Raw genomic sequence first — 72,089 nt, forward strand, 5'->3', positions numbered from 1 at the left:
AAATTACACAGTTTAATATATGGCTAAGGATTTGGTGTTGGAGGGAGGACATAAGATTTTTGGATCATGGTCTCTCTTCCGGGGAAGGTAGTGCTGGTACAAACGGGATGGATTGCATGTGAACTGGAAGGGGGATAATATCCTGGTGGGAAGGTTGGTTTGTTAATGCTGCACATTGGGGTTTAAACTAGAGCTGCAGAGGGATGGGAGTCAGAGTCCCAGAACAGTTAGTGGAGAGGTTTGGCGAGGCAAGTATTGGTATGATCTTAAATATAGGGATCAATAGGTTGAGCATGGTGCAGCAAAATTGAAAATAGCGAATACTAACCAGAAATCATTGTATCTGAATGCGCACAGTATATGGAATAATGTAGATGAACTCGCAGTACTGTTGCAGATTGGTAGGTATGATGTTATAGACATCACAGAATCATGGCTGGAAGACTATAGCTGGGACCTTAATGTCCAAGGATATACATTGTATTGAAAGGATAGGAAGGAAAGCAGAGGGGGTGGCATTGCCCTGTTGGTGAAAAAAATAAATCAAATCATTATAAAGAGGAGACATAGGGTTGGAAGGTGTTGAATCATTGTGGATAAAGCTAAGGAAATGCAAGGGTAAAACGACCCTGATGGGAGTTGTATGCTGAACCCCAATGAGTATTAAGGATGTTGCCTACAAATTACATTGGGAGATACAAAATGCATGCCAAAATGTTAAAACAATCATGGGGAAATTCAATAAGCAGGTAAATTGGGAATATCAGATTGGTGCTGGATTACAGGAGAGGGAATTCCTAGAGTGCCTAAGAGATGGCTTTTTAGAGCAGCTCATGGTTGAATCCACTAGAGTATCAGCTATTCTGGATTAGGTGTTATACAATGAACCAGAAGTGATTAGATAGTTCAAGGTAAAAGAGCCTTTAGAGGCAAGTGATGATATGATAGAATTCACCCTAAAAATTGAGAAGCTAAAGTCAGGAATTACAGTGGAGTAAAGGGAATTTCAGAGGCATGGAAAAGGAGTTGGCTAGAATTGATTGAAAAGTAACACTGACAAGGAAGATGGCAGGAATTTCTGAAGCAATTCAGAAGGCACTGGATATAAACATCCCTAAGAGGATGAAATATTCTAAACGAAAGATAATACAACTGTGGCAAACAAGAGAAGTCAAAGCCAACATAAAAGCCAAAGGGAGGGCATATAATAGAGCAAAGATTAGTGGGAAATTAGAGGATTGTGCAACTTTTAAAAACCAACAGAAGGCAACTAAGGAGTCATTAAGAAGGTGAAGATGGAATACAAAAGTAAGCTGCAAGAGTGGATATTGGACTACTGAAAAATTATGCTGGAGAGGTAGTAATAGGGGACAACAAAATAGCAGATGAACTAATTAAGTATTTTGCATCAGTTTTCTCTGTGGAAGTCATTAGCAGTATGGTGGAAGTTCTAGTGTCAGAAGGCATGAAGTGTGTAAAATTATCAAAACTACGGAGCAGCTTCTTGGGAAACTGAAAGATCAGAAGATAGACAAGTCACTTGGACTTACCACAATGTTCTGAAAGAGGCGGCTGAAGAGATTGTGGTGACACTAGTAATGATTTTTCAAGAATCACTAGATTCTGGAACGGTTCTAGAATACAGGAAAATTGCAAATGTCTCTCCACTCTTCAAGAAGGGAGAGAGGCAGAAGAAAGAGAACTATAGGCCAGTTAGTCTGACCTCAGTGGTTGGGAAGGTGTTTGAGATGATTATTAAGGATGAGGTTACAGGGTACATGATAAAACAGGCCATAGACAGCAAGGGAAAATATTGCCTGACAAACCTGTCTTTGAAGAAGTAACAAGCAGGATAGACAAAAGAGAATCGGTTAATGTGGTGTACTTGGATTTTCAAAAGGCCTTTGATAAGCCACACATGAGGGTGCTTAACAAGCTGTGAGACCATGGTATTACAGGAAAGATTCTAGCATGGATAGAACGGTGGTTGATTGGCAGGAGGCAAAGAGTAGGAATAAAGGGAGCCTAATCTGACTGGCTGCCAGTGACTAATGCTGTTCCAAATGGGCCTGTGTTCGGACTGATATATTTTAAGTTACATGTCAGGGGCTTGGATGATGGAATTGTTGGTTTTGTAGCAAAATTTGCAGATGATACGAATGTTATAAGAGTGGGCTTCTAGGAAAAGTGCCTAATATTGCATCTGGGTAACAGTCATCATAGGGATTTCCTTCCTGGGATTGAAATCAGACTCAAGGGCTTGGTGGTTTGTCACTAGATTAAACTCTTGTCTGCAGAGGGAGTGGTGGAACATCTTTACTCCCACACTACACTAAGGTCCAAGGGCCTCTCGTTTGATCTGTGTGCATTTGCATTCTGTGCTCGTCAGTGATCTTGAAGCAAATGCAATCAGACGTTCAGATCCATCTTTTGATAGTGTGTGAGAACTACACCAATCCCATGAGGGTTTGCATTACACACCAGTCTGAAGGGCAAGGATGGGTCATAATGGGTGAGCAGCTCATTTAATGTTATTATTAGTCTTTCTGTTTCTCCGAATAATCTTTCACATCTTTCTGACCATTCCCTTGCTTCTGTCTGCAACAGTGCATTCAATGGGTTCAGCACTTGATGCACCATCAATAACTCTTGGAGACGTGAGGCGAGATATAGGCTTTTATTGGCTGGAAGAAAGAACAAGCAGCAATTGACCACCACACTGCATCCTGGAGACTGAGACCGGGGCGGTGTCTCCAATCGCCTTTATACTGGGGTCCGTGGGACGAGCCACGGTCAGTGGGAGGAGCCACAGGAGCAGTCAGCAGTGGGGGGGTGGGGGTGCGTGTCCAGACAGGTATATGTAGTTCACCACAGCACTGTAGCAAGATTTGGGAGAAACCTGTGGTAAGAGTTTACAAGACCCAAGTGTGACCAGAGTTGTGACACATTTTCCAATTTGGGTGCCTGCAGCACTGCTTCAATCTTCTCTTGTGACTCACATAAGCCATGTTTGTCAATGGCATGTCCACAATATGAGATCTCATTCTTAAAAAGCTCACATTTCTCTCTCTTTGAGAGCAGACCATGCTCACTTAGCCTACTAAGCACTTTACCAAGATTCTGGAGGTGTTCTTCATCATTTTTCCCAATCACAATGATGTCATCAAGGTAACATTGTGTCCCTGGAATATCTTGGAGCACTTGGTCCATTGCTCTTTGCCAAATTGCCTGGAGTTGATATGACGCCAAAGATGAGATGATTATACTGGAACAGACCCTTGTGAGTGTTGATTGTGAGGAAATTCCTGCTTGGCTCCTCAATCTCCATTTGCAGATAGGCTTGTGACAAGGTTTCAAAACCTCTCCCCGCCTGTCAACGATGCAAAAATGTCTTCTATTTGCACAGGGGATACTACACAGTACACTACCCAGGGTTAATGCTCACTCTTAAGTCTCCACATATGGGAACAGCTTTGGCCTTCCCTTTTTTGATCACTAGAGCAATGGGCATGGCCCAATTGGTCCACTGAGCCTTGGAGAGAATACCAATGCCTCCAAGCTCTGAAGTTCAGCATCCAGTTTAGGACATAGTGCATAAGGCATTAGACGCGTTTTATGGCATCTTGGTGTTGCTGCTTCATCCAGTTCAATTCTGGCCTTCATGCCTTTGAGTTTATCAATACCCTTCTCAGTTTACATTTGGGAGACATTTTTTCACCTGTGTAGGTATTTAGAATCACCAAAGGTCTTTTCTAATGGTAACTCAGCCTCTGAAATTACAAACAAAGCTGTGGCTGTATCCAGCTCCATTTTCAGCTCATTTTCATAACTGTCAGTGCAGTTGGTGATATTTGCTGATATTCAGGTTTGTACTCATTGCCAGTTTGCTGTGTATATACAACGATATATAAAATAAAGGCACGCAGTCGGAGGTGAGTTTAATGTGTATATTCACTTTGCAGCGAGAGTGACAAATCAATGTGCATGGATAAGTTATCAGTCAATAATTAATGCCAAGCGGAGTCATTGCACGAGAAGAAATAGATCTGTACACTACAGGAGCAAACCCACACGGTCACGGGGAGAATGTACAAACTTCTTACAGGTAGCAGCAGGAAATGAACCCAGGTCACCTGTACTGAAAAGCTTTGTGCTAACCATTATGCTACCACGCCACCCACTTGCTGGGCTTAGACTGATGGTAAATTGCATCTGTTACTTTGCAAACTGCCCTTTGAGAATGCATAGTATATGTCACATGCAGTTCAGATTTCTTGTCTGATGCACAAAGATGGTATTAGTATTGGCTTTAGGTTTAAAACAAGATTTAGCACATGAGTATCACTGTGCTCAGTATTTTATCACATGATACTTGCATTGTTATTTTTGAATGAAGAACAGATTTTTAAAAAACTTAAAAAAGACATAGAAGGAAAATTCATATCTATTGAAAAGAACAAACTTAAGAAGCATGTTCAAAATAATCTGCAAAACTATCAATACTGTAGTACTCCAGGACGTGGTTGACAGTCCACCCCAGCATTCCTATGGACCAGCGCTGTTCTTGCTTTAAAATGCCTTCATAGGATTATGGTGAGATGTTCCAGTTCATTTATTGCTATGCTTTAGCTCGGGTTATAGGGTTGTTCACGTGTTTTTGTGGTTACCCGGATTGTAACCAGGGTGTGTAATAATCACACCCTCCCCCATCTGTATGTGAGTGAGTGGGTTCTTCCCCAAGGTTGTAGAGCCTGGTCCGTTTTTGTACTTACCACAATAAAGACATCAATTGAGATAAACGAGCTCTTTTTGTCTGTCGCCATGGATCGAATGCTTGGCACATCGGTGCCAGGTGTAGGATTAGAAATTGACAGCAAAATTGAAGCGCTATGACATCAGATGGAGCACCTTAAGACCCAGGGAATAAATCAAGGGTCAGAGCAGTATGCCTCCCCTGCATTCCTGGGCTGGGCTCCCAAACTAGAATGCCGACCTGGACCGAGGACCTGAAAACTGAGTATCATGTATTTCCAGGGAACCCCAAAGGGGAGGGTGCCCCCAGGCTCCCTAACTCAGAGGACACGGGGGGCGCATTGCCCACACCCTCATGGCCTACACTGGGGAACCCAAGATACTGCAGTCATGAGAGCACAGACTACATGACAGGCACTACTGGCACTGCTGGAGCAAGAGGAAGAATAACAGACCTCAGCAATTCATGCCACAAGCTCCTCAGATACAGTGGTGCCAATGGCCTGGAGTCTTACCTGGTGCAAGGGAAACCTGCCACATAGCACAATGTATGGACCCTCACCAAGATGGCAACGCATCTTGCCCTGATGGTGGAGGGGCATGCACAGTGAGCTCACCTCGATCTAATGCTAGCTGAGCACAGGGCCCTCCCAGCGGCGTGGGAGCAACTTTTCGAGTAGAGGCCTTTGGAAGAAGCACTGAGGGGAGAACTGGGCAGCAGATGGCGCCATGTGGGAGAAAGCCTGGGGGTGCTCCCAGCAGATCTCCGCCACTAAATTCGGTCTGGAGAACTCCAGTTTCTGCCCCCGGACCTGGAAGAGCTTGCCCTCCATGCTTTTGTATGAACGCTGACGCCAGAGCGAATTCGGCAGCATGTTCGACCGACATGACTGGCCGAGGCGCTGGCAGAGGAGAAGCAGGCAGAAGTTTCCCAAGCATGTTTGCACTCCTTTCATGCCGCGGGCCCAGCTTGCATAATGGAGATGGAGGCAACCCATGAGACAGGTCCGACCGGCACCACACTGGCCCTGACACGTGCCACGGAGTGATCTCCGTAACCAGTGTTGTGAGGCAGGCCATGTGGCTTGGGACTACCACACTACAGCCCAGCGCAGCCATCGGGAATCGCTAAGTGTGCAGGGCCGCCTGAGACCTCCAGCAGAATCCCTCCGTTGTCGCCTCTCTGGGTGAGCCATCATGGGTAAAGTGCAAGGCTTGTACACGGTCCATGTGGCAGAGGGCATCAGACGCTGTGCATGGAAACCCACTGGGTCAGCCATAACCATCATCCATCCAAGTGTCCTCCACAACACGGGCCAGCCATCCCCACCTGGGTGGACATTGACAGCGGTCCAGCTGGCTACGGTTACCGGCGACAGTCTGGTGACGTGAGGGAAGAGGTGGCTGCGCTTCACTGTGGGGCATAAACACAGCGGAGCTCGAGGTGTGGCTGGCTGGCATTCAGGATTCCTGTATCATTGTCCTGGGCCTGCTGTGGAGGGGGTGGAGCGTGTGGGAGTGCCAGTGGCTCTCGGGCGGGGCATCTCCAGAGAGTGGACCCAGCAGGGCCAGCAGCAACATCACAGGTCTCACAATGGCCTGCTGCAGTGTCGAACATCCCTCAGTGGCCCAACACAATACAGCGAAACCATGGGCAAGTGGTAGACCTCCCCACCATGGTCCATCAGCAGCGAGCAAGAGAGAGAGATCCTGTGCTGGCCTAGATGAGGGGAGGGCTGAGTGTGAGATGGTGGCTGGTGTGGGCACAGCTCCTCACACTCACCCAGACACCAAAACCCAACTCTCTCAGTGGAGCACACTGAAGATGCTCGACGAGTTGCTGTTCCAGCGGTGGCTGTTTTCCAACAATGAAGATGTCTCTTGCATCTGTGTTGGGATGTGGTTAGGTCTTCAGAGATACTGACACCCCTCCCAGGATTTGAAATTACTCACTCTCTCCACTTGTGATCCCTCTACATGTATTGGAGTGTGTTCCCTTGTCTTACCCTTTTTAAAGTCGATAATCAATTATTTGGTCTTAGTGGCATTCATACTGTGCTGTAACTCTAAATTAATATATTAATAAATTAGTATAATATCAAGTAAAAATGGTATGTAGCCGAGGGGTGATTGATGGGTTCATGGCCTAAGCTAGAAGGAATCAATTATAGAAAACCTAGCACATTTATTTTTCAACATAGTCCCCTCCTACATTTACACTCTTAGTCCAACGGTCATGGAGCATACGGATCTTGGACCTCCCGGATATGTCCACAGATGGGTAATTGATAAGTTTGTGGCCTAAGGTAGAAGGAGATGAGTTATACAGCTATCGTTACATGCAGATGCAGTTCAACTCTTTGAGTGATTATGCAGAAAGTTTGAAGTTAATAACTCATCTCCTTCTGCCTTAGGCCACAAACTTATCAATCACCCCGATGAGTTGTTAAATGCTGAGTTATTAACTTCAAACTTTCTGCATAATCACTCAAAGAGTTGAACTGCATGTGCACGTAACAAGAACAGTATAACTCATCTCCTTCTACCTTTTTAATCACCCATCTGGACACTTTCTGGAGGTCCAAGATCCATATGCTCCATGACCACTGGACTAAGTGTGTAAATGTAGGAGGGGACTATGTTGAAAAATAAATGTGCTAGGTTTTCTAAAATTGACTTTGTCTATCTTAGGCTATGAACTTATCAACCAGCACCGTAAAATATATTTCTGAAAGAAAATGGTAGAGAACCTGCTGACACCTCATCCATGAGTATCTGCTGTGGAAGGCAGAATCAGAATCACTACAATGTCAGGTGATCAATGTCACTGGTGGTTCAGGAAAAGAGAGAAGCAAGCCTCGTGCTAGAATAGGAAGAAGAATAATGGCTTTATGTTCCTACTGTCATAGATATAGGAAATAGAAACCCCAATGGGGATAAAATAATGAGCAAGAATTATGATTTTCAGATCTTACTTAGTTTACATTTTTGAGAGTGTCTGCCTGGGAATTCATTCTGCACAGTCAGTAATCTTAAGGTTAAAGATCAAAGCTGCATTCCTTCAGAAACATAAGTAATCTCAGCCATGATAATGATTTATTGATAAAGGTTCATTTTGAAATGTGTGTAATTTGTGCAATGTCTTTCTTGAAATGTGATTTCATTGGCATCTGAAACATAACTTTCAAGTAGTAGTTCTCTCACTGTACTCTTGTCAGTCCATCCAAGTAGGAATGAAGTTTCCAGCTTGCAATTAACTGTTTTGAAGTAATACAGGAACCAACGGAAGCTTCAGTTTATGCACTTCTGCAGGGTTTCACCTAGAAACAATACTTGATCATCAATAACTTGTCCTGTAGCACCAGGTCTGTATTTGTTTATTTATTTATTTGCATTTAGGAAACAGGCCCATCTAGCCCAACAAACCACACCTCACTACAACTGACACATTGAACATTTGCCTAATAACAGCACAATTTAGAAATCCCAATTAAGCTACTAACCAGTACATCTTTGGACTGTGGGAAGAACTGGAGTATCTGGTTGAAATCGAAGTGTTTCATGGGGAGAGCATACAAATTCCTTACAGATGGTGCTGGAATTGACCTCCAAACTCTGATGCTCTGAGCTGTAATAGTGCCGTATTAACTATTACACTACTTTGGTGCATGGTATGTTATATTTTATACCTGTTTAGAACGATAGATTTGATTAGCTCTAAAAACTTTTACCTAATCTTAGTGTGCAAGTTCTTTCCTGAAAGTTCTCTCCTGTGAGATTTAAGTTTGTGGTTAACATTTATCTATTTGCATATTATCCAGTAGACTGTTATATTTTGTCAATAACTGCCAAAAAATCCCATTGAAGCACATCTACATTTAGCTTTGATGTTCTTGAGCTATGGTTCGCAAACCCATTTATAATTTGTGCTAATTAAAACATTAACTTATTGCTATCCAGGATGTTTTCCACTTGCAGTCACTGGAAATATAAATGGGTAGCCATCGTTTTTTTTCCAATAATTCATTGAAAAAGAGGCATCAATTATTAGATAGATTAGAAGGTAAGTATAGGAAACATTTAGTGAGTATTTTGCTCAAAGTTTTAGTCTTTTGAATTTTAACAACTGTTTCACAGAATAAAGTGCTTGTTTTTTGCATATCAAAGCATTTTTTGCTGTGAACATACACCAATTGAAACAATATGATTACTATGGTAGGCTGAAGTGAAGATCTGGCTGATCTGCTTATCTTAAACTGTATGGAATAGCACAGTGTAGATGAGCATATACTAACATGAAGGACCTGTTTCTGTGCCGTATGATTTTAGGACTCATTAACAAAATGTAGAGTTGGCATCTTATTATCTGTCTAAAAACAAAATTCTGAAGCCCAGAGTTATGGCTCTTTTCCAAGATGGCGGCGCGACGCAGCTTGCAACGGCCACTCCGGAGCTGATTTTCTGTTATTGGTGAAGCGGGGTGCCATGCACAATTATAATTGACTGAAAACAGACGTGGGAGCACAGAGGAACATCAGGAAATCTCCAGGAAGACCTTTTTCATTGCTGCTGCTGCTGTGAGGTCCGGGACTGTACTGGGAAGAACAGGCCCCCAGTCCTCGGGGTCGCGTTGCCAATGACCATTGGTGGGGCTGTCTTAATACACTCAGCAGAGCATGGTGCTCGGAGAAGCTGTGCCGGAGGGGATGGTCGTCGGCTTGGAGGTTCGATGGACTCAGAGTTCACTGCGGTCAGGTCGCTGTCGGTGTGTGCTGCGTCTGTGAGGCTGGGTTCGCTGGAGCTTTCATTGTCTGCTGCGTCTGCAAGGCTGAGTCGGGCGGCGCCGTGGAAGTCCATAGTGGGGGTACTCCCTTCTGCCACCAGCGTGGGATGGCAGGTCAGGACCCTGGGGACTTGTGGAAACTGTGTGGTGATTTCTTTTGAACTTATAGTCCTTTAACATCTTTGGACTATTTTTACTGTGCCCATAGTCTGTCTTTTTTTATCAATTATGCTATTGTTTGCACTGTTGTAACTATATGTTGTAACTATGTGGTTTTGTGCAGGTCTTGTAGCTTTAGTTCTTGGTCTTGTTTGTCTGGTGGATTTGGAGCTCCTTTCCGGGGAACGCGCTAAGACGGTAGTGTGATATTAATACGCAGCAGCCTTTCCGGATTCTGGATCGGGGATTGCCAAACGATAAGTGGATTTTCTAGTGTAGTCTGTTCTGTCATATGCTTTTGTGATATCATTCTGGAGGAATATTGTCTCATTTTTTAACTGCATTGCATTTGTGGTTTCTAAATGACAATAAACTGAATCTGAATGAGGTCACCAAATGTGCATCACTGCATAACTCATGAAAACTGATTTTATAAAGCACGTTAATGCTGACATAAAAAGTATCACTGAAATTTAACATGTTACTTGTTGTTCAGTCTTCTTGTGTGCAACTCAGTATTAGCATTAAGTAGGAAGATAGTAGGATCCAATCCCATTCTAGTTATTTGAAGATGCATTCTAGATGGAAACCCCAGCAATACACATGGGACTGTTACACTAACTGAATTTATCTTTTTTTTTTCTGTTTAGAGGCCCTTCGTGCAGTCTTGAGCAGATGCAACAGTTCCACGCCACAACCTTCGAGTGGGACAAGAACGTTTTCTGTAGTGAGACACACAAAATGATCGAGGAACTCAACTGCCTGGCTTGCTGAGTTCCTCCATCATTTTGTGGGTGTTGCTAGAAACTCAGCAGGTCAGAAAGCATCTATGGAGGGAAATAAATTGTCAACATTTCAGAATTTCAGACTGACACCTTTCAATCAGGACTTTTTTTTTAAGTCATTTTCCAAGTCTGGATTAAGCATTTTGGCCTGAAATTTCAACTATTTCCTTCTGCCTACCCTGCTGAATTCCAGCATTTTGTTCCTGTTGCTTAAGATTTCCAGTGTAGGCAGAATATCTAGTGTCTCTGTTTTGCTTCACAGCTCAACCTGTGTTTATTTATTCCTTAGCCAACATCACAAAAATACCCAGCTTATCTGACATTATGAAATAGTTTCATTGGCGAAACCTTACATTGCAGATATAACAGGCATGTTTCTTAAACTATAGCAATGACCATACCTTGGTCAAAGGACATCATCAAGGACAGCATAAGAATACAGGTATTTCTTTCAGTAACTAGCACACGTTTCTTTGAAGTCAGAGGCAGCGATTTTATTTTTCAAATATGACTCAAGCTGGATATTATTTCAAAATGGAGATGGTATTTTGGCAGTTAGATTGTCCACCTGCAGAACCATCAGTGGAGCTTTAGTAATGTATGAATATTGGGAAGAGTAGATTAAACTTGGTATTAATTTTGTGGGAAGCATCTCTCTCCCCACCCAACCCCAGTACTATTTTTTTTCTTATCTCAGGCCAGCTTATTACCTTTCTAACCAATCTCCACCATGCGGCTCTAAGGACCTCTGCAGGGTCGGGCTCATCTGAGAATTTTCCATTAAGGTTTCAGAGATGACTTTCCTCTGAGGGTGGCAAATCCATTCCTTTCTCACCCTCTTAGCCAATCTGTTAGAGTGTTGAAGAGCAGCAAGTCGTCTTCAGTTGTTTCAAGTCTCTGCAACTTAAAACGTGCCCTACTTATTTGTACTTCTGATGATAGGTCATTAACCTAGATGTAGTTCTGTTACTTTAAGATACTTCCTGACCCACTAAGTATTTCCAGCAGTCTTTTTTAATATATTGTAATATTTTTGTACTATTTTCAAGGCTGCATATTATAGTGTGAAACATGGAATTTCAGTTAGAATTGACAAAGAATGGAAATTTTCTAAAGAAAGAAGTGTAGAAATTAATTCCATTCAACAATTTACCAAAGAGGAGAAGGGAATTGGAAGGTGCTGAGAGTAAGCAAGGGCAGAGGAAAAGGTAATCTTCACTGTGTTTGAAGCCTGTGTTCATAGATCATGTTATGATGCACCAGTCACTACTAAGAAACTGCTCTCTGACTGGATAATGGTAATGCCACTTTCAGGAACGAGTCTTTAAATTAGAGAGAGTACAATTGCCAAGTGCTTATTCTTTATTTTCTGATGACGTCAGCTGAAATTGTGCACATATAGGCAAGGACAAGATGGGGCTGAAGCTGTCTGCTTTCGGCTGACAGTCATCATCATTTGATCAAATAATTTGCTGGCCTGTGCTGCCAAAGTTCACATTTGAATAACAGACACTTTAATAAAGCATTGGAGAGAAACAGCTGTCATTGGATCTAGACTTCACTGCTGACAGGAAGGAAGCAAAGATTGGAAAGAAAGGTGTAAATTTCAGTTGGAAGGAAAAACGCCCACCTATTTTTTTTTAACTAATGAAGTATTACAATTAAGCAGAGGAACAATTCTTCATCAGAATTTCCACACCATAAATCAGGTCCATGCTGGATTAACACAGATCCAGGCACAAGTGGCAGTATGAAAACACTAGGTTGACCCCTTTTAAAACAAATTCTTGAAAATTTTTGAAAATATGTCAGTAAAACAGCTAATCTGATTTTAATTGGTATTGTAGACTCCAGTTCCAGTTGTTCCAGATTTCTAATTAGTTGACCAATATTCCTGAAGTAAATGATAAAAATGAAAATAATAATATTAATCCCATGATATGGAAGTGACTGCTTCAGGATGCATTGACACAAATTTAATTGGATGTTGAGGCTAATTTCCATATATAAATATTGTATCTATATATAGAACAAACGTGAGAAAATCTGCAGATAATGGAAATCCAGTATTCACACAAAATGCCAGGCAGCAACAATGGAGCGGACCGAAAACCACGAGCTCGCCCAAAACCACACCTTTCCTGGGAACTTAACCAATTTGTCAGTCCATGGCTTTCTCCACTGACAGCATCAGGACACACTCAAGTTGAAGGAGCACCATCTTATATTCCAACCTGATGGCATGAACACCTGGTTAATTGCCCCCATCTGGTAATTGCCTCCCCTTCGGCATTCCTATTCCCCTCTCACACCTTCTCTTCTAACCTGCCTTTGGTGCTTCTCCACCTTCCCTTTCTTCCATGAACTTATGTCCTCTCTTAATAAATTCCCCCTTCTTCGTCCCTTTATCTCTTTCGCCAATCAACTTCCCAGCTCTTTATTTCACCCCCTCCCTCTCCTGGTTTCGCCTATCACCTGCCACCTTGGGCTTCTTTCTCCTCCCCTCCCCCCACCTTCTTATTGCAACTTCTCGCCTTCCTTTCCAGTCCCGATGAAGGGTCTCAACATGAAACATTGACTGATTACGGTTTCCCATTGATGCTGCCTGGCCTGCTGAATTCCGCCAGCATTTTGTCGTAGGTTGCTCTCTATACAGAAATATATATTTCTCTATTCTTTAACTATGACAACCCTATACAATTTCCTTTGAAAAGGAACTTAACTTGGACATCAGTTTTGTTGTCAATGTTAACATATTAAGTACCCAGTCCATTGATTAAAGGTTGGCAAAGATTGTTGGTGGCATCTAATGGTTTGATTTGTGGGGGTATTTGTGAAGCAGCCAAAGGCTACATAGTCTTATTACTGTTGAAGCATTTAATAGGAATTTGCTGAAACACCATTGCAATGAAAACAGCTGGCATAACGATCAAGGCAACCATCTATTATAATTAACTCAAACTAATGAGAAATGCTTCAGCAACATAATGACGAGCATATGTAATGATTTTTATTTTGGGAATGGGGAGACAATTTGCTGAACTGGCTTTATATTTATAGGTAGACATTAGTCTAATAGACGTGGATTGTAGTGCTTTTAATTGGCATTTTAATGTAATTTGCCAAGAAGGATGTCAAGAGTTCTTCTGACACTTCATTATGTTACAGCAGGCTATCTAGACCAGGATGGCCCATAAATGAGCATTCACCTGTACAGAGGTAATCAAATACAAAAGGGACTCATCTTAACCCTGTTTAATGAAGTGGTCTAATTAGCTCATTTCTAATCGGTATCGATTAAAATTCATTCACAGAAAATAGATAGGATCTCTTCCGTTTCTGATTCAACTACCTGGAGATGGATCACTGCTGAGGCTCACTTGAGCAGAATAGAAAGACATACTATTTTGAAGGTGCTTTTCACAGATTCCGGGCATCCTGCAGCTCTGTACTTTTGAAATATGGGGATTGTTATCATGTTAAGTAAAACATTCAAAGGGTAAGTTATCACATATAATAAAGACACATAAAGCAACGAATAGTCAGGAAATCTTTGGAAAAGAAGATGCTGCCTAACATGCCTTATGATTGGATGAATCTGAATTCAAATATAAAGTGTGCATAAAATTGGATTGTTTTCCCTGCCTGGAGCAGTCTTGGCAGAAGAGAGATCTGATAGAGGTTGATAAGATTATGAGAGGCCATAGATAGAGGAGACAGGGAATATCTGTTTTCCAGGGTTGAAATGTCTAATACCAGAGTCACCAGATTGAAGGTGAGAGGGGGCAGATTCTAAGGGCGTGTGAAAGGTAAGATTTTTCCTCAGAGAATGATGAATGCCTAGAATGTGCTTCCTGGTATGGTGGTAGACACAAATATATTAGAGGCTTTCAAGGGACATTTAGACAGGCAGATGGATGTAAGGAAGATGGAGAGATATGGTTATGGTGGGGGTAGGAAGGATTAGTGTTTGGGTGTTTTTGATTTGTTTCTTAGCCGGATTGGCACAACATTGTGGGCTGAATGGCCTGTACCCATGCTGTACTGCTCTATGTTCTATGTGGAGAAGTTAATTCCAGTTGGATTGATCTACATACACAGGTCAGGTATAAAATTCCTTCCCATGATGGCATCAATACAGTAGATAATGTATGAGGAGACTGCCTGTATTCACTGGTCGATAAGAATGCCCATGCTTACCTCATATACATAGACCCTCCTGCATTAGCACACTCCAAAGTCAGGTTGATTCTGAACGGCATGGCCCTACTGCATTATTTCCACAGTTTCCTGCGTAGTCCCACAAAAGAGTCATTTCTATAAGGGGTTTTCATGGGTGGGGGGGGGGGGGGTGAGTGTGGTCCATCAGCATTCATTATAAATTTTCATGTTCCATAGGTGACATGTGTGATCAGTTGCAGGAAACACACAAAACAAGGATCTTGGCAGATCAGACAGGATCTATAAACAGTTGACATTTTGGGCTGAGGCCTTTCATTAGTCCTGATGTAGGGTCTCAGCCCAAAACATTGAGTACCTGTTCTCCCCAATAAATGCCACATTACCTGCTGAGTTCTTCCAGAATTCTATACGTGTTGCTCTGGATTTCTAGCATCTGCAAAACTCTTGTGTTTAAAAGTATCAGTGATCCCATGAAAGGTTTCAGCATCCAGGTCAGAGAATCATTAATGGCAGGCTTCAGGTGACCCAGCCTGATCTTTAGCGGGATTACTGCAAAAGACAGCAGGTTATCAAAGAGCATAGTTTTCTTCCTTTCCACTCAAGGCTCCATTCACCTTCAGCACTGAGTCCCGAGTAAAAATTAGTTTAGCTCAAGAGGACCAGAAGCTTGTCATGGGGTTTGGAGGGTTGCCTGCCTCAATAACCCAGAGAGCTAGGTTAGCTGGAGTCAGGGATTTATGCTTTGGCAATTGGTAGGGGTTATCCATGCCAAACAGGTCAAAGGGTAGAGGCCAGATTAAGAGTGGTCCACCAGTCCTCGAGGTTTGGGGGTGGGGGGGGGGGGGGGGGTGGTGTCAGCTCTGACTGATAAAACAAAATTGTTACAGAAACAGCAAAGAAGTCTCCTATACCTATGTGGGATAGTACTCCTGAGTCTCCACTGGGGACTTGCATAACGAATGGTAGTGAATAGCCAAGAGGAATGATGAAGGAAGTCCTGAGCACCGCCAGAGATGAAGGACCTTCATTGGCTACTCTAAACGCCAGTGGTGTAATGGGCAGTAAGGAAGTACTAAAAGTAGCTCCACCATGAACATTCACATATCCAATATCAACCCCCAAAATGGGCTGACTATTCCGAGTTCTGTCATGGAAAAATAGTACCAAAAGATTACGGAGAAAGGTTCAACAATATGCTCAAAGCCTTCTTGAAAAATTGTAACTGCTCCATTGATTCTCAGGAATCCCTGAGCCCATGTCTGCTCAAAGTGAAGGAGAACTTGGGAATGGTATTAAGAGCCTTGGATCCTTATATAAGAATCACACAAGTGTCCTGTGTAAATAGCAGAAAGAAAGCCCAAATCGCCAACTACCCACTCATCTGTGAAAGAGCCAGTGGCTCCCACATTGATCTCTTCAGTCATCTAAAAAGAGGGATGGAAGGAAGTCATCATCAGTCCCAAGGAGGAAAACGATTCTGAATGATGATTCTGGGTTTGGTGAAATAACTGGTGCAACATAAAACATGGCCCTTCACGTACAGGATAACAGCTGTACTGATGACCATGCCAGACTGTTCAGTAGACCAAAAGACTTCTGAGCAGAATTAGGCCATTTATTCCACTGAGTCTGCTCCACCATTCCATCATGGCTGATCCTAGATCCCACTCAACCCCATACACCTGCCTTCTCACCATAACCTTTGATGCCCTGACCAATCAGGAAATGGTCAGTTTTTGCTTTAAGTACACCCACAGATGTGTGTGGCAGAGCATTCCATAGATTCAATACTCTCCAGCTTAAAAAAAATCCTCCTTACCTCTGCCCTAAAGGGTCAGCCCTCAGTTGTGAGGCTGTGCCCTTAAGTTCTGGACACCCCCTCCAGAGGAAACATCCTCTCCACATCCACCTTATTTAGTCCTTTCAACATTCAGTAGGTTTCAATGAAATCTCCCCTCCACACACACACACACACACACACACACACACACACACACACACACACACACACACACACACACACACACACACACACACACACACACATTAATCTAGTTCCAGTTCCTTAACACGGTCTCTATGGATGTGCATCTCGATATCTCGATGCACCTGGTGCAGATGTGAGCATCGGCGAGGCTGGAAGTCTCCTGGAAATCCCACGTCTGACACTCAGAACATAACTGGCCCTATTCCTTCAAGAGTTAAACAAGAAAAAGGAATAAGAAATAAACTTACCTACTTACCTTGCCTCTGTCTTTTCTCACCAAAGCCCATTAAGCCAAAGCCTTACCTCTCTGATTCAGACCACTCCACTAAACAGTACCTCTCTTTCATGGAGACTGTTTTTTCTCAAGCTCCGCTCTGAACCCGCGTGGGAACTCATCTACTGCATTTTCACCACTGTCCAATCTTTGATGGCCTGACTAATCAAGAGCCTATTAACCTGTTTTTAATATATCCAATGACTTGGCTTCTACAGCTTTCAATGACCATGAATTCCATAGATTCATCACTATATGGCTGAAGAAGTTCCTCCTCAACTCTGTTCTAAGTGGGTATCCCTGTATTCTGAAGCTGTGTCCTCCAGTCCAAGACTCTCCCCTATTTGAAATATATTTTCCATGTCCCCTCTATCTAGGCCTTTCAATATTCAATATTACTCCTCCTCATTCTTCTATGTAGATGAACTTTTATGTTAATGCTGTATTTTCCTTATCAATAAGTGTAAGGGGTTTCTTCTTTACATTACTGCATATGTTAATCAAAATGGCTTCTTGTTATGTTTAAAGAATGCTTCTTTGTTGAATAACTGCTGAGAGAGTGCTTTCTCTTGCAGCTTGTTTGGGTTATAATTACTGATAACGAGAATTGTATTCATTTGTTAACCAATTGGGATAGATGTTATTCTTTCTTCTGGGTCTGTAAGCTAGTGTTGTGTGGACTTTTGGGGAGATCAAGGGGAAATTGCGAGGAAGGAGGACTTGCGGGATGCACCCTGGTCAACCACCAAGGTTGGTCCCAGGCAGTGGGTTGAGGAGATCGGAGAAGATCGAATAGTGGACTGAAGACTTCAATAGTTGAGCTTCAATGGTTGTGCATGAATTGACTGAACTCTGATAAGTTTTGACACCTTTTCTTTCTTTTCTTTTCTATATATAGTATCGCTATTAATTACCTAGTTCTGGTAAGATTTATGAAGTGTATTTTGTAACCGTACATGGTGTGCGGTCTGATATTGTGTGTGCGAGTTGGTACCAGTGTGCATTTTACAGCATCCATACATACGGGAGACACGGTTTGGCGGGTGGGCGGATTTTCCCCTAGACATACATCAGCCTATAGCAAGAGTGTTACATAAGAAATTGTGATCATACTTTGAAAAATGCTGCTGGAGTACTTCAGGCTAACTGGGCTCCATTTTAGGAAGAGCATCAGTCCATTGGTTACCCAAAAGATTTCTTCTAATAGATCAGAAAATAGAAACTATATACAAGGACCATCCAGAAAGTAGAATTGAAATCCTGATCTAAAAGTTTAGTTGAGCTTAATTAAAAACCATATGTCTAGCAGAAGTAGGAAGAAAATATATCGATTGACTAAAGGACTGGCAGAAATGTTTAAGATGAGCATTCTAACTGGTTGTATCACCAGCTGTTATGAGGTGGGGCACTACTGAACAGGAGTGAAGCAAACTGCAGAGAGTTGTAAAATCAGTCAACACCATCATGGTCACTAGCCTCAGTAGTATTCAGGACATCTTTAAGGAGTGGTGCCTCAAAAAGATGGCGTCCATTATTAAGGAACCCATCACCCAGGACATGCCCTTTTCTCAATGCTACCATCAGGGAAGAGGTATAGGAGCCTGAAGGCACACACTCAATGATTCAGAAACAAATTCTTCCCCTCTGCCATCCAATTTCTGAATGGACATTGAACACGTGAACACTAGCCTACTACTTTTTATATTTTTATATTTTTTGCATTACTTATTTTGTTTAACGATTTTATTTATTTATGTATACTGTGTATATACTTACCGTAATTCAGTTTATTTCTCTATTATTATGTATTGCATTGTCCTGCTGCTGCAAAGTTAACAAATTTCACAACATATACTGGTGATTGTAATTTTGATTCTGATTCTGCTGTTATTGGTAAAAGGACTAGGGATGACACAAGTTGTTTTAGTGTAGCATATTACAATGTTCAGCTGATTGAAAAGGTAGCAAAGTATTAATTCATAAGTTTTGAAACCGAATTGGAAATACTCTTAAAAGAAATAGGAAGTGGAGGACAAGAGGGAAAAAGCAGATTGGATCTTTTCAAAGACCTGACACCGAGACAATGAGCCAAATAGATGCACAATGCTATTAAGCTCAAAGGAATAAATGCTAGCAAAACATCAGGAAGCATCAACGATAGGCTTGTCATTGAATCCTGGTGAGTGAACTATGCTAAGCTGCCCCATCTAAGACGTGACTGGAAAGAACAGCCAAGAGATGTTACATGGGGATGAAATAAAAATTCAGAGATTAGTGCCCACTTTGGCAGAGAATGACTTTCTTGTCACCTTTGATCAGCTTCCTGGCACACTTGAGAAAGCCCGGAGTATGAAAGTACATCTCGGCTAGACTAAGCTCAAGTCAATAGAATATAATAGAGAGCTAAGGAAGAGAGAGTGCTGGGGAATGTCAAATGTGATTTGCATGTATTGTCCTTCTTTGTCAATCTGACAAAGAGTGCAAATATTGTCCTGCTGCCACAATTTCCATCCTGACCTAATCATTCTTTCCAGAAGGTAGGGCTATAACTCATTCAGTTACGAACTCTCAGGGCCATTCCTTACAAAGCAACAGTGACAATGATGATGAAACTGCGCTCTGACAGACTCTGATGTTCAGACTGGGGTTCGGCATAGCCAAAACCTTTACCGGAGCTGCTGAGAAAATATAAAGGGAGCTTAATTCCTAAAGGATCCATTAAATAATTGATCTGGAAGTATTTGTTGGCAATGCTGCAAAACCAGAATTAAAAACAAACAATGTATGTTCAGAATTTTACAATAAAAATGGAAATAGTTAAATTACTACTCTAGCCATGTAAAATTAGAATAAATAGTATTACAAAGGATAGGGTTTGGACTTTAGTTGATGTGACTCTTGGCTGTTCAGTTTATATTGTTCATAAGGTAGGGTAAGACGATTTACAGTTAGTATTGAATACAGCTAATCAATAAGTTAAGTTGTTAAATAATTGAATGTTCGTGTAACACTGATATTCCTCACATGCATGAATGTCTCATCAGCATAAACAAGCTTACAACACTGTTAGAAGTATAATTAAAATATGTTATCTCAACCACAATCCGAGTGAACAGCTGTAGGTCACCATTACTGAAGTTTCATCTCACATTGCAATTTTATTTTCCCCCAACAGATATTGTTGAAAATCCTTTTCTATTCTGGAGTCAGATACTTTCCTTATGAGATTCATTCATTCATTCATTTATTCATTTAGATATTCATTTTATTTATTTGTTTATCTATCTAGCTATCTTTATATTTTACTTTCTTTTGAATTAAGTTTTTTGTTTCTTTCCCTTCCCGTTTTCTTTCCAGCGATGCATCTTAATCCCTGCCGTGGCCCTGTTCCGAAGGGTGACTCAGGAAGCAGGCAGAAACCTCATTCTTCTCCATCATTGATGCAACAGCAGAGAAAAAGTTGTGATACCTAGGTGAGAGACTTGTCTCTAAGCCCATCAGTAAGGCAAAATAAAAATCTTCTGATCTTAAGATGTAGATTAAGTATTAGGATCCACTTCTCAAACCTCTGCCTACCCAGATGGGTTGACAATAATTTAAGTGAAAGGAAAAATAAGAGTGGTGTTCACCCACAACAAAAACAAACTACATATCTGAGGAGAAAGTGCCACAGATTGGATAGTTGTTTCAAATATCTCAGACTAGCACAAACTTGATGAACTAAATGGCTTCCTTCTTTGCTGCATTATTCTGCAATTCTACCAAATTTGAGGTGATGTAGATTGGGGAAAAGATCACTTTCACATGTAATGTATATTTCATATATGTCTTAGAGCACTCAACTTGTAAACAAAGATTTATTACCGAGCATTGCTTTTTATTTGTGGCATATAATTAAAATAAAATTAAAATAAGTTAATAGGCAATGCTAGGTTGCAATTACCTACACAGCAAATCATTTACTAATATTAAATTACAAGTTTTAAGTAAAGGTTGGGGAGAGAGATGTTTTCCACAAAATTAATGCCAAGTTTAACAAGCTCTTCCCAGTATTCACAATACTACCAGAGCTCCATTGATAGCCAACTCCTGATAATGATAATGTAGTAACTATTTCAACATATTTTCTGTACTGACTACTGTTAAATTACAAACACTGAAGTGTTCCTTGTGCAACATCTGAGAGATAAAAAGGAAACGTGGTTATGATGATCCCAGTTAATCAGTTACACTAAAGTTATGTAGCACGGAACCTAGCCTTTGGGCCTATCAAATCCATGTCAACCAATAAGCAACAATTAACACTAATTCTATTTAAATCCCATTTTATTCTCCCTACATTCCCCTCAACTAACCCTAGATTATACCTGTCTCACACACCCGGGAATAGAAATCTACAGTGGCCAATTAGTCTACTAACTCTGGCATAGGCAGTCCACACCTGGCTATGAAAGGAGGAGTGCTGGGCAGGGGGCTAGCAACTCCATCCCATAAAAACCCAGAGCTAAAGAAATGCCACCAGAAGCTCCAAAAATCTCATCACTGGAACAAGGAAGGATCTTCACCAAGAAGATATATGAAGTCATGTGGTGAAAGCAGACGTCACAGACCTGATCAACCTTTGGCCCAGGACTGAAGACCCTGGTGACCTACTGTCCCAGTAGAGGCGGTGGGCTTAAGGAAGCAAGCAACTCGTCAAATGACCTTCCGGGTGCAGGAATAACCAAACACACCCGAAGGAAGCCCATGTTGTCACAGAAAGAATAATTGAACTCCGCATAGGTAGCAATGGAGTTTGGGATGCAGTCTCTCCATTTGGCCTTGGATCACCCGCACAATAGCAATACCTACATCAGGCTGCTGTGTATTGACTGCAGCTCAACATTCAACACAATCATACCTTCAGTTCTGATCAACAAGCTCCAAAACCTGGGCCTCTGTACCACCCTGTGCAACTGGATCCTTGACTTCCTCAACAGGAGACCATGGTCTGGGAGGATTGGATCTCCTCCTCGCTGACAATCAAAGGCATACCTCAAAGAAGTATGTTTAGCCTACTGTTCTATGCTCTCTACACCCACAACTGTGTGATTAGGCATAGTTCAACCACCATCTGTAAATTTGCTGATGACACAACCATTGTTGTCAGGATTTCAGATGGTGATGAAGAGGTGTACAGGAATGAGATAGATCAGTTCGTTGAGTGGTATCACAACAACAGCTTTCCACTCAACATCAGCAAGTCCAAAGAATTGATTTTGCACTTCAGGAATTGGAAGTCAAGGGAGCACGCACCCGTCCTCATCGAAGGATCAGCAGTGGAAAGAATGAGCAAGTTCAAATTCCTGAGTTTCAACATTTGTGAAGACCTATCCTAGATCCAATATATTGACTTATTCCAAAGAACGCGACAGCAACTATATTTCATTAGGAGTTTGAGGAGACTTGGTATGTCATCCAAGATACTCACAAATATCTACAGAAGTACTGTAGAGCTCATTCTAATTGGTTGCTTCATCATCTGCTGTGGAGGACTCACTGCACTGGATCGGAAAACTCTGCAGAAAGTTGTAAAATCAGCTATCTCCATCATGGGCTCTAGCCTCCCCAGCATCCATGACAATTTCAAAAAGTGATGCCTCAAAAAGGTGGCATCCGTCATTAAGGACCCACATCACCCAGGACATGTCCTGTTCTCATTGCTACCATCAGAAGGAGGTACAGGAGCCTGAAGGCACACACTCAACAATTCAGGAACAGCTTCTTCCCTTCTGCCATCAGATTTCTGAATGAATAATGAATCCATGAACACTATCCTAGTATTCTTTTCCCTCTCTTTTCACACTACTTATTTAATTTATTTTTTATATATACATCTTATTGTAATTTATAGTTTCATTATTATGTATTGCAATATGTTGCTGCCACGAAACAAAATATTTCACAAAACACAGTATGCCAGTAATATTAATTCTGATCATGATTCACATCATTGGAAGTGTGAGACAGCAGTTCCACCAGCTGTGCCACTGTGCCAACTCATTGTGATGGAGCATATCTGAATGATGTGTAGTCAAGGAGATCAAAGCAAATAGTGATTCAAGAGCAGTTATTTCAAAGCCTTAGGCTTTTGTCCAGGATTAAGAATGATAAACGTTTTCATAAATGTGTTTCACAGCATAACCTACCTAGGTAGGTAGGATAGCTTCTGCTATACAACACAAGGTAGTCTAATTAGTACAGATTATGCACCACGTAGATCATTGTCCTTATAAGCTCTAATTTAACTTTGTATCTTATGATGTAAAGATTTAAATGGCCTATAAGAAACTAGAATTCTCTGTTATTACTGGTGTTGCTACTAAAATTCTCGGTTATCAGTGCAAGAGACAGAAATACTACACCTCTTACAAAATGCTGGAGGAACTCAGCAAGTCAGGCAGCATCAATGAAAAAGAGTACAGGCAATGCTTCGGACAGAGACCCTGCACCTGTCCACTTACCTCCTCCCTCACCTTCATTCAGGAAAGCAAACCCTCCTTCAGGTGAAGCAACCCTTCAGCTGCAAATCTGTGGGTCAACCATTGTATCCGGTGCTCTCTATATGGCCTCATCTACACTGGTGAGGGGCGAATAAATTGGGGGAACTGCACTTCATCCGCTCTATCTACAAAAAGTAGAATTGCCCGCTAGCCAACCATTTTAATTCCAATCCCCTACTCCTGTTCTGACATGTCAGTCCATGACTTTCTCTTCCACTCTCAGGGTGAAGGAGCAACACCTCATAATCTGTGTAGGTAGCTTCCAACCTGATGGCATATGCATCAATTTCTCCCTCCAGTAATTTTCCCCTTTCCCTTTAATTTCCCCTTTCCTCTTCTTCTATTTCCTAGTCTGTCCTATTACCTCTCCTCCTCACCTGCTGAAAACTTTGCCCTTCTACCCCTCCTGCTTCCCTTTCTCCCATGGTCCACTCTCCTCTCCTATCAGATTCCTTCTTCTCCTGGCCTTTATCCTTCCCACCCACCATGATTCATCTATCACCTTCGAGTTTGTCCTCCTTCCCTTCACCCTACTCTTTTATTCTGTCAACTTCCCCCTTCCTTTCCAGTCCTGATGAAGGGTCTCAGCCACAAATGTCAACTGTTTTTTTCATTTCCATAGCTGCTGGCTGACCTGCTGAGTTCCTCCTGCACTTGTGTGTGATCCTATGTTAGCCGGTATAGCTTCTGTGGCAACAATTTCCACAACTTCGCCACCCTTTGGCTAAAGAAATTTGTCCACATCTCTATCTTCAATGGGTGCCCCTCTATCCTGAGGCTGTGCCCTCTTGTCCTAGACTCTTCCACCATGGGAAACATTCTTATCACATCTACTCTATCTAGGCCTTTCAACATTTGAAAGGTTTCAATGAGATCCCCCTTGTCTTGCTCAATAACAGCGTGTATAAACCAAGAACCATCAAACATTCACTGTATGATAACCCTTTCATTCCTGGAATTATCCTTGTGAACCTCCTCTGAACCATCTCCAATGCCAGCACATCTTTTCTAAGATGAGCGGCTCAAAACCATTCACAATACTCAAGGTGAGGCTTCATCGGTGGCTTTTGGAAAGCCACTTCACACTGCTTTGTCTATTGCCATTCATTCCCAATCTGTAGTGATGAGCTTGCCAGGAACTTGTCATAGTGATGGACAAATTCTAACAAGGGTTGCATCTGTGACATGTCCTTTGGTGTTGGGGCATCAACAACTGCTTGAAATTTCACTTTTGTGAATCTTGTGTGTCAATGGTATGACAACAATAAGTGAAGCCTTGTTAAAAACATTGACACTTTTTGCTTTATGCTCTGAGCCCATAATCTTCTAATCTTCTTAACACTGTTCGGAGATTCTACAGATGTTCCTTGTCATCCTCACTGGTAACAATAATGTCATCCAGGTAACTCTGAGTGCCTGGGCAATCTTGTAGCACCTGGTCAATTACTTCCTGCCAGAGTGCAGGTCCTGATCTTTGTTGATACTGTGAAAGTAATGCAGGAAAGTAATGTACTCCAAAAATAAACCAGTTATAGACAAAATTGCCAGATGTGAGCATTTATGGTGAGAAACACTTTGGACTCTTCTTCCATCGCCATCTGTAGGTAGACACCAACTAAGTCCACTTTGCTGAAGAGCTTTCCTCCAAAACGCTTGCAAAGATATCCTTTATCCTGGGCAGAGAGTAGTGTGGGATGAATGAAACAGCTGAGCTAGTGTTCATTCCATTTTACTTAATGTGCCCATTCACTTCTGATGTAAGCCATTTTGTTTCTTCATTATTAGTTTTCACATTTTAAATCTCCAAGCTACCCTGTCCTGTATCACTCTCATCACTATCAGATTTTTTAACAACAGCATGCAGATCAGCGCTCGTTTTGAAAATGCAATTTGACTTTTTGTCTTTTTCTCTTCCCTGTGCAGTCGATTTAATTTTGTCTGCCCGACATATATGTGAGCCCCTGCCACAATGGTAACACAATTAGTTTGGCCAGGACAGGTTTCAGTTTGGATGTTACAATGCTGACTTTCATTCCCGACTGCAACTCAATTGCATCTCTGTCTGCTGGGTCCATTAATACAGCGATTTCAACTGCTCTTTTAAATGTGAGTTGTGCTTCAGATACGAGCTGTTTTTGAATGTTTTCTTGCAAGATTCCACGAACTTTAAGCCCATCACTGAACTGACAATGTCCAGACCAATTCAGACACATATGCTGAAATGCACTCCCCTTCCTTTTGATTCTGTTTATGAAACCTAAAATGTTCTGCAGTCAACAATAGTTTTGGTTCTAAATGGTCCTGCATTACTTTCACAGTATCAGCAAAGATTTCGGGTGGTTTGGTTGGAGCAGTCAAACTTCTATGCAATCTGAAAAATGCTAATAATGTAAGTTTTAGTTAGCTTTCTTTGTAATAACTGTTGAATAATTGAAAATTCCCGAACTCCAGAGTACAGGCAGAGGGAATACAAGTTCTTAATTTGTGCTAAGGGGTGTCTTTAACATAAAATAATAGAGTAAATCTAAATCTTCATTATGCATTGAAGCAACTGAAGACCTGACAAACACAGATGTATGTTCATAAAAACAGAAGTATGTTTTTGTGAGCATATTTCTATCTGTAAATTGGTATAATTGTTAATAAAGCTTAAACTTGACAGATAAATTTCAAAGCATGCGCCTGCTCTCAAAAGGAATAAGCATTAGGCAGATATCTGCTCTCACCCCATCCTCCCACCACCCCACTAGGTATAGGGTTCCCTTTGTCCTCACCTACCACCCCACCAGTCTCTGGGTCCAACATGTAATTCTCCATAACTTCCACCGCCTCCAACGGGATCCCACCCCCAAGCATATCTTTCCCTCCCTTTCTTTCTGATTTCCACAGGGATCACTCCCTACACGACTCCCTTGTCCACTCGTCCCCCCATCCCTTCCCACTGATCTCCCTCCTGGCACTTATCCTTATAAGCAGAACAAGTGCTACATCTGTCCTTACACTTCCTCCCTCACCACCATTCAGGGCCCAAGACAGTCCTTCCAGGTGAGGCGACACTTCACCTGTGAGTCAGCTGGTGTGATATACTGAGTCCAGTGCTCCCCGTGCAGCCTTCTATATATTGGTGAGACCCAATGCAGACAGGGAGACAGTTTCACTGAACACCTATGCTCGGTCCGGCAGAGAAAGCAGGATCTCCCAGTGGCCACACATTTTAATTCCACGTCCTATTCCCATTCTGATACGTCTATCCATGGCCTCCTCTACTGTCAAGATGAAGCCACACTCAGGTTGGAGGAACAACTCCTTATATTCTGTCTGGGTAGCCTCCAACCTGATGGCATGAACAGTGATTTCTCTAACTTCTGCTAATCTCCCCCTCTCCTTCTTACCCCATCCCTTATTTATCTATCTATCTATCTATGTATTTATTATTATTTTTTTCCTTTTTTTCTTTTTTCTCTCTCTGTTCCTCTCACAATCACTCCTTGCCTGCTCTCCATCTCTCTCTGGTGCTCCCCTCACCCTTTCTCTCTCCCTAGGCCTCCTGTCACATGATCCTCTCCCTTCTCCAGCTCTTTATCCCTTTTGCCAATCAACTTTCAAGCTCTTAGCCTCATCCCATCCTGTCTTCTCCTATCATTTTGGATCTCCCCCACCCCCTCCCACTTTCAATTCTCTTACTATCTCTTCTTTCAGTTAGTCCTGACGAAGGGTCTCGATCTGAAACATCGACTGGACTTCTTCCTATAGATGCTGCCTGGCCTGTTGCGTTCCACCAGCATTTTGTGTGTGGTGCTTGTATTTCTAGCATCTGCAGATTTCCTCGTGTAAGTATTAGAAAATATCTTCTTTTGTATAGCGCTCATTCAATCTGTACCATTTCCAAGGACGATAATAAAATATCCACAATAACAAACACAAATGACACCTAGAGATAGGTTACATTTTAATATAATCAAGTTCTATGACTTATTTGCTTCTATATAAAAGCTCTTCATCTTCAGAGTGGAGAGGAATTTGAACATTGCTGCTCAGGAAGAAAGGAGAGAATCTGATCTGCTGTAATTTCAGCAAAGATCAGCACAAATTTTGCATTATAAACAATTCCATGGATAAATAGACCATATTACTCTATTAGTTTAATTATAAAAACATATTTGGTATGCCTGAATCCAATCTATCAAAATGACATGTTATTCTCATGTACTATGAAAGTGCAACTTCATGAATAAAGAAGAGAATTCTAGGATCTATGATTTGTTCTGACAAATTGGTAATTATCAGGTCATTGGCAGTGCATAGTCATTATCTGCTACTGTTTAATTAGCTGTATTTGGGTCAAAAAGGAATTAATGGCTGATGAAATTCATTGGAGATGAACTTTGTCTGGTGAGCAGACTAAGTTAGCACAAATCATGGTTTTACTCATTTGTCTTTGTGCCACTCTATCAGTAATTTGCTGTTCTCTATGATACGGGAGCTGGATGAGTTGCACTTAACTGAGACTCCAATCCAACCAGGGTTAATGAACCTCAGATTATCTTATGAATAGTTCTGAAGGTACAAGTCACTTGATTGCAAATGGAAAATTAGTGCAATTTGCTGATGTATTTAACAGTGGTAGAGAGAAAGAATTGTACAGAGGAGAAAGGGGGCCACTTTTGCACATCTACATTAACCCTGTTTGCCTACATTAGGCCTTCTATATTGCCTTCTATGCCTTGCCAGTTTAAAGTACCTGTTCTTTGGCACCAATGAAGAAGGAGATGGAGGAGACAGAGAAGTAGCTGGTACTTACACTAATCAAAGAGCATACAGGCTTCTATCATCATAATTTCTGAGGAAGTCTGTTTTTTTTTTCAGTTTGATTACATTGTAAATCCATCAAATGGAGTGAATCAGGAAATAAAAAGGCACAGAACAACATGCATATTATTATTCTTTGGGGTAACTAAGGTGGTACAACCAAGAAGAGCTTCACTCTGTGTTCGGCAAGGACTGCATTCTTTCATTGATCAACAAAAACATCCAGCAAAGTGTTATTTTATTAGTAGTCTTGTTAACTATTCAAAAGTCTGTTCACTAAAATATATTTATTTCAATGTGAGTAGGTTCATCACATGTTGGGAATTTCAATAATTAACCTTTTAATATTTCTTAACCGCAACATATTGAGAATTTCAGGCTCTGGAACATTTGGCCAAATCTACTGCAAATTGGAATATTTTTCTTGTAAAGTGAAGATGAGTTTCTATACCAGTACAAGTATGGATGATTTAATTTCTATAACAAAACTTTGTAGAGTTTAATTCTTATTGATTATCAATATATTAAGTTGTCCTGCAGTGCGCAATAAATCTGGTCTATCCGCTAAACCCACCCTTGTTCTGCAAAGTGTGAAATGATACTGCTGAACATTTGGGCCCATTTGTACATGCAATCAAGTCTGCTGTTGTGTTGTGTAGTGTGAAAATGATGTGCCAATATTAGCCGCTGTTTTCATAATCATTTGTAGTGGTGTGAAATATTCTGACACAACAGTAGCCTTAAACTTCATACATAGAAATAGAATCCTGACATAACAGTAACCTCAAACTCCATGCATAGAAATAGAACAATTAAATTAGGTTAACCCTTTCCTGCAGTACTGAAGGATGGGTGCATCGTTGTCTTCCAATATGAATAATTCCCAATTTATCCTATCTGGTCATTTTCAAGTAAGCTAAATGGTTCTTAGCTCTCCAAAGTTACACAAACAGCTATCCCAGTATCCTGGCCAATGATCACCTCTCAATACAAAAATACTACAGCTGCTAAAAATCTGAAGTAAACACATAAAATTCTGGCCAGTATCTGAGGAGCAAATATGCATCTGAGCCAGGAGAAGTTAGAATTAAAGCCTGAATTAGTTGTAGGAAATGGATGGGTGCAGGAGGGAAAGACTGAATGATACAAATACTGGAGCTACAGGCTGACAGAGTGTTGAAGGCTTGTTCATCCCAGTTGAGCAATTTGGAAGGGGTGTTAATGGCAGGGCGGAAATGAAGACAGAGGATGAATGAAAAGCAATTCTAGAATGCATGATGTGTGTGAGAGCTGCACCTTACAGCAATATTTTGAAAAATATTCAAAATCAGTTGCATTTGGAATCAAATAACCCTAACTGTCTCTTCCTTCAACGTTTTTTTCCTGCATGCTCATTTCTCTGAGACTATTTTGTCAATTCCCACCATAAAGCCAGCTTTGGCACTTATTTCAATCATTGTGAATACTGTCTGGAACCACTGTTATTTAAATACACTGTCTTTATCTTATCCCCCTCTTCTGTCAGACAGTTCCAATGCAGCTCGGCTGCCAAGTCATGGCTGTCTCAAAATAACAAAGTTTCCCTGATAATCTAGCTTAAACTTCCCTGCGAGTTTGCAAAATTAAGCCAAGTTATATCAACCCATGTGCAACTGATGTAGAAATCACATTAGAGGTCCTGCAGTGAATTAAGTTGGGTACTGCATGATCTACTTTCCAAAGTGACATGGAATGACTTGAAAATAGTAATTCTCGTGGGTCTTTCCAAGTTAAGTCAATTTGTAATTCCCAAACGAACAATTTCTGGACATGCAGTTGAGGAAAAGTATGAATCAACTTCGATTCCCAAGGAAATGTGGCCAGAGATAGCAGGTAGGCAAGTCATTGAGGAATATTCCCTGGTTATGATAGTAGCCAATAGAATTAATAGAAAATGAGGATCTCTCTAGTAGCTGGAAAATTGAAGTAATCCATTGTGGAAGAGAATTGTGTGGTTAATAGTGATAAAAGTTATGAAGAGATTGAATGGAATGAGGAATGATACTGAATAATACATACAGACCCAGAGGATGACAGTTTTGTCTTCTGTTTGGGCCAATTGGTACTGCTGAAGGATGAGGTGTTGTAGAGAACAGAAACAATCTATTTTCGGTGCCTTCTAACATATTGCTGATTTTATAGCAACACAGTGCACAATATTCCCATTTATACAAGATAGCAACCTCCAGGAGACAAATGACACTGTTGATTTGTCAGCATCACAGGAATCAGAATCAGATTTAATATCACTGTCATGTCGTAAAATTTGATGTTTTACAGCAGCAGTACATTACAAACCTAATAGAAAAAACTATAACTTACAATAGGAAATACATTTTAAATTATTTTAAATATGCGGTGAAAAAAAGAGAAAAATATAATTATTGTGGTAATGTATGTGGGTTCATTGTGTTTGCCAGAAAGAGCTACAATCTACAAATGAATGAATTTGAAAGAGTCACGGACAGTGGAAGAGGACAAAACTATTGCTTTTGTTCTTGCCATGAGGCTGAAAGAATGGAGGCTGACCATTTGTGAAGCTGCTCTGTAGCCTCCATTTTGTGAGTTGTCTTGTGACCTGGTTTTGCTCAGGAATAGCTGTATCAAAGACTTTAGATGGACACAATATTACTCCTGATAATCTGCCAAACTAGAGCTTATTTCCGAAGAAGTTATTTGTGACATATTCTTTGGTATGATAGAACCTGCAGGTTTATGAATAGGGGAGTCAGTGTCTGACCTGAGTAATCCAAGCCTAGTAAATGGCTGGTCTGATCTGCTTTAGAACAGAGACACTAATTACAAGTTGTCACTTCTGAAGAGGTCAATAAACTGATGTTAACTTGAGTCAGAGCCAATGGGATTGAAATACAGCATTTGAGCTGATAAGGAGTATATAAAAGTGAGTGGATTCAAATGCAAAGCAGTGACAGAGATCAAGCTTCACGGAAGTTTATGACCTCATGTCAGAAACATGGAAGTCACATCGGGACACAAAGAATGCCTGACCAGCGTAAAAGCTTTTTCCCGGGTTTACCTTTTCTCCTAACCTTAAGTGTTAATGGAGAGTCAGGGGAACCTAAGGAGTATGCAAACAGTTATTCAATAGTGTAAATTCACACGCTTGTGAACTGAGCCAGTAAAGATACTTGTTAGTAAATACAGATCCTCTCTGTGTCTAAATGGTCATTATTGATGAAGGTTAATCCTAGTCACAACTATCCATTCAGAAATCTGATGGAAGAGTGTGTGTGTCTTCAGGCTCCTGTACCTCCTCCTTGGTGGTAGCACATCCTGGGTGATGCGGGTCCTTAATGATGTACGCTGCCTTTTTGAGGCATAGCCTTCCGAAGATATTGTTGATGCTGAGGAGTTCATCACAAAGATGTTGTTTAAAATTCATGTTGTGGCTGTTTTGACTAGATGTTATTAGGTTGCTTACCTTTCTTGCTCTAATACATTAGTCCTCTACGTACTTGGAGCAAAAGCTTGCTTAAACTGATCTACTGCAGCAGAATTTGTCTATACGTTGTTCAGCTATGGTTAGGAAGCAGACAAGTGCTGATATCCCACCTTGGAAGGTTGATCTCCTCTTAGTCGTGTGACCTCTTTCCCACTTCTAATTATCCCATTACCTTCCTTCCCTCCTCCAACTTCTAGAAACACACATTTACTTTAAGCACATTATGTAATAATGCCAAATATTCAATTTCATATCTTTTGTAACACAGAAAAGGGGTGGTATTCTCGTTGAGTCAATGCTGGCTTTCAGAACAATCCTATCAATTCTGCTCCTCCAGTTTTTCCCCTGTAACTATTCCTAATCATATGTCCTGTTAGCCCCATGCTGAATCTTCTGCTGCCCACTTACATTTGGGGTAATTTACCTCGCCAGTTAACTAATTGGTGGCACACCTTTGGCTTGTGGGAAGAAACCTATGTGGACTTAAGGGGAACATGCAAAATATGCACAGAATGCAGCCAAGGTCAGGACCAAAACTAAGATACTGGTGTTAAGCAGTGAGACCACAAATTTCTGCATACTGTGTCATCCTTTAACAGGTAAAATTTAACTGTATAAGAAAGACTTATTAAAGCAGATCTTCCACTTGTGGTTATGTATGAGTCTGAGCTACAAAGGAAGGAATTGGAACAGAAATGGAAAGTGTTCAGAGAAGAATAGTACACTATTTGAAAGTCACTTTTCTCTCTCTCTCCCTTATGTAGCAGAACAGAACACATCCAAAATAAAAACAAAGCCGTTGCTGCTAGCCTACGACCACCACTGGGTTGTTTACTGGTATGACATACCCTTAGCTCTAATTAAGTGACTGTTCCGGAGTCAAATTTTTAAATTCAATCCTTTATTAACAATTTTCCATTGAAAGTAGGGGAGATTCAAACAAGAGGACAATGTTTGAGAGTTTGGGGGCAAAAGTTTAAGGGGAACACGAGGGGGAATTTCTTTACTCAGAGAATGGTAGCTGTGTGGAACGAGCTTCCAGTAGAAGTGGTAGAGGCAGGTTCGGTATTGTCATTTAAAGTAAAATTGGATAGGTATATGGGCAGGAAAGGAATGGAGGGTTATGGGCTGAGTGCGGGCCAGTGGGACTAGATGAGTGTAAGCGTCGGCACAGACTAGAAGGGCCGAGATGGCCTGTTTCCGTGCTGTAATTGTTATATGGTTAATTAGCAAACATACAATCTTAAAGCCATTTTAAGAGGTCAGCAAAGCTATGACCTCCTCTAGTCCCAAGCTACAAACATCCATGAATTAAGCAAGGATTCGTAACTTATTCCCTTTGCTTTACCAAGCCCCACTAATGTGACTAATTAACTTGATAATCATAATAAATATGCAACACAGAAATCATAGCTCCTACACCTTATTATGTCATTACTGAAAGGCAGGGAATGTTGGATTTTATGTAATACATAATGGTAGATAAATACCCAAGATTTTTCTATTGCCATGATACTCCTTCCCTTTAAGAGGCCTTAATAATACTAGCTTTCTTCAAGTTCAGATAGTTACTAAATTGGATGGGTCCTTGCAGCCTCTCATCATCAGAGTTATCACTGGCTTGAATCTGTGATAACCTTAATGACTAGTTAGCACAAGGCTGGCTTGTCTGCATTCGAAGATACAGGTAGGGTTAATTCTGCATTGCAGTCACAGCACCCATTTTCACGCTTTCAAATCCAAACAGCAAGGAGTGTCATATTTCAATGGCGAGTGAAAATTATAATTTATTTTGACGTCTTATTTTCTAATTTTGTTTCCTTTTTGATGCTTTTATTGAATAGGGAAATTGCCCTTTAAATTTGTTCAAGTGTGTTGGCATCAAGCTTGAAAGGAACCATGCAGGGATGTTTGTACAACTGTTGACAGTCTTGATTCTGTTTATTTTAATAGCTTCCTGTTACATACACAATAGCGGTAGCACTAAATGACAGGAAGATTGCCACTGGTACCATGTCTTATGCCAGTTCCAAGCTGATGATTGTCATGGTTACCACAGAAAGCGAAGTATTATTTTCTACCTCTGTAGATATTTTTCTTTCATCTGACTGGCTTAAATTTCCTGACCAGGATTGTAATGTGGATCGGATAACTAAAATGCTCTGCCAAACTTTTCTCTCACTTTAATGCTTTGCGCGATCACTCCCTGCTTTAGCAACCGCTGAGAAAGGCCTGGTCTATGGTTGGACGTTGGAGATATCAGCTCCCTCCTGCGATTCCGGCATGTAACATGCTGATTAGCAATTAATACCCAAGTCAATTTGCCACCTCCAGCAATGGTAATTATATAGAGGTTCAGATAAGACAGAGTGAAACCAATAATTTAGAGCCTTTTCATTTCTCTTTCCTCTTGGCTTTTATCTAAGTAATTCAGATTTGCTACTTGCTGCCAGATATCTTTATTGGAAATATGCTCTTTTAAACAGATTGATGAGGTATGAGGACAGGAGGTTCAAAGGAGACATGAAAGGCTATTTAATAAAGTGATTAAGCATTGATACCTGTGCATCAATATCTACAGAGGTGAACATCTGGAAAAATTATGGGTTACTCACAATAGAAAAAAATGTCACAGCCAATCATAAATGTTTGATTAACTGTAATGCTGGATACTTCCTCAGGAACTGTCTCACTGCAGTTCGTTCTGCTGTCATTCATGCTGCAGGAAGAGCTGGGACTGAAATATATCAACAATCAGTCTGGTGGAGTAGGCTGCATGTCGCCACTGACCTTCCCTGCATGCTATGCAGCATCCACACCAGGGCCCATTAGACTCAGAAAGATTACTTCCCCGAACCATCTGGCTAATCAACACCTCTACCGATTATCCCACTACTACGTGCACTGCTCTCCAGAAACCCTCAGCACCCTTCACTGCCACTTTACATTTACACTCCACAATGTCAATCTGTATTAGCTAATCTTATGTGTGTACAGCCAATTTAAACTGATAGTAATATAATCAGAATCAGGTTTAATACCAGTGGCATATGCTGTGAAATTCGTCAACTTTGCAGCAGCAGTACAATGCAATTCATGGTAACATAGAAAAAAATAAATGAATTACAGCAAGTAATGTAATATTAAGTAGTTAAATTTAAGTCAAGTCAAGTCACTTTTATTGTCATTTCGACCATAACTGCTGGTACAGTGCATAGTAAAACTCAGACAACGTTTTTTCAGGACCATGGTGTTACATGACACAGTACAAAAACTAGACTGAACTACATAAAAAACAACACAGAAAAAACTATACTAGACTACAGACTTACCCAGGACTGCATAAAGTGCACAAAACAATGAAGGCATTACAATAAATAATAAACAAGACAATAGGGCAGTAAGGTGTCAGTCCAGGCTCTGGGTATTGAGGAGCCTGATAGCTTGGGGGAAGAAACTGTTACATAATCTGGTCGTGAGAACCCAAACGTTTTGTTGCCTTTTCCCAGACGGCAGGAGGGAGAAGAGTTTGCATGAGAGGTGCATTGGGTCCTTCATAATGCTGTTTGCTTTGTGGATGCAGCATGTAGTGTAAATGTCCGTGATGGCAGGAAGAGAGATCCCGATGATCTTCTTAGCTGACTTCACTAACTGCTGCAGGGTCTTGCGATCTGAGATGGTGCAATTTCCGAACCAGGCAGTGATGCAGCTGCTCAGGATGCTCTCAATACAACCCCTGTAGAATGTGATGAGGATGGGGGCGGGGAGACGGACTTTCCTCAGCCTTCGCGGAAAGTAGAGATGCTGCTGGGCTTTCTTTGCTATGGAGCTAGTGTTGAGGGACCAGGTGAGATTCTCTGCCAGGTGAACACCAAGAAATTTGGTAGTGCAAAAACAGAAATAATAAAAGTGAGGTAGTGTTCATGAGTTCCATATCCATTTAGAAATTGGATGGCAGAGGGAGAGGAGCTGTTCCTGAATAATTGCGTGTGTGCCTTTCAGCTTCTGTACCGCCTTCCTGATGGTAGCAATGAGAAGAGGGCATAATCTTATATTCATATGTATTGTGCTTTTTATGCTACATGAGATACAGAGTAAAGTAATTCCAGTCTCCTTTATATTCTTGTACGGAAGAATGACAAAGTGTCTTGAATCTTAAAGCAATAACTGACCATTTAGGGCCGGATAGCAATCTGCAGCCATAATATTCTGCAGAAAATACTCAGTGGGGGTGCTGCCATCTTCCAGCTGGGACTTTAAAGTAGAAACCAGGCAGCTTTATGAGTACCATTAAAGAGAGTGCAGTGAGGGGAAGGTGTATTTATTCCTTATACTGTTCATTGGATTTGTGTGAAATACTCAAGCTAGTCTTCGCAAAAGTGAAATAAAAATGCAAAAATTAGAAGCAGGAGTCACCTATTCTCCTGCAGCAGTAAGGTTAAGTGTAATGGGAAACTGGTACACAAGAAGAGTTTAAAGTCGTATAGGTAATCCAAGATCCAGTTGAATGGTGGGACAGGCTTCAGGGGCAAGGGGCCTGATCATGCTTCTCTGATTTTCTAGTGTTCTTGTATTAGGCCCCTTCATGCCTGCTGCTCTATTGAATAACCAATCTGTTAGATCAGTGCCATTTGACAGTGCTAATCCCAAACCCCAATTCCATTTATACACAAAAATCCATCAGTCTCAATCCTGCATATACATTGTGACTATTTTTTTTTCCATCCTCTTTGAGCAAATAATTCTAAGGATTCAAAAACCTCTGGATGAAGAACATTCCTCTCACCTCATTTGTGGAAGGCTGGTCCAACTGGAACGTTGACTTCCTAACTGGAAGACCACAATCTGTGTGTGTTGGAAGTAACTTCTCCATGTCACTGACAATCAACACTGGTGCACCTCAGGGATGTGTGCTTAGCCCACTGCTCTACTGTCTCTATACCCATGGTTGTGTGGCTGGGCCCAGCTCAAATACCATCCACACATTTGCTGATAAATTTGTTGGCAGAATCTCAGATGGTGACAAGAGGGTGTACGGGAGGGATGTAAACCAGCTAGTTGAGTGGTGTCATAGCAACAACCTTGGACTCAACGCTAGACCAAAAAAACTGATTATGGACTTCAGAAAGGGTAAGACGAGGGAATAGAAACCAATCCTCATAGAGGGATCAGAAGAGGAGAGAGTGAGCAATTTCAAGTTCCTTGGTGTTAGCATTTCTGAAGACCCAAATTGCCCCCAACATATTGATGCAGCTATAAAGAAGGAAAGATAGCAGCTATGACATACAAGTGAAAATCTGCAGATTCTGGAAATCCAAGCAACACACACAAAATGCTGGAGGAACTCAGCAGGCCAGGTAGCATCTATGGAAAAGAGTACAGTTGATGTTCCGGCCGAGTACCTTCATCAGGATATAGCGACTATATTTCAGTAGGAGTTTGAGGAGATTTGGTTTGTCACCTAAACACTCACAAATTTCTACAGGTGCACCATGGAGAACACTCTAATTGTCTGCATCACAATTTGTGGGTGAGTAGGGTGGCTACTGCACAGGATCGAAGAAAGCTGCAGAGAGTTGTAAACTTAGTCAGCTCCCCCACAGGCAGTAGTCTCCATAATATCCAAGATCTTCAAGGAACAGTACCTCATAAAGGCAGCATACATCACTAAAGACCCCCATCACCCAGGACATGTTCTCTTCTCATTGCTATCATCAGTAAAGAGGTGCAGAAGCCTTAAGGCACACACTCAATGATTCAAGAACAGCTTCTTCCCCTCTGCCATCCAATTTCTGAATAGACATTAAACTATTTAATAGATATTCTTACTGTAAAACACAGTTTTCTTTCTCTATTTTCACATTTTGCATTGTACTGCTGCCACGAAATTAACAAATTTCATGGCATATGCTGCTGACATTAAACATGATTCTGATTTCTGATTCTAATTTGAGCGCTACTTCTAGACAACCCAGAAAACACAATTTCTACATCAATCCAGGGAATTACAGGCCTGTGTGCCTGATGTCAGTAGTGGCCATCATATTGGGTGCAAATACCATCACTTAGATTATCAAGACCTGATCAGGAACAGATAGCATGGCTGTGTCTTTATTGATGCTTTGCTGCACACTTGAGTGCTTCGTGGGGGGGCAACAATGCTTTATTGCTGGTGGAGGAGGGGGCATTACCTTGCTGCTGCTTGTGGGTGGGTGGGGGGAATTGGGGGGACTTCAGGGTTCTAACATTTAACTGCTTTCATTCTTTGGGGTACCCCTCTGTTTTCGAGGATGTTTGTGAAGAAAAAGAATTTCAGGATGTATATTGTATACATTTCTCTGACACTAAATGTAACTATTGAAACCTATTGTTCCTGGTATGTCATAACTGACAAATATTTTGGACCTTTTCAAAGAATAACTCAGGGGATAGATGATGGCATGGGAATGGATATTGTTGATATGGACTTTAGTAAGGTCTTTGACATATTCAAGAGTGATCTGGAAGATCAGGTCTTAGGAGATTCATGGGGTACTAGTGAGGTGGATTCAAAATTGACTCAATGATTGGAAGCAGAAGATGATGGTTGAAGGTCCATTATCTGCCTGGAGGCCTGTAACTAGTGGAGTGCCCAGGGGTCAGTGCCTTGACCTCTGTTCTTCAGTATTAATGGAAATGATTTGGATATGAAGGTACATGGCATGATTAGCAAGTTTACTGATGATACTATAGGAGTCTTGTTGATAGTGAAGCAGGTTACAATGAATTACAAAGAGATGTTGAACATTTAGGGAGATTGACGAAGGAATAGCGATCAGATTTCAACTTAGCTAAGTGTGAGGTGGTGCATTTTGAGCAGTCAAATCAGTGTAGGACTTACACAATGAATAGCAGGGCACTGAAGAGTGGAACATAAGGACTTAGGACTACAAGTGCACAGTTCACTGGAAGTGGTCACCCAACTAGACAGGATGGTGAAGAATGCATTTCGCATGCTATCCTTTCTCAGTCAGAGCATCGAGTTTAGATGTAAGGGCACTATGTTGCAATTATATAAATTACTGGTGAGGTTGCACTTGGTGCAGTTTTGGTTACCATGTTATAGGAAAGACATTGTCAAGTTGGAGAGGGTGCAGAAGGAAGCTGTCTGGGCTGTAGGGCCTGAGTTATAGGGATAGGTTAGGTTGGTCTCACTGGATCTTTTATTCCCTGGAGTGTACGAGAATGGGGGTGATGTCATAGAAGTTTCCCAAGGACTTTGAGGCTTTGGACACTACCTCACTTTTTTAATATACAGTATTTCTGTTTTTGCACACTTTTAATAATCTATTCGATATATGTAATTTACTTGTTTATTTATTATTATGTTTTATTTTATTTATTATTGCTATTTTTTTCTGTCCCTGCTAGATTATGTATTGCAATGAACTGCTGCTGCTAAGCTAACATATTTCACATCACGTGCCGGTGATAATAAACCTGATTCTGCTTAAGAAAATCATGAAGTGTACGGAGAAAGAGAATGGTCAGTCTTTTTCCTAGGGTTGGGGAATTCAAAACTTGAGAACATAGATACAATATAAGAGGGGAAAGATTCTAATAACTCATATAAAAAGACCTGAGGGACAAATTCTTTACCGAGAGGGTAGCAGCTACCTGGAATGAACTTCCAGAAGAATGGTTAAAGCAGGTTATAACATGCTTTGAAGCAAGTTCTTATCATGTTTTAAAGGAAGTTTACAACATTTAAGAATTATTTGGATAGGTACATGGGGGGAGTAGCTTGGGACGAACCCAGGCAAATAGAACTAGCAGGAAAGATGTTGAGGTTGGCTTGGACCTGATGGGCCAAAGGGCCTGTTTCTGTGTTATACTGCAGACCTGCTCCACCAGTCATCAAAACCATGTTGATTTTCTACCCCTGCGCCATTTTGCAGCACTCCGCACCCATTGCTTTACTTGTCCCAAAATCTATCACTGAGCACCATGGTAGTTCACCATACACAACACTATGACAGCTTGGGGCATTGGAGTACGGAGTTCAATTCTGACATCATCTATAAGGAGTCAGCATTCCCTCCCTGTAGAATGCATGGTGATAAGTTTCCTCCCACAGGCCAAAGACGTACCATTTGGTTATTGTAACTTGTCCCACGAGTAGGCTGGGGTAAAATCGGGGGTTGCTGGGTGGCGTGGCTCAGAGGGCCAGAAAGGCCTATTCTGCCCTGCATCTTTATAAATAACAAATAAACAAAAGATCTTCTGTTTTGAATGACTGAACCTTCAAAAGCTTCTAGGATAAAAATTACTAAAATTTCCCCATTCTCTTATGAAGAAATCTCACCACATTGCAGTCCTAAACAACCTTAATACAGTAATAATTCCCTTTCTCACCTCCTCACCCTCGAACACCATCTTCCCTGCTTCCAAACTGTTAAATCTTCTAAGTATTTTTTAAGGCTTTGATCAGATCTCAACTAATTCTTCTATGTTCTTAAGCATACTTAACTTCTGGTTGTACAGCAAAACCACTACTTCTGGGATCAATCCAGACAACCTTTGCAGCAATCTCTATTTAACAAGTGCACTCATTCTTTGGTAAGAAGAACAGCAATATTCAATATGATTTACTTACTTTTGTATTTGGGTGCTCAGTAAAGGCTGGCATACCATTTGTCCACTCAAATGTACCTGTATCTTCATGTTGACCTTCAAACATGTGTGCACAATCACTCTTTAAACAAGGTTCAAAGTTCATTTCATTGTCAATGTATGCATGTACAATACAACTCAGATGTTTGTTTTCTCCATATAGCCATGAAACACAGAAATCAACCCCCCCCCCCAAAACAAAAAAGAAATAGACACCAAACTTGCAAACCCCCAAATGACCTATCTCCTCCCTCCCTCATAAAAACTAACAGATCGTCCAGCTGGAAGTTGGTAGCTACAATATCAAAAACCACAAATCACCAACCCCTTCTTTCACAAAAAAAAGTGACGATAACAACTAACCCCCATACACCCTCCCTCAGAAAAAAAACAGGCACAATTGCATCGAACCCCCAACCCCCTCTCTCACACACTAAAACTTAGAGATCACCCTTGCAGAAAAATACCAACAAAAATATGAGACTCCAAGTTCCGAATGCATTCCTCACGGAAAAAGTAACATGTCGCCCACTCACTGATCAGCAACAAGAAAGAACATACAGAAAACTGATGGAGATCAATATAAAGTACAGTCCAATCATCACATAAATCTAAGACTTTCAAAAACATCCTCCCGTCAGCATCGAAAACATGAAAGCTCAGTCCTTCCATGAAGAGCCACCGCCACACTGGGTTTAAACACTGCCAACACTATCCTGTCTTTCCCTTTTTAATTAATCCTTTGCTTTTCTCTACTGTGGTTAAAAAGGTGGATAAATTAATTTTGCATGGAGTACACAGATGATGATGAGTGAGGACTGTGGCAGCGATGTGGGAACTGGAATCTTCAATTCAGTTCTTCATGTGCTTGTCATCAATAAATTGATTATTCTGAGAAGTTAATTAGAACATCTGATTGTAGGAACATAGGACATAGAAAACTACTACACATTTTAGGCCCTTCAGCTCACAATGTTGTGCTGACCATGTGACCTACTCTGCCTAGAATTACCCAACCTTATAGCCCTCTATTTTTCTACGCTCCATGTACCTATCTAAGAGTCTCTTAAAAGACCCTATTGGATCCACCTCCACCACTGTCACAGTCTGTGCATTCCATGCCCTCACCACTCTCTGTGTGAGAAACTTACACCTGACTTTCCCTTATTCCCTGAACATCATTAGTAAACAAGAATTGAACGTTACACATAGTGGAAAGCTGGAACAAAATCGGAAATTGTTGGAAACAATGTCAGGCAGCTGCTATAGAAGGAGAAATAGTGTCATTGATAAAAGATCCTTTATTATAACCATAGTATTCATAGCAGTGTATATAAATTTCGTTCATTTCCAGTCAAAAGAAATCTTACTGGGAGGTTAAAAAACAGGAGGAGGGTCCACTTAGAAGCTACCCTTATGTTAATCCATTTTTCAAAATCAAAATGAAATTCAATTTCAGTTCAAGAAACAAAGCTTGAGCAATGGTTCACAATGTTTGTAGACATAATTACTTGTTGTATTATTATAATTTCCACTATCTGCAACATTTTGATTTTTGTTTACTAATGATGTACCTGCAATTAGTGGCTCTGCTTACCTTCTCAGAGTAATTGATTCGTTGATGACAAGCTCGCAAAGAACCAGATTAATATAATGCAGCAATGACTATAATTCATGAAGAGTATGAGGAGATTTGGTACGCTACTAAAGACACTGGCAAATTTCTACAGGTGTACCATGGAGAGCTTTCTAATCAGCAGCATCACCATCTGGTATTGGGGAGGGGGTCAACTGCATGGGATCAGTATAAGTTGCAGAGAGCTATGAACTCAGTCAGCTCCATCATGAGCCTCGCCAGCACTCAGGATGTCTTCAAGGAGTGATGCCTCATAAAGGCAGCATCTGTTATTAAGGCCCCCCCCATCACCCAGGATGTGCCCCCTTCTTATTGCTACCATCAGATAGAAGGCACAGGAGCCTTAAGACACCCTCTGCCATCAGTTTGAACCCAACAACATAACCTCATTACTATTTTTATCTCTACTTATTTAATTTAACATTAATATACTTACTGTTATTTATAGTTTTTATTATGTATTGCAATCTGCCACATAACAACTAATTTCATGGCACACACCAGTGATATTAAACCTGATTCTGATAGTGAGGGAAAAGGATAAAAGTGTTTGAAGAGTGCAGAGAAAGGATCTTGCTGCGGAGGCATTATCTCTGCTTCTCTTTCTACAGATACTGGATGGTCTGCTGAGCATTTGCAAACAATTTCTGTCTTTGTGCCTGATGTGATCACTCATTTCATTCTGAGCACTGCAGGCGTAAGAAGAGGCAGGGTCTGATATTGGATGGGTCCTGACGATGCATCAGTGGTCGTCCCTGACCCTGCCTCTTCTTCACATCAACAACGTGCTTTTCATGTAACACTAAATTTCTTCTTGTTTGAGTTGAACGGCTTTGCTGAATCACTGTAAGGGCAACACCTTCATAATTATATTGCATAGCAGTTGCCAAAAGAACCTGACTGCTTTGAACAGAGTTACCTGCTAAGAAAATGAGCTATATAAACATTAGCTGTCAGAAAGATCCACTAATGTGGATTTGTTCATTAAATCCATTAAATCAGCCCTTTAATTGGAGGGCAGTTGTTAAATGAAGACATCTGACATCGCTGGCAGTGAAACCACTAAAATGTAGCACCCTGCAAGCTGTACAGTCCTTTTATATCACGATGATCATGCAACAAGCAATTAAAGTTAATATATGTCATAAATCATTAACAGGGCTTTGTATCCTGTAGTGAAGTTCAATTCTACAATCATTCTGCTTTGTAGATTGCAGTAAGTGTACCATTTTAGTGAAGGCTTTGCAAAAATAAAGAAATGTACAGTATTGTGTAAAAGTCTTAGGCGCTTATACACTATATAATTAGGGTGCCTAAGACTCCTGCACAGTACTATAGTAATTTTCTGTATCTCACTGCACTGCTGTTACAAAAAAAAATCATGACCTAAGTGAGTGATGATAAATCTGATTCTGTATAGGTCTCAATTGTGGACTGAGAGTGGGACGGGGGCAGCGAGAGGGGAATCTTGGTTGGGAATTGGGGAAGGGAGAGGGAAGGGAGTGGGAAGCACCAGAGAGACATTCTGTAATGATCAATAAACCAATTGGTTTGAATCAAATGACCTTGCCTGGTGTCTTGGGGGTACGTGTGTTTGCACGTGCCACCCCCCCCCCGTCCCCTGGCATTTGTTCTCTGTTACCTGTCCCATACCCCTCCCGCGGTGCTCCAGCCTCACCATTCCCAGCACCCTTTGCCTGCTCCAGATTTACAAACTCATTGTCCACTCCATATTGACAAATGCAATACTGTGTAAACATCTTGTGTGTGTGTGTGTGTGTGTGTGTATGTGTGTGTGTGTGTGAGTGTGTGTGTGTGTGTGTGAGTGTGTGTGTGTGTGTGTGTGTGTGAGTGTGTGTGTGTGAGTGTGTGTGTGTGTGTGTGTGTGTGTGTGAGTGTGTGTGTGTGTGTGTGTGTGAGTGTGTGTGTGTGAGTGTGTGTGTGTGAGTGTGTGTGTGTGTGTGTGTGAGTGTGTGTGTGTGTGTGTGAGTGTGTGTGTGTGTGTGTGTGTGTGTGTGAGTGTGTGTGTGTGTGTGTGTGAGTGTGTGTGTGTGAGTGTGTGTGTGTGAGTGTGTGTGTGTGTGTGTGAGTGTGTGTGTGTGAGTGTGTGTGTGTGTGTGTGTGTGTGAGTGTGTGTGTGTGTGTGAGTGTGTGTGTGTGTGTGTGAGTGTGTGTGTGTGTGTGTGTGTGAGTGTGTGTGTGTGTGTGTGTGTGTGTGTGTGTGAGTGTGTGTGTGTGAGTGTGTGTGTGTGAGTGTGTGTGTGTGTGTGTGTGTGAGTGTGTGTGTGTGTGTGTGTGTGTGAGTGTGTGTGTGTGTGTGTGTGTGTGTGTGTGTGTGTGCCTCAGATTTTTCGGCAGTACTCTAAATGTTCTGTAAGTTCCTAGAAAGATTTATTTTAGCCAGGCATGATTAGAATTAGTATACAGCAATCTTTAATTTTTCTCCATTGGAAAATAAATGCTTCTGCTTTCGGAATTTTCATGCATCTAGCAAAAATTTCGAGGAGCCTTAAGCAAATTCACAACATTTTCAAACAGTGCATTCTATTTCACCCATTCGGCAAAACAAGTGTAAGAAGTGTAAATTTGGTGTGTGCATGTTTATATGTTGGAGTAGTGCAGGGGCAGGCTGATCACCAACAACTTCCTCTGAAGGTCTAGCATTTCATGGTTTGATAAATTCTGTGATTCTTTTGACTACTTTGTTGTATTTTATTTTAATACTGTTCAGTCTTGGCATATGTAATTGCAATGAAAACATTGTAACTAAAAAAAGGTCAGGAGATACCAGATAATTTGGTAATTTATATTATATGGAAAGAATACAGGTGTCCAATGTAGAGTATTTTTTGAGCAACTCTCATGCAACCAGCAGCCTATGACAACAATGGAATTTGCATTGACTTTGAACACTGTAAAGCAGTCTAAGGCAGGACAGACAGTAATGATATAGAAGCACACATGGAGACAGAAAGCTTGGTCGGAAAGGTAATTTTTACGCAGAATATTAAAGGAGATAGGAAGGCAGGAAATGACCTTCAGATCCTTAAGTGGTTGAATGAATGTTAAAATAAACCTCATTTCTTCTTGTGGAAGCTGGATTATCCAAGTATTGCATGAAAGGTGGGGTAGCAATTGCTGGGAGTTGAAGACTGATATTTCTTTAAGAGGCATCAGGGATTTGCCATCAAAGTATCAGTACGCCAGGCACTGGAGTGTCAGGGCTTGAGGCTTTTAGGGTATCGGTAATTTGGCAATCAGCAATCAGTGGATGAGTGAAGGGAGCTTGAGGGTGGTATCACAGGATGGAAGAACAAATTTTAGTTGAATCTCAATTTGAAACATGCTATGAAAACATAAAACTAACCCTGTATCATGACTATGTAAACAACATCAACATGTCAGTGTTTCTAAATGCTCCTTAAGACCAAAAGCAGAAAAAGGAATCTCAACTAGCCTCATGGGATCAAAAATATATAAAAACATTGGTCACACTTGCCTCTATATAATAATCTCTCTATCTTTCTCTCTCTCTCTCCTAATAGGGAGTATTTAAACAGAGGACTTCAAAGCTTCTTTGACAAAACTATTTTCTCTATTTCATTATCTGAATGAGCAATGCAAATTGATGCAGTGGTATCTTTCAAATAAGAACTGGGTGACTTTTTGAAGGGATGGCACTTGCAGGTCCAATGGAAAAGTAAGGGTACGTGGTAAAGCAGGTTGCATATTTGAGGTGAAGAATATGTGATGAATTCAATGGGCGTTCAACAAACCAGTACCTCCTTAAGGGAACAAAATACCTTCATAACTTCTTCTGTAACTCAGAATATAATTTCAAACATAAATAATGACTTTAACAAATATTTTCACAAAATTCTTGAGTCAAAGTCAGTGCAGGGTTAATTTTTAATTCACTGCAAATTTTGTTTAATGACTCAGAAGAAACGTTCTTTGCATAATTTCCACCTTGCTTCATTGCCAAGTATTGGCACACATCTACCATCAGCCTATTCCAGGTCAATGTTCTGTGTGCAATAATTTCATATTTGGCTTTCTGTAGAAGCAAACCCTTTAGAGTTTGTGATGCACAGGCAGGTACAATAAGGAAATTGGTTCTTCAGCCCGTTGTGTCTTCATTGAGCATCAAGCAACTATTTTACACTAATCTTACCCTAACCAAATTTATTCTCTGCATATTCTCTGCATATTCCCATTAGCTACCTTGCTCCCCTTTCTCCTCTCCCCCCTCAGATTAGGAGCAATCTACAGTTCATCTTTGGGATGTGGGAGGAAACAGGCGCACGTGGAAGAAATCCATGCATGCACAGCGAGAATGAGCAAACACAGCACAGGCTAGTACTGAATCCAGGTCGCAGGAGATTTGAGACAGCAGATTGATTAGATATGGAATTGTACTGCTCTGTAGTTAGTTGATCTCTCTCCCTAAGCATGGCAGACTCCCCACCATCCCTCCAAGTTGTCAGTTTGGAACTGTGCGTCCAGCAGGATTGTTATAGGGTTTCAACCCAAAACATTGACAATTCCTTTCCTCCTACAGATGCTATTCAACCTGCTGAGAGTCTCGAGCAGATTGCCTGTTGCAGTGAATTCAGCCTTTGGTCATCTATCAGCTGTCAGATGAATAATAGTGTTTATTAACTTGAAGCAACAAATTACTAATTAAGTTGTGTAATTTGAAATGACCTTCTGAAATAATATGTAAGCTTGCTGGAAGAAATATGTGATTAAGATTTGTTTACTTGTCTCATCCAATCATTTGCACAAATACTCTGAAATCATTATGGCTTCATTAAGGTATATTTTAGATGCATGGCTCCATGCCTAATTAGCTTAATTTCAAATTCCATGGCGGAGATATGACATCTATTCATAATGAAGAGATGTCTGTCCAATGAACCTTTTGTCTGCAATGTTTTGTTTATGATATTGATGTCTCTTCTTTTCTGAAGAAGTCAGAAACTTAATTTCATCATTAAATTACACACACACACTTATCATCCCAATTAAATAAATGAAGAAATGTTCCCTGTTCTTAAGGATGAGGTCCATAATCTTAGAACTAAGTCCGCAAGGGTTTCATATGAAAACTGACAGACCAATAAAAAGATCTAGTGGTCTACCAAGTTTGTCTCGTACCATGGGGCATACCCCTACCCACCATCTAATGTGGAGTCTCTTAGCTGAGATGAAAAGGTGAATTAAAAAAAAAACAAGTCAGTCAAAGGTGAACAAAGAGTAAATCTCTAACTACATCCTAAGTTCAATAAAAACATTCTATTGACGTTGATTAATATCACCCTCTGCTTATCTCATGCAAAATTTCTTTTTCTCCCAGACAGAAACAGCTCAGCTCTTGGGGAACTGCTTTGTCGAACACCCCACTTCATCTGTAAGGAACGGTACTTCCTGGTGGCCAAACGTTTTAATTCTGATTCACAGTCCTATTCGGACATGTTGCTCCATAGTTTCCTCTTGCCACTATGAAGCCATGATCAGAGTAGAGGAGCAACACCTTATATTGTGTCTGGGTATCGAATATCGATTTCTCTTTCTGTTAAAGTAAAATCCCCTCCCTCTCACCTCTTCTTCTATTCCCCATTTTGACTTTTTACCTCTTCTCACCTGTCTGTCACCTCCCAGTGGGTTCCCTCCTCCTTCCCTTTCTCCCATGGTCCATTCTCCTCTCCTATCAGATTCCTTTCTCTCCAGCCCTTTACCTTTCCTACCTGATTGGCTGCACCTATTACCTTCTAGCTGTCCTCCTTCCCCTACCCCCACCCCATTTTTACTCTGGCATCTTCCCCCTTTCTTTCCATCCTGAAGAAGAGTCTTGGCCTGAACCGTCGACTGCTTGTTCACTTTCATGGATACTACCCGACCTGCTGAGTTCCTCCAGCATTTTGTGTGTTCAGCTCATCTCTTGCTTGAAGGATTACAATAAAAATGTTTATTGCATGATTCTTTCAGTCCTTCCTCTCCAGTCTATGTCTCTTCCTTCTCATGAATATTCTAAATTTTACAGGCTAGCATCTGAGATCACACCAGGTCAGCTACCCACCTTTTAAATCTGAGCCCTTGCAGTGAATCATTGTGAATGAAGAGTTTTTTTCTGACAGGTTTTTAGTTATCTAGATGCTTGGTTGCACACCCTGACGTTCACTCTGATTTTTCAACAAGAGCCAACAGGTTGTAATCAGCTCCAGGAATTCGTCTGATGGGTTTACGTTCCTGAGTTACAGTTCCCAGGACAAAGAGAAAGCAGATCAACATAATGTCATCCATTTCACTGTTTAATTTATGGCTCCTTTGATAAGAATGAAAATGGTAATGACACACTTTGTTGATGTCAAAAATAGAGTCATAAAGTTGCACAACACAGAAACAAGCCCTTCTGTTCAACTGGCCCATGCCAACCAAGACTCGTGCTAAGTTAGTCCCATTTGCCCCTGTTTAGCCCATAACTCTGACAAGCTTTCCTTTCCATGTTTCTATCCAAGTATATTTTACATGTTGTTAAGGTACCTGCCTCAACCACTTCCTCTGGCAGCATATTCCATACATTGAACATGCTCTAGGTGTAATAGTAGCCCCTCAAGTTCCTATTAAAACTCTCCCCTCTCAATTTAAATCTGTGCTGTTTAGTTCTTTATTTTATTTAGAGATACAGTCTGGAATAGACCCTTCTGGCCCAATGGGATGCAGCACACATCTGGACAATTTACAAAAGACAATTAAACTACTAACTGCTATGTCTTTGGGCTGTGGGAGGAAAACTACACATTCACAGGGAGAATGTACAAACTCCTTACTGATGTCACTGGAATTGAACTCTGAACTCCAGAATGCCTCGACCTGTAATAGCCCAGTGCTAATCGCTATGCTACCGCAATTTGCCAGCACTGGGAAAAAGACTGTGCACATTCACCGTATCTATACCCTCATGATTTTATCCAACAATTCATGCCCTTCATAATTTTATACATCTCTGTATGATCACCCTTCATTTTCCTTTGCCTAATGAATAAAATCCCAACCTGATCAAATGCACTCCATATCTTAGTTCCTCAACTCTTGGGAACATCCTCATAAATATCCTTTGCACTCTTTTCAGCTTAATTGCAATTTCCTGCAGTTGTATGACCAAAAGTGAGTGCAGTATTCCAAATATGGTCTTACCAACATCTTGTACAATTGTAACATAACATCTCAACCTCTATACTCATTTCCCTAACTGATGTGATGTCTACATACACAGAACCTTCTTCCCCAACCTATCTACATGATCGTCACCTTGTTCAGTGTCATATTATTGATATTAATAATATTGAACACGAATCCAGATGGTGACCACTATCCAGATTCACTTGCATAGAGTCCAATGGCCTGGACTCCAGAAGCTCTAGTAAGGTCACATTACACTGTTGAGGGGAGTCTTGCGAGATGGAGGCTCTCTGTGAGAACAACAGGCCTTCAGCAAAATACAGGTTTCTATCAAAGGCTTTTGCACTCTAATGGTCACATGCACCTAAAAAGAATTCAAATAGGTAATTTAACAAAAAAAATTAATTGGCTCTAAATATACTCAAATACCATTGAAATTATTAATTGTGAGTTCAGTAATGGAGAGGGAGCAAAAATAAAATCTCCTCTTTAACTCACTTCTTGATTCCATAGTTGGTTGAGGTGTTCATCACCATTTTTATCTGAATAACTGAGCTGCAGAATTAATCCTCCTCTATATAATAAATCATGCTGGGGCTACGTGAGGCAGAATTTCAAAGGATAAGAACTGCCATCTTTATCCCCTGGCCAGGGCAGAGAAGTGTCAACCAATCTCTTCTTGGAGAAGCTTCCCTTTGAGGAGCACAGAAACACAGATTTAATCTGAAGCATCGTTTTAATAATTGCGCAGTCTATTAGATACTGGAATGATGGAGCACTTTGCCTTGAGCTGTGCGAATAACGTGGGCCAAAAAGTTGAATTCAAGGGGTAATGTAAAAGCGATTCCCCTTGACATCAAGACAGCAATTGACAGTGTGACTTCAAGGCACCCTAGTAAAACTGAGATCATGGATAATTCTCTGGAAGATCATTGCCATCCAGAACAAAGCAGTCGGCTTGACTGGCAACCCGGCAGCCACGCTGAACGTTCATTCCCTCCACCTCCAGCACGCAGTAACTGCAAGGTGTACCGTCGACAACACACACCGCTCGGCACCTCGCAAAACGACAAACTTTGCCATGGAGGAGGACAAGGGCAACATCTCTGTCTGTAGGATTGCTGCAAGTGACACATAATCTAGATCTGCAAATATGTCGGTGGACCTTCACCACTTCATTGTCATTAGTTCGATGCGCTGGAGTTCTGTGACAACAGCACCATAGGTATATCTTCATCAGAAGGTGTTTAGCAGCTCGAGGTGGTAGCTCACCACCATTTTGTCAAGGGTAATTAGGGATAGGCTTTATCACTGGCCTTGCCAGTAACACTTAGATCTCAAAAGTGAAAATGATAAATAAATGAATAGGTAGGATCATTCAGTGAAAACTTATTTCACCTTTGTGTCACGAATTTACATTCAAATCAGATCTCTGTTGTTCTGACCATAAAAACTTAATTTTAAAGATTAATATTATTCCTGATTTCTTTGAAGCATGGACATTCAGCACAGAACCTGTCTAATCTCAAGATATGATGCGGGCATATTGGCTGGTGTGGGAACTGGAAAAAAAATGACTCCTTTCCCTCTGCAAAAAAAACCTACACACGACAGCCCTAATAACAATTAGATCATTAATTAAACAAAAAAAATGCTGGGCATCATGCTGAGACACTGTGGAGAGAGAATGGGTTAACGTTCAGGTTGAAAGTATTTCATTCTATATACCTTTTCTCTCAAAGGTTATGAAGGTTTTTTTTTAACTTTTGGTTAACACCTTCTAGTTAATATCTCTACATTTTTATTGCTGCCAGCAATAAACATGCTCCCATTGCTTGCCATCATTGCTGTTTTGTCAATTATTCTGTCTGATTGAATTACGCCTCCTCACTCTTGATGTGTCTTCGACAGCACCTAGTCTGAATGTTGCGTTGTTTCTCCACATTTTCCATCCCTCTTCTATTGGACTATCAATGCATTCATCAGCAGCCAGTCTGTGTATTAAAATATATATTGGTTCCTTAAAACTCTCTCTTCCTTATCCTTGTCATTATGTGCATAGACACAGAGGCAACTCTCAGACACATGCTGATGGCAGTGGCCATTACCTCTCCCTACTTCTTTCAGCCATTCATTGGCCTTCTGGTTGTCAGAAGATGCTCACTGTCAGGTGAAACCTAATCTCATATCACATACTTCCCATACCTGAATCTGACCCAATTCCGTTCACCAGCTGCTAGGCAAAACCAAACTATTCACAAGCATGCTTATCTGAACTGACTTTAACTGTTTACATCCAAAATTGCTTAGCCAGCTCCGTTTCAGTAGTTCCGCCACCATATAGGACTTCCACACTATTTATGTGTGGTCATAGATTTTTTATGCCAAGGATGTAGACAGTATAACAGTTTAATAAGTCATTTGAAATTTGGCACCTCCCACACTGAAAGATTTTCACAGTATAACTCTGAAACCCCCTGAAGTTCTGTTTGATTCTCTGATGAGACTTTAGCGTAAAATTGCCTTTCATTGAATGAGCCGAACAACAAAGACTAGCACTTTATAACTTCCACACAACTCATCATACAATGGGATTGAACCTGTTGTGTTAGAGATGTGAGTCAGCGGCTTAATTAACTCACCACTTTTGCCCTCACTACCTTTCTTTTCTCCTTCAAGGCAGTCCTTAAGACTAACCCCTTTCACCACACATTTGTCCATCTACTCTCATACAGTTTTATGTGGCTCAATCGCAATTTTGTTCAGTAACCTGCATGTAAAATATATTGTCTTCCTGACACCCAGAAGTGCTAAAGAAACGCAGTAACAGACCTTCGCCCACTGTTCATAATTTATCCATAAGATAGAAACAAAAATTCCGCAAGCATTCCGAGTTTCCGGGAACTGAAATTTGCAATTCTATCCAAATAGTGAATAAAAGCACATGTGCTGCTGCTACCAATTGCCCCTAAAAAAGAATCTTGTGCTAGACTTCAAAAGTAAGAAAGAAAAGATCTTGATTTTAACAACTCAGCCTAAAGGAGTCACCTCTGATTACCTAACTGTTGAGCACTGCATTGGAGTGCCCGTTAAGATTTCAATGCCCCGTGCATTTCAAAGCGCAACTTTTCAAAGTCAAGAGTGTTACAAATCGAGCCATGGTTGCTAATTAGAAGGATTTGCTCATCGAATAACTACTAAGAGAGCGATTTAAGAGGGAATTGTACATTAGGCATTAAAATGTCTTCCTTTAGAATTTACCTCTTGCAAATTCTGCTAATTGATAAATTTTTGGCATCGGTTCAAAAAACCTTCAATGACATTATGATAAATATGGAGCACTGAGAGCTGTGATTTTTATGTCAGGGTGCTTCAAGTGTCTGTTATTTTATCACAATCTCTGTGACAGCAGCACACTAAGGGATGGGTCGGGCACCTTGTCAATCATCTGCCCAGGGAGCCTTATCGACAGAGTTGTTGAGCCAAGCTGTAGGTGGAAGAAGAGAGGATAGAAATGTATATGGGAGTCTAGTAGTGCGAGAGTAGGAGGAGGAAGCTGGGTGACTGTGACAAATTTACTCCAGCTGGCTAGGAATTGCTGTTCAGTTGCCGGGTGAGTGGAAGTGTGGTGGAGGTGTGAGATTGGTGTTCTTTGTTGAAAAATGGTTGTTCATAACCTAGGAAGCGGAATTCAATAGCTTTCAAGAGCTATATAGAAGGCACATTCTGGCCATTTATACTCTCACTTAACAAAGGAGGATTGATAATATGACAAAGTCACATCATTCACTGCTTACTTGAGAAACCTCCTTGTTTCCTGTAAAACCAATGAACGCTGTGGCTGCCTGGGGATTTAAAATTCTGAATCCAGAGGCTGCAATCTTGAGCTACGTCTAATCTGCTGGAAGATTTTAGTGGGTTGAGCGGCATCTGTGGGGAAAGAGTTGGAGAGGCAGAAAGTGTTCACGTTTTGAGTCGAAATCCCATATCAGGAATGACCTTGGTCTTGATGCAAGGTTTCAACCCAAAATACTGACATTTACTGCCCTCGTATAGCTGCTGCTCAACCCTTTGAATTCATCCAGAAGATCGCTTGTTGCTCCTTTGAGAATAAATCTGAGATCCCTCAACCATTCCCACTTAGTACAAAAATGGTGTGCTGAATGCCACCTGTTTCAAAATTTGAATTAATTCCATTTTGGGTGTGAGTGTGATCATGACAGTTTCCAGTGTCATGTGATAGGGTCATAACTCTGCTTAAATAGTCCAGAGAGTTTTAAAGATTGATAAAGGAAGTTAAGTTTTGTGTCATTGGAGAAAGGAAGAATAAAAGACATGTTATTCTCTCCAGTTTCAAGTGACAGCAACCTCCAATTAAATTATATCTCTTTTAAAAAAATGGAAGAAATAGATGACAAAAAATGCTAGTGGATTTCATGAACAGAGATTTGAAACTTTCAACTATCCTCTGAGCTTGAGGTTTGCAGAACTTTTTATCAAGCATTTCAATTGATGTATAAAGTAAAAAGGCATCATTCAAAGTGCATGATATACCAAACAGCCTTTTCAACGTAATTGTATTGATGAAATCGCCAACTTATACTTCTGCAAAATCTGTGATCATTTTTTCCACATGTAACGGAATTATTTGCTGCATCACTTCATCAAAACCAATGTAAAACACACTTTTGATGTTCATGAATATTCCTTTGATTCTCTCCTTTCGAGGCTCTAGGGAGGAATTCTCTCCTTGAGTAAGTTGTGAGTGGTTGGCAGTGGGAAGGGGAGGAAGGTTCCTTCTCTAAACATTGGGAAGCTCTGAATAGCAGAAAGGAAGGTGGCCAAGTTTAAAGGAGATGTTGTGGAAAATATAGAATGTGGAATCTGTGATGACCATACTCACGAAGTATCTTCATGGAGAAGGGACGGAATTTCAAACACAGTGTTGATATTGCCTAAGCAAAAGAGGCGGCCATCAATCAAACACAGGACTTGCAATATCACCTAGAGACAGCTCAGAATATTAACAAGCATTCTTGAGAAAAGTGAAGAACAGCCAGAAGGGGGAAGTTATCATTGTGGCAGCTCATGTCTGCTTGTCATAATTGCCATATCAAAGGACATCGGAGAACAGCTGGCTTCAAAGCAAAGGAAAACCATGGAAAACTCAGATAGCCATGCAAAACATAATCAGAAGGGGATTGAACAAATAACCTTTACTTATGATTTGCAAGCAGCAGGATAGGTTCTTCCAACCCTTGATGTGCAAAATAGGTTTCCATATACCTGCAGAATGTTTTCTTTTGGTGAATCCATGAGAATCTCTCAGAGATTTCAACCAGATTGCCAACATGGGCAGCAAAATGACTTCATGGAGATTAAGAGTGGACAGTACAATCACAGTACAGATGCAATAGTCAGCTATCAATGTCACACTTTCCTGTACGACACCAACATTAGAGGGACTTGTATTATTGCTGGAATATTTTTAAATATTTCTTTAATCAAAACTCAGATAGAAGGTTACCATGATGCAGCTTCACACTGGCCTGCAGATATATTCAGGATAGATGGAAAGTGGGTAAAGGTGACACATTTTTGTCCTTACCACATTCAGAATGGATTCAGAATGGAGTCACAAGAGGCTCCAGATGGTGCATTTAGATCAATAAAACTGCTGGAGGAACTCAATGGGTCAAACAGCATTTGTAGGGACAATGTAATGGCATGTTCTAAGTCATCCACACATGCTGCTTGACCAAATGAGCTTCTGGAGGCTTTTTGTTTTTGTGTGGAATCAGAATGAGTTGGAAGATGATGCATTTTTGGAATGACTTGCTAGAAATAATGGTTGAGATAGGCACATTAGCAACATGTAAAGCCCATCTGAATAAATATATGGATAGGAGAAGTTTAGAGGGCAATGGGCTAAACACAGACAGATGGGACCAACTCAAGAGGACACCCAGCCAGCAGAGATGAGTTGGGCTGAAAGGCATCTTTCCATACAATGTGACTCTTTAATAGAGGCATAATATATTTCTCTGGGTATTTAGAGTTGGTGTATCACAAGGAAAGGCCGGCTGCTGGTGCAGTGGCATCAGCATTGGACTTCCAGGCGAGTGGACCCAGGTTCGAGTCTGGCCGGCTCCTTGCACGTTTTTCATCCGTGCTGGGTTGAACGTCGAGCTAACAGATTGGCCTCATAAAACTGATATGCCCGCAAAGCACGGAGAGGAATAACAACAAATCACAAGGAAGACCAGTAATTCTGGAATAGTTGCTGGTGTGTCTCACACATATTTCCTCCATTTATGGAGGAATAGCTCAGCATTCGCTCTCCCCAGGCAGAATAAAGTACCCCGGTCCTCACCTTTCACACCTTCAGTCTCTCTATCCAACACATCATCCGTCACCATTTCCATAAACTCCAATGTGATCTCACATCTTCCCCAGATCAACCCTTTCTGATTTCTGCAGGGACCACTCTCCCCGTCACTCCTTAGTTCACTTCACTTTCCTCTTTTTACCTAAACCACCCCCTCCCTTGCAATCTTAGGATGTGTAATCCTTGTCACTTCATCTCTTCCATCACTTCCATTCAGGGGCCTGACCAGCCTTACCGGAGAGCCTCCACCTCCCATCTAGTCCATTGCATTCAGTACATGTGATGTGACCTTCTCTACACTGGTGAGGTCAAGCATTGGCAAGGCAATTTTTTTGTGAAGTGCCCGCAGTGGCAATCCTGATCTTCCAACTGCATGTTATTTCAACTCACCTTTCTATTTCCATACCAGCCTGCCTGTCCTTACCCTTCTCCACTACTGTGGTGAGGCCAAACACTAACTGGAGTCATACCGATGTACATTGTAGAAATAGCTGCTTTGGCCCACTGTGTCTATGACAACCATTATCCCTCTCTTTCTAGAACAGCAGCAAATCTTTCTCTGCTTTGGTGACCTACCCAATGGTATGAACTCTGAATGTTCCAATATTAGGTAACCCCCCCCCCCCCCGTCCCGTCCCGTCTTCCTTTCCCAAGTCCATAATCCACCCAGAGTCTCTCTCCCTTCATCACCTTTTCAATCTCTCTACCTCATCTTTATTGCCAACACTCATCACCATCTCACCAAGATCCGTTTCCATGCTCTACTTCTGTAGAAACATTGCAAAAACCCTCATCCTGAAAATAAACCATGATCAGAATACATATGGATATTGCAAGGCCGCTTAGAGGGAAAAACATATATCCCGATTGTAGTAGATCCACATTTAATGGGTGGATTAAAGTGACTGAACTGATGTTTTGTTGGTCTTCCAAAGTTAGTGGTGGAAATTACTTCACTAATGCTGAATTTACTGAATTGCTCAGAAAGAATGGGGCCCACCAGATATACAGAGCTCGTCCCCATCCAACTTCAATCAGTTCACACTGGGAAATTGAAGAAAAGAAGCAAAATTATGTTTAAACTTGCACGTTGTTTATTTCACTGGCAAAAAAAGGAGATACATGTACCAGGCAGATGTACCGGAGTACATTTGGATTTGGTGGCGTCAGAGCTAGTGTTCATTGTTTTGATGATGATTTTATCTGCATACTGGTTACCACAAGGTGGAAATGGTTATCAGGACCGATCATTGATCAACTGGACCTGTTTTGTTTGTGTTTCGTCCACATCACAGGATCCCAACCTTTTTTTTATGGCATGGGGCCTTGCCATTAACTAAGGTGTCTGTGGACCTCAGGTTGTGAACCCTTGGATTAGGTGATAGCTTCATGACAAATAGCAATGTAAGACAATGTATATTGCAATTATTTAATAAATCAAATAAGCATTTGTTGCAACTGGCATTTTTCCCATGCATTACTGAATCCAGTCAGATGACACTTGAACATTAATGTCACTATTTACAGATTTTACTCCAGAAAATAGTTATTTGTGTTGTTCCTAAGGTTCCTTAAGGTTGATACAAATCAGGGTGGTAATGGGGACAAGCTCCCACTACCTATTAAATGCTCCCAGTGCCGTGCGCCTCTAGTAGCCTTTGGCAAGTCTAGCTCCTGGCCTTCACATGTGGCTTAACTACTGAGCCTGGTGGAGCTGTTTCTAATGACAAGAGAAGGGGGAATGATGGGTTAATGGACAGATGGGGCTCATCAGCTATGATTGGCAGCTTATCCAGGAGAAGGAAAACTCTGATTTCAAACCTCCGCTGCCTTGCAGTACACCCATTCATGGGGAAGGTTTCGGGAGTAAACCCTGAGGGAAAAATCCAGATCTGGAATCCCTGAGGAAGTCCTACATTGAGCCCAGTGCTGACTGGCAACTCCTGCGATGCTGCTGGTACCAAACTGTATCAGTCTCTGCCATTCCTTCTGGTTCATCAGATGCATGGAGAGGGGGAAGCTTGCTACATCGGCTACAATTTCCTCTCCATATCGTGCTGCCCAGGCTTGCATATCTAGGCAGATAGGATGCAATGTCCATGGTTGACTCACCGACGGAAGTCCTCAATGAGTAGGGAAAATCACAGGTTGAAATCACAAACGTCTTTATTACTTGGAGTATGAAGGTCAGCCTTATTTTAAAATTAAGAGTGGCATAGGTAAGCTTGACGGCAACAGAGTTTTCCCCAGGGTAGGGGAGATCAAAACCAGGGGGCATAAGTTTAGGGATCGAGGTGAAAGATTTATAAAGGACCAAAGATGCAACTTTCTCACACAGCAGATAGTGTGTATATGGAACAAGTTCACAGAGGACGTGATTAAGGTAGGTATAATAGCATCTTTAAAGAAGCACTTGGATGGGCATATGGAGGGGTGGGGTTTAGAAAGGTATGGGTTGAATGCAGGGAATTGGAACTAGCTGCGTGGGCATGAACTTGTTGGCCCAAAGGGCATGTCTCCTTGCTGTATAGCTCTCTGACTAATAGACAAGCTTCCTTTAAGTCTTTAAGTTCAAGAGGAGCTTCTTACCCCATCGCTGACATATTTAGTTGTTTGTTTTTTTCTCTCTCTCTGCCTATCACTCTGCCTGTTCTCCATCTCCCTCTGGTGCTCCCCTTCCCCTTTCTTTCTCCCTCGGCCTTCCGTCCCATGATCCTTTCCCTTCTCCAGCTCTGTATCACTTTTGGCAATCAGCTTTCCAGCTCTTAGCTTCACCCCTCCCCCTCCGGTCTTCTCCTATCATTTCGCATCTCCCCCTCCCCCTCCTACTTTCAAATCTCTTAGTATCTTTCCTTTCAGTTAGTCCTGATGAAGGGTCTCGGCCCGAAACTTCGACAGCACTTCTCCCTATAGATGCTGCCTGGCCTGCTGTGTTCCACCAGCATTTTGTGTGGGAGCTGTAATTGCTTTATTTTCATCTCTATCTAGTGATTGGAGGATGCATAGAAGACAGTTGCTCAACTGCGAACATTGTTGAAGCTCAGTCTTTGCAGGGACAGAACGGTGTTGGAATGCTAGTCAAATTGAAAAGTTGTATGGCTCATGGGGAAACAATAGTGAATTGAATATGCTGGCAACACACAGTTGGTCAACTATTGTCTAGACTGGGATACGTCAGACAAATAAAAGCTTGACTAATTTCTCTTCATGTCTTACAAAGTTGAAGGTCATTGGATCATGAAGTCCATGCTGGTTTTCAGAATATTCCCATTGGCCTCACTACTATTTACATTTTCTCTTACATTTCCGTTATCTCAGCATGACCCAGCTGCCTACATAAGGGACAATCTACTCGAGTAAATAAAGTTCTAAACTTCAAAGTTCAAAGTAAGACTTATAAATGTGAAGTTATCCACTTTGGAAGCAGGAACAAGAGGGCAGAGTATTGTCTGAACGGTGTAGAGTTAGGTAAGGGAGAAATGCAAAGAGACCTAGGAGTCCTAGTTCACCAGTCAATGAAGGTGAATGAGCAAGTGCAACAGGCAGTGAAGAGGGCAAATGGAATGTTGGCCTTTGTTACAAGGGGAATTGAATACAAGAGCAAGGATGTTCTTTTGCATTTGTACAGGGCCCTGGTGAGACCACACCTGGAATATTGTGTACAGTTTTGGTCTCCAGGTTTAAGGAAGGACATTCTGGCAATTGAGGAAGTGCAGCGTAGATTCACTAGGTTTATTCCTGGGATGGCAGGGCTGTCTTACGCAGAGAGATTGGAGAGATTGGGCTTGTACACGCTGGAATTGAGGAGATTGAGAGGGGATATGATTGAAACATTTAAGATAATTAAAGGATTTGATAGGATTGAGGCAGGAAATATGTTCCAGATGTTGGGAGAGTCCAGTACCAGAGGGCATGGATTGAGAATAAGAGGTCAGTTATTTAAAACAGAGTTGAGGAAGAGCTTCTTCTCCCAGAGAGTTGTGGAGGTGTGGAATGCACTGCCTCGGAAGACGGTGGAGGCCAATTCGCTGGATGCTTTCAAGAAGGAGCTGGATAGATATCTGATGGATAGGGGAATCAAGGGATATGGGGACAAGACAGGGACTGGGTATTGATAGTGAATGATCAGCCATGATCTCAGAATGGCGGTGCAGACTCGAGGGGCCGAATGGTCTACTTCTGCACCTATTGTCTATTGTCTATTGTCTATTATTATCAGAGAACATACATGTCACCACATACAACCCCGGGATTCTTTCTCTGCAGGCATACTTTGCAAATCTATGGAAGAGTAGCTGTAGACAAGAACTGTAAACTGTAAACAAACTGTGCAAATGATGATAATAAATAAATACAAATAAGTAATGAGCATGAAATAACAAGATAAAAGAGTCCTTTAATGAGAGTAGTCATCCCCTTTTGTTCAAGAGCCTGATGGTTGAGGGGTAGTAACTTACCTTGAACCTGGTGTTGCGAGTCCTGAAGCATCTTTGCCTTCTAACTGATGGCAGCAGCAAGAAAAAAAGCGTGGCCTGGGAGGTGAGGACCTTTAATGATGAGTGCTGCTTTTCTACAGCAAAGTTTCATGTGGATGTGCTCAATGATTAAAAGGGTTTTACCTCTGATGTTCTGGGCTGACTCCGCTACCTTTTGGTAGGATTTTCCACACAAAGGCATCGGTACTCCCATATCAGGCCATAGTGCAGCCAGTAAGCACACTCCAGCACAGATCTATAGATGTTTGCCAAGGTTTTTGATGACATACTGAATCTCCACAGACTCCTGAGGAGATAGAGGTATTGTTGTGGTTTCTTCACAATTATATTTATATGATAGGTCTAGGACAGGTCCTCTGGGATAGTGTCTCTGAGGAATTTAAAGTTACTGACCATTTCCACCTCTGAACCTCTGATGATTACTGGCTCATGGACCTCTGGTTTCCCTCTCCCGAAGACTACAATCAGTTCCTCGGTCTTATTGACATTGAGTGAAAGTTGGTGTTATTTTACCACTCAGACACATGTTCAATATCCCTCCTGTATGCTCATTCATCACCACCTTTGATACAGCCCACAACACTGATGTCATCTTCAAACTTGTACATAGTGTTAGAGCTATACTTAGCCATACAGTCACAGGTATAAAGCGAGTAGAGCAGGGAACTAAGCACACGTCCCTGCGGTACTCCTGTGCTGATGAAGATTATGGAGGAGATGTTTTTGCCAATCCAAACTGACTGGGGTCTACAAGTGAGGAAATCCAGGATCCAATTGCATAAGGCACAGTTCATGGAGTTTACTGATTAGACAGTGATGATGGTGTTAAATGCTGAGCTGTAATCAATAAAGAGCATACTGATGTATGATTCCTTACTATCTGGATGTCCCAGGATTGTTTGAAGAGCCAATGAGATAGCATCTGCTGTAGACCAGTTGCTTTGGTAGACAAATTGGAGCAGATTCAATTCCTCACTCAGACAGGAGCTGATATGCTTAACACCAGCCCCTCAAAATACTTCACCAATGTGGATGATACACCTAAGGACAGCTAATGACAAATACATTTAATGACATATCCTGGATGACTTATAAATATTTTCAGCTCTTTTTGCTTCCTGTCTCAAACATCAGTTTTATTTCTATTTATTTAGTCAGTAAAATAATTGATGGTTTAAGATAACTGTTGAATCTGTGACTGAGCCTACGTTTTATCACAATTTATTGTCATAAATTTTATTTAAATAACTTTAATTAACTCAAATGTTTTAGATATCCATTAAAAACTGGTTTGACAGTTACAGTTCTTGTATTGATGGAAGCCACAAAAGAATTTGAATTGTGGGTGAATTTTCTTTTTAATTATAATATGATTAAAGAAGAAATAATTACTGTAGCATTATCTTGTGTATGCAGTTAATTAAGCAATTATAAATATAATGAATGACACAAATATGTTATTGCCATGTGTATTCTAGACAGGTTCAAGTCCATCCTTCAAGATATATCATATCAGATAAACAAATAGCTGATTTATTTTTATTCCCTGGGTTATTGGATTGAAACTTGTAAGATTATATTTCAAAGCTTACTGAAGAATTTCCCCATTCTATCTGGTACATGAACAAAGACCGAGAAAGAACTCCAGATATATTATAATTTCAAAAGTATAAATTTTAAAAAATGAAGAACGTAGTGTGATGATTTGCATTTAAAAAAGACAAATGGAAAATGATGATTATACATTCAGTGGCCACTTTATTGGCACACTGGTACATTTGCTTGTTAATGCAAAATCTAATCAGCCGATGATGTGGCAGCAACTACATCATAAAAGCATGCAGACATGGTCAAGAGGTTCAGTTCTTGTTCAGACCAAACATCAGAATGAGGAAGAAAGTTTCTTTGACCATGGAAATTTGCCAGATGTAGTGGTATCTCAGAAACTGCTGATCCCCTGGAATTTTCATGAACCATAGTCTGTAGAATTTACAGAGATTGGTGTGAAAAACAAAAACAAATATCTGGTGAGTAGCAGTTCTGAGTGCAAAAATTGCGTTGTTAATGACAGATGTAAGAGGAAAATAGCCAGACTGGTTCAAGCTGATAGGGAGGTGAAAGAAACTCAGATAACCCTGTGCAACCATAATGGTGTGCAGAAGAGCATTTCTGAATAAACAATACGTCGAACCTTGAAATAGATAGGCTACCGTAGCAACAGACTACGAGTGTTCAGATGTACACTCAGTGGCCAATTTATTAGGTACCTAAAATGTGGCCACTGCGTGAGTTATCATTTTAAAATCAGTACTTAAAAATTGAAGAATGCAGTCAGATGTTCTGGATTCTATACTTTAAAGAGATGGGAACTACAAACTGATGAACATAACTCAATCATACTAATAGTGGTGGTGCATAACACAGTTTGAGAGAAGGAGAGATGGATTTACTGTTCAATCTTCACAAAGAGTTGTCCAAAGAAAAAATAATCTACTTTAACAATATTCTACTACTTATCAAATTCACAACCGAGAAAAAACCAAGATGGTCAAGGCCAGCAGACACTTGGAAACATCAGCTTGCCCTTCTGCATGTTCCCTTCAGGATGCAAGACATCTTGAGTTGGAAATATGCCATGACCCCTTCATCAGTTCTGGGTCTAAATCCTGAAACTTCCTGCCCTATAGCACTATGGGAGTACCTTCATCAGAAAGGCTGCATCAGTTCACTAAGGCAGTTCCCCACTACCTTCTCAATAGATAATTAGTAATGAATATATAGTGATGGAGTCATACTACATGAAAGCAGGGCCTATGGCCCACTAAATCCACAATTACTATCTGTCATCCATTAACACTAATTCTGAACCCATCCCATTTTACTTTCCCCATTTTCCCATCAATTTCCCTCAGATTCTCATTCCAAACTAGCAGCAGTTTAACCAACTGATCAGTAAATGCCTGCTTGGTCAGTGATGTTCTGATCCCAAAAATAAATATATAAAAAAGAATCTTGGCAGATAATTTTAAATGTCTGCACGAATACACAAACACTACAATTTATTAATGAACTAGATTCTGACAAGTTTCATGAAATAGAGCCAGTAATGAGAACCTAAAAATGAAAGGAATTATTCCTTGTAGTTTTAAATGTTTAACAGCATAATCTGCTTGTAATCAGTTTTAGGCTCTATCACTCTTAGGGACTCAATATCATTGTGAATTTGTATTTAGACAAGGCCAAAAATATAATTACTTTACATAATAAATTTTACATAAATTCAATTATTAAAGCAATGTAAGCATACCCTGCTCTTAACCCTCCCAACTAAACAGTCAATGTTAATTTGTTAATTTATTTTCTTTTGGCCCCTTATTCTTTGAGCACATAAAACATGATCAGTTTAACCTTTCCCAACTCAACCTTCTGAACTGTCTGAACTTTCAGTTTGACTGGCAGCATCCACCATCGCTTCTTTGATTCCATCATCCGCGACCAGATTCAACCACCTTCATTTTTCCATCAATAAACTGCGGACTAGAAAACTGTACCCTTCATCCATGGTGCTTGAGAAAGCGTTAACCGCCTCAGAATAGTTTACTGTTTGCTTGTCCTCTTCCTGACAGCAAACAGGATTTATCATTTTTAGCTATTTTTAGGTTACCATTCAGAGATGAGGAGCAAATTACAGATATAGGGTGCACGGTATAGGTAAACTGATTCAATTCCCACCACTTCCTGGAAGGAGCCTGTACATTCTTCCCATGACGGTGTGGGTTTCCTCCAGGTGCTCTGGTTTCCTCCCACAGTCCAAAGGTGTAACATTTACAATGTTAATTGGTCTTGGTAAATTATCCATGCTTGGTCCATTGCTGGGCAGCATGACTCGACTTGCCGGGAAGGCCTATTCCACGCCGTGTCCCAGCAAACAAATAGATCGATAGCCACTGGACCACCGAGTGGCACAAAGCTTGGAGATCTGGGCTAGCCTTGCTGCTTTCAATCTAAACAAACACTGGCAGTTACAGGGTGGCAGTTCGCAGAAATGACGCCATTTATATGCATATAAAGATAAAGTTTATAAAAAGATTTGCTTTGTTTGTCACATGTTCATCAAAACATGCAATGAGATGTGTCGTTTGCATTAAATCAAATTAGCGAGGATCGTGCTGGGCAGCCGTAAAGTATTGACACGATTCCGTCACAAGCATAGCTTTCCCATTACTCACTAACCCTCATCTTGTGTCTTTGCAATGTGGGAGGAAACTGGCGCACTCAGATGTAACCCAAGGAGACACAAGGGGAATGTACAAACTCCTCACAGACAGCGGCGAGAATCAGCTGGTACTGTAAGCATTACACTAATAGCTCTGCTGTTGTTCTGCCATTTAATATAATAATAATAAGTACTACATTGATCCTGAATGGGAAATTCTTTCATTACAGCAATAACATTTAAAAACACACGTAGCAGTGTGCAGACTTAACTAATAATAAAGTACAATATAATAATATGCACAATAATAAAGTACCAATGTGCAATAATAATGTACAAAATAATAAAACGGAGACTGCTGTACTTAGATGTTTGATCTCCTATCACACAGAGATGAACTGTTGTATATGCTTATTGCATTTGGTCGGAAAGGTTTTCTGTAACGATCCTTGTGACAGCGGAGCTGAATGAGTCTGTTCGAAAGGGTACTCCACTGCTTATTCAGTAGGTCATGGATGTGCCAGATTGTCTATAATGGATAACAGTTTTTGTTAATGACCACTACTAACTCAAAAGAGTCCGGGCTGTAGCCAAGGATGGATCCAGCCTTTTTGATGAGTTTATTTAGTCTTTTTGTATCACCAACACCGATGCTGCTCACCCAACATAAAACCGTGTTGTGGATTGTTGTCGAATCCAGAAAAATAGTTTTATGTAGTTAGCTTGGAGTATGATACCCATATGGAAGGAAGCCAAAGTGAGTGGATGAGCTAACCTGTCTGTCTAGTGCTTGTGGCGTGTTGAAGCCTCTGGACTGCTTGGTAAAAATAAATATATTGTTGTTTGGACGTACCCCGTGAGGTTGGTGTTGCAGATGTCATGGAGATCTATACACAATAAACCTATCGCACATGATCTCAGAAATCATGAGGGCAGTAAACCAGGCTCATCCATCTTCAGTGCCTTATTAACAAGCTCCTTTACATCATAAGATAAGAAGTGAGGATGTTTATTGATGATAATACACTGTTAGATTCCATTCAAAACTTCTCATTGAGAAATAGAAGTCCATACCTTTGTACAGTAAAAGTAAGGTATGGATAAGTGGCAATTAACATTTCATCACACAAGTGCCATGCAACGTGCATCTCCAACAATAGGAAGTCCAACCAGCAAACCTTGATATTCAGTGCATCAATGTCACTGAGCAGTCCAGACTCAGCAGGCCAACATGAAAACCATGGTTACAAGACAAGAGATCAGATGCTGGGTTTGATGCACCATCAATAACTCTCGGAGACGTGAGGCGAGATATCGGCTTTTATTGGCTGGAAGAAAGAACAAGCAGCAAGTGACCACCACACTACATCCTGGAGACTGAGGCCGGGGCTGTGCCTCCAATCGCCTTTCTACCGGGGTCCGTGGGAGGAGCCACAGGAGCAGTCAGCGGGAGGGCATGTCCAGACAGGTATATGGAGTTCACCACAGGGTTACATATAGTGAGTCACTTTAAAGGAAACCTGAGGGGTGTTCTTCACAGAGGGTGGTGTGAGTGTGGTAGGAACTTCCAATAGAAGTGAATACAGGTTTAATTTCAAGACTTAGGAGAATCTTGGATAGATATATGGCTGGAGGTGGTGTAGAGGGATATGGTCCTGGTGCAAAATAATAGTTTGGTTTTGACTGGATGAGCAGAAGGGCTTGTATCTAGGCTGTAGTGCTCTATGACACAATGATTCAGTGACCATAAGACCATAAGATATAGGAGTAGAAGTAGGCCATTCAGCCCATCGAGTCTGCTCTGCCGTTCAATTCAAACTTTTCTGCCACTCACAGGAAGGCAAGGAGTGTGAAAGAATACAATCCACTTGCCAGGATGAGTGCATTTCCAAGAACTCTCAATAAACTCCGCAGATTCCAGAATACACAGCCATCCGTTGCCCTAATTACTCAATCTCTCCAGCCCCAACACACTGTGACTCCAGTGTGTGTGTCATCTATTAAACATATCGCAGTCACCCATTTGAGCCAGTAAAACAGCAGCTCCTAAACAGACTCCACATCCAGGAAGGACAAGAACATGAGTGTATCGGAATACTACCATTTGTGGCTCCTCTCCAATGCATCGACCACTCTGATTTGGATATACATCACCCATTGTTCCTCTTTATTGGCTCTGTCCTGGGGCTCCTGATCTATCGGCACTGCGGGGGGAATGTTCATTAAGTGTGATGCAGTAGTTGCCTCACATCACCTTTCAAGGGCAATTAATGCTAAGTGTTGACAGTGATGTTCACATCCTGTGAAGTTAATAAATTAACAATGTTCAAATGAATGTCTCAGTTCTCCACTGTGAAGTTTCAGTCTTAAACCAGAGACTCTGAACGGCAAGCATTCTATGTAGTTGTAATTTGTGATTTCATTGAGTTACACACTCACCTGAGTTAGAAGACTGCATGCTTGATTTTGCACTCCAGAAACCAGAACATTAAGTTTTAGTCTATCATTCAGCTGTTGCACTGAGCCTGTATGGGAGCATAATTTGCATTAAAAATCAAATGAAGGCCATGTTCTAGCATTTCAATGGCATTAGATGAAAAAATGTAAAGTAGAGGGCCTTGTCTCCGTCCCTTTAACATAAAACATAGAAATCTATAGCATGTTACAGGCCCCTCGGTCAACAATGTTGTGCCGACCATGTAACCTACTCTGGAAACTGTCTAGAATTCCATAGCCCTCTATTTCTCTAAGATGCATGGACCTATCTAGGAGTCTCTTAAAGGACCTCACTGTATCAGCCTCTACCACAGTCGCTGGCAGTGCATTCCATGCACCCACCACTCACTATGTGAAAACTTACCTTTGATATCTCCTTGTACCTACATCCAAGCACCTTAAAACTATGCCTCTTAGTGTTAGCCATTTCAGCCCTGGGAGAAAAAGGCCTCTGGCTATCCACACAAACAATGCCTCTCATCATCCAATACACCTCTATCAAGTCAGCTCTCATCCTCTGTGACTCCAAAGATAAAAGGCCAAGCTCACTCAACCTATTCTCATAAGGCATGCTCTCCAATCCAGGCAACATCCTTGTAAATCTCTGCACTCCTCTTTTTAACCCCATCATTTTCTACCTGATGTCCTGTTGTATGCCTTTACCCAGAATAATATATTTTTCCTCAATAAATAGATTATTGAATTATTATCACAAAATGCTGGAGAAACTCAGCAGGTCAGGCAGCATCTATGGAAATGAATAAAGATTTGTTTCAGGCCGAGACCCTTCTTCAGGACTGAAAATGAAGGAGGAAGATGGCCGGAGTAATAAGGTGGGGGAAGGGGTAGAAGGCTCACTAGAAAGTGGTAGGTGAAGCTGGGTGGGGAAGCTGAAGAGCTGAAGGACTGGAGAAGAAGGAGAGTGGACCATAGGGAAAAGGGAAGGAGAAGAGGACCTGGTGGGACGGGATGAGCAGGGAAGAAGATATGAAAGGCCAAAGTGGGCAGTGGAAGAAAAGGGAGGGAAGGGGGGGCGCCGCAGATCAACATAACCCACATTCTCGTTCAAGATTAGAATGTCTTCTGTGTCTTGTCAGTGCACCTGGGTCTTGTTTTGTATGTCTATTTAAGCTCCTTTTGGTTTGCTTGTCTTTGCTCAGTCTTGAGTTTACCTACACTGTGTGCAGTAATTCACAATTGCAAGCCTGTGTTCTCTGCAAAGAAATCTTCTCTGCAAGTAAAGATTCCTCGTTCAATTCCATCCTCTTTGGTCTCCTCTGCACTTGTGTCCACCCAGTCCAAGTCTCTCCTGGAGGTCCAATGGTTTAAGCTCCAGAACTTCTCCATAATAACTCAAGCCCAGCCCAGCCTGCCGACCGTGCCAGTTACACTCTTCCATATTTTGTGTTGTTATTCCTGATTGTTATACTATTCTGCTATCATTCACCACAGGCAATGTCATGAGAAATCTATAAATCATTAAAGGATAATGTTAATATGTTAAGGTTTTTGATACTATGTCTCTACAAACCTTGTGGGAGTCTGTAAATTCACTTTGTTTTATAGGTTTGCTGGCTTCCTTTAATCTCTTGGGTTAACGTAGCTGCTGCTCTTTGGATTCTGTTGGGTTTAAAGGAGAGTTTGTGAGCAGTCCCTGTAGTGCATCACTTGGTGTGCTTTAAAGTTACAGCCCAGTGTTATATTTAGCTCTGTAAATATTATAAGCTTATGAATAAATGTTATATGAAGCAGCAGGTGATTTTACTAATCAAAACAAATGGCTGATGTTAAATAAATTTATATCTACATTGCTGATGAGACACAGAGTTAAATTGGACTTTCAGATTATCCAAGGTAATTTTGTTGGAGTCCCGATTTGTTTTAAATTTCCAGACCTGAATAAATTATGTAAACACGGTTGAAAACCCTTTTACCAAAGCTTCATATTTTCAGAGTAGTATGTGGAGAATGTCTTCTTTAAAGCTGTTCTTCGAGTTAATAAAAACAGCAGAGAGAGGTTTTCAAAATGCATGAGGCATCTTCCAATACTTTTAACTTTATTAAGAGTTTGCTGAATTACTCTGAAATCATTGATGATATTAACAATAAGAAACATGTGACCTTTTGAGATTGAACTATCTCCACATGATTTGATTTCATAAATGTCTCATGGCTTACTGATGTCTGTTTTGACTGTAATGAAGATTGAACTTGCACAGCTCTTAGAGAATTGTAATGCTTTATCAGGCTCTAAGTAATGAAATTGTCCTTATTAATGTCTTAAGTAGCTTGGTTGCTGACTAGTTCAGGATAGTTTTTACGATGGAAAGTTATGGTATAGATCCTAAAAGCACAAGTAACAGCTTACTTTTGAAGGGACTATCAGGAATATCGAATATTCATATCTGTCAGTTTTCCAGCTTCAGGAGTATGTCTAAAAACTCTGGGGGAGTTTTGTGCTTGTCAGCATTCATATTTCCAGCCAGATGCAGAGAAACTCTACCTCTGGGAACTCTGTCATTAGTTACATCTCGTGGATGTGCATTGGTAGATGGGCAGCTTTTTAATATGTTGGTATTACCTTACCCAGTACAATTGAATAAGCAAAAAGAGGTTTGAATGTATTATAGACCAGCTTAGTGAAAATTTGGATGGAGGTTCTCAGTATAAAATAAAATAGTATCCCTGCCAACGTACACCTTTGTTAAATTTAATTCTATCATTTCATTATTCTTGTCCCCACCGTGAGATGAGACCTTATGTGAAAATAAGCATTTTCAGTGGTTATTCTCAGGATAATTCCAGTTGTTTACAAACTAGATTTTAATAAATAATTTGGTGAAGCAGATGACCTTAAGGAATGCTGTGTAGACTTCCTCTGTCCCATTCAGCTCAAAAATGTGCTTGCTCACAAGTTGCTCCTCCAAGATGTCCACAACATTGTTATAGAATCTGGAGGATTGCTATTTTGACTGGAGTCAGGGCCTTATACTATGGCTCTTAGAGTCACCCATGCCAAAAAGATCAAAGGGTAGAGGCCAGACTAGGGGTGGTTCATTGGCCTTCTAGGTGTTGGTGTTCAGCTCAGGGCTAACAACCCTGACTGATCAAAAAAAATTGTTACAGAAACAACAATGAAGGTTCCTTCTATGTGGCTAAGGACAGGCAAAGATGGAGGACCTTTATTGATGCCCTAAACGCCAGCAGCATAACAGACAATTAGTTAATAATCACAAGTTGTAAGGAGAATGGACCAATCAGGATTGTTGGTAGCATGAGAAGAGTGAGGATTTTGCTGATTGATTAGGCCACCAGGAAATATCATTAACCAATGAGGTTTAAAGCTCTATAACTGAATGCAAGTTTGAAAAAAAGAAACTCAGAGTGGATGTATTTAGTATCATTGATGCTGGGAAAGAAGACAGAGATAGATTGGGTTAAGTAAGAGACAGAGACAAAGCAAATCCATCAACCATTCAAACATCGTTTTCATTTGTAATCGTTCACTTTCTGAGCTGATGAGTCTAACACAATTTACATGGCAGTAAATGACTACTTATGCTGTTAATTATTGCATTTAAGATTTCTCTAATTTAATGGCTATTTAATGGGGAAATTAGGAAACTTTCTGAAAATCATTGAAGGTAGGGTTAAGAGTGAAATGTTTTTAATGGAAACTAACAGTGTAACAACAAATATTATCTGCTAGCTTATTGGTCTCCCCACCCCCCCCCCCCCCATCCCAAGTTGTAGCTTGCCGTAGCATTAGTACATAGAGCATTATTCAGAGACTTTTTTCGCAGCACATTATGGTCCTTTGCTATTAACATACAAAGATGTGGATGTACAATAGCTATTCAATTAGCTACTTAAACTGCATGCAGAACATGTTCAGTGACACAGTCCAAGTTGTGTTTCACTCTCTCTTTGATCAGTTGAATGTATGTGATCAAAAGACCAAATGAAGCACTGTTGCAGAATCCCACTGTGCAGCCTCAGGAAATGTATACTTCACAATGTTTCTCTGATATAATTATGGTGTTGCAAGCGGAGATATCCTCACACATCACCCACTCTCTCTACCAGATAGATGATTGGTATTTGTCTTTATTTGGATGATGCAAGATTAAATTAGAGAAGAATTAGTTTAGATCTTACTGAGCAAGTAATAACAATGATATTATGAAATAAGATCGACATTCTCTTTTTTATTATGCTCTTTATCTTTTGCTTTTCTATCTGTGGTATTTTCTATTTGAAAGTTAAAATGGCAGGCATAAACATCCATAAAATATTTTACAAAATTCTGTTCTGGCTTTACTTTCTTTCTGCAGTTCCTAGTTACGAATTCCTAATTTTCCTTCTGACACCTGAAGCGTGATCTTTGGACTAAAATCCCTTGGATAACGCACTAATTCCTTTACAATTAATCAAAAATGTGTATTATCTAGCTTCTTTATATGAGGCATAATGCAACAGTTATAAATAATGGAAATGACATGTTAAGCCTGAAGGTAGCTCAATTCAACCTGCAAGAAGCACAGCACTCAACGTTCCTTGCTTGTACAGGAGGTGACCCATGAATTGGCAGGTGGTCTCGAGGGTAGCCACTTTTGACACCCACCCTGGGTTGAATGCATTTTTTTAATATGTACATGCTTGATCTCAATTATCTTACTGGAACATGTGCAATTTTAATGATAGAGATGAGGTTTCAGCTAAATGACTAATAAATTAAGATGATCAAGATGAGGCAGTACGTCCTGAGTCAGACAGAGCAATAATGCTCTTCAGGATGAAATTACAGTGCCTTGTAAAAGTATTCAGTCCCAAACCTTTGTTCACATAAATGAGAATTACAATCAAGGTTTTTGATCAATTTAACCAGGACTTTTTCTTTGTGAATCTTATGCTCCTTTTTTTCACCAAGAGCAGGGAATATTGTAAAGCATGAAAAACTAAAAAAATCAAAATCTGAAATGACAACAGTTCAAAAGTATTGATGCCCCCTTGCTCAGTACTTAGTTAAACCACCTCTCACAGCTATTACGACCAGTAGTCTTTTTGGATAAGTCTGTATTAACTTTACACAATGTGATGGAACCAGATTTTCCCATTCTTCCTTGCTCACGCTGTGCCAGGTTAGTAGGGGAGTGGCAGTGGACAGCAATCTTGAGGTCTTGCCAGAGTTAATCGGGTTAAGGCCAGGACTCTGACTGGACCACTCGAGAACATCAATTTCTTT

This window comes from Hypanus sabinus, chromosome 30 (assembly GCF_030144855.1).
Source record: "Hypanus sabinus isolate sHypSab1 chromosome 30, sHypSab1.hap1, whole genome shotgun sequence".
NCBI classification, from domain to species: Eukaryota; Metazoa; Chordata; class Chondrichthyes; order Myliobatiformes; family Dasyatidae; genus Hypanus; species Hypanus sabinus.